A 71,779-nucleotide genomic window follows, 5' to 3' on the forward strand; every position below is an offset into this window, starting at 1 on the left:
CTTTGTGACACCTGTGGTTTTTTAACGTTTGTCCTGTCTTTGAGTTTGATCAAATACATCTTGGGACGTATACAAATGGCTTCGGATATGCTTGCCCCACCAAATTCGTCTTTTTTTAAATTACCGATGACTTTTTTGTTTTTAGGGTCGTGTAACTTGTGATCCATCGGGTAATTACTAAAATCAAACTGGTCTCGCAAGTCCAAGAGGTCTTTATCGATGCTGTCGGTTTTTATTTCAACGAGTTAACCAACGGTGTCGGTGTACAAGAAACGTAATCGGTCGTTATAACGACACTTTAGCGTTTTGTAATAAAATCGGACATTCACATCTTGGACAGTTCCAGTATCGCAAGCCCCGCATCAATTGGTTTGTTGAGTACGACTTTGGTTTTCATCATTTCGATATAACTCATGTCACATTCTTTGAAATGGATAACTTTCTTAAAACTGGGTTTATTCACCATGCGTTTAAACCTTACGACGTCATGATTGTTGTTGTCGCGCATTATTTCTGCCTTACAACGTTTGCGAACGTTTTCCATCGTTTGCCATATAGGCCTACCGCATTATTAGCGAGTTTAAAAAAATTTTGGTCGAAACGATGGTTTGCTTGTTTACAAAGGTCCGTATTCTTTGTAATTTCTTTGTAATGTAACTACCACGTCGAGCGTTTACCCATAGTGACCCATGGGGTCTAAATTGAGAATGTATTCCGTGTCAAAACTTCTTATTTTTCAACCCATTTAAAGTTTGAAAATGGCAAATACTGACTCATGGCCCATCCGTAAAGATTGTTTGCATCCAAATAAAGTATGTAACTCGTTGGTTGGCTAGGGTCGTAATCAGACAAGTGCTTGTTATTGGCTTTGACATAACGTTTACCTCCTACGCTCGAGATACCTCCTCGTTTAGCTTTTTCAAAAAACAAATGCTTGTCGATGTCCGTTAATGGCTCGAGTTCAGCTCGAGTTCAACTCGACTGTGTTTTAACAACGCGTCCGAAAAAAAGTACTGGAGACGTGTAGTACTTTGAGAGATCGAGCCTATAACTATCATATCATGTAGGCCTATTTTAGAAACACGTCCACTAAAAGCAAAGTGTCCGTTTTGATATATAGATTGTGATAATCACCTAATGTTTTACATCCAAATGTTGCCCAGTGACACTCGTTGAGCGCAGGTGTATTCTTCGTTAGCAACGCTTGACCGTTTGAGCGAGCTATAAAACACTTTTTGACGGTGGATGATGCGTTTCGGTAAATTTTCACAAGAGTCCATGTACTCCTACGGGTACACTCCTTTCTGTAAAAGCAGACCGTTTTGATCAAGTTTATCGATGTGATCGAGTTTGTCTTTTGGTCACGCTTTGAAGATATTACTAACGACGATGCCATAAAATGATACCAGTTTGTAAATCGAAGTCGAGCAAGACTAAACGAGATGTATTTTTCACTGTTTTTAGGAATACCAGAAACTAAGTCTGTGCAAAGATTGCCTTCAAACGTGGCCGCTCCTTGCATAATGAGATGCGCGTCATAATTTTCCAAATTATCGAATATCACGGGAATCGGCGTTTCGTCAGGCACCACTTGGAGTTGTAAGTTGCAATAAGAATGCGCCGCGCCTCTGAAGACAACCGTGACGTGACAGTGATCTCTAACTTTGGGATTTTTTGAAAAACGTTTAATATATTTTAGCACCGAGCGTCACCTTCTGCCTTACTTGGGTCATCACACTAACATTTGTATTTGTTGTAACTAATGTGTTGCACGCATATCCAACACTTTCTGGCATAACTGTATTGTCGTTCTTCTTCGGGTGTGAGTTTGAGCGACTCGGGTTTGCAAAAATGTCGTTATTTTTTTGGTTTCTTTCATGGGACTTTGGACAAATACCCGACTCGCGTTTGGCCCCTTGATAAAGCTTTTCGGCGGTTTTACGGTTGTCGCATCGTATTACAGTATAATAAAAAACGCAAGCGACGTGTTTTTGTGGCTTTGATTTGTCGTTCGTTTTAACTAAGATCGATTCAAAATTGGCATTAATCACAAACGGAGTTTTTTTTGTTTGAGTGTATAATTTTCAAAAACTAATGTGGGAAATTCTTTACCATATAAATTTCCTAGCATTTCAACAAAACAAGCGGAACTTCCTTCGCCTTTACACTCTTTAAAATGTTTTAAAGTGTGAATTGTAACGGTCACAAATGTATTTTATCTTGCCGTGTTGTTGATTTTCCCCCAAAAAGTCTTGATTTATCCGTGATCCAACAATAGTGACTTTTAACGACTGGTTTCGGCAAGCAACCTGTTTCAACAACAACAGATTGTGTTTCTTCCGTGATATAAAGCAGGTCCACGTGAAGTTTGTTCCGGTGCAAAGTTTTTCAAAAGCTGTAAATAAAATAAAATTCTCTTCGTTCTTTATTGAGTCTTTGAGCAGCCCCTAATTTTTCTCCTGCCTTGGGATGTTCGTATCCTAATACGTTGAGCGTAATGTTGTTTTGTTTTTCGATGCGCCATATCTGCGACAACGGTGTGAGAAAATCGATACCCGTAAATTCAAGACCGTCGTCATCGGTATAAGTCGTTGTTCTTTCTTCGTGTATCTTAAAGTCTGGTTTATCTTTGAGTCATTGTAACACGTGTCGGGTGTAGCTACCCAAAGCAGCCCTCAGACACCATCGTACGCATTGTTCGTCTTCAGTTTGGATATTAATCACGGCTTGTGGGCGTTTTAACAAATTTGTTCAGTTCTATATAACTGCTTCCACTAATGTCACCATACCTAACAATGTTGATGTAAATGTATTTATTTTATCTACAATATACCCCGAACCTTTATTGACAAAACGCTCAATTTGTTCGATAAAGTTGTCTCTGTGCTCAAGCATAATTTGGTTTAACGAGGCATTTCTCGATACAATGGTGTACTCTGTATTAAATGTATGTTGTTAACTTTTGTCTCTGTCGTCATCGGGTCCGCGTTCTGGATTAAAAAAATCTACAATTTTAATTTGACGACGCTCAGCGATTTCTTTCCACGTTGCTACGATTTTGTCGCGTATTACTTTGTTGTAATAGTTGTAAAATGTTATAACGTCTGAAACTATTTGTCTAGTTTTAAATTCAAAATTGACGCTACTATTTTTAAATCTTGATGTTGTAATTTAGATCGACTCTTGCAAAATCTTGGGCATAATCTAAATAAGATTTAACCACACGTAGGTAATCGGGTCTTGTAGATCGATTGCTTCGCCCCGTGGGTGTAACTGTTAAACCGTGTGTTTCAACGAGTCGTTTGAGATCTTCTTTTTACATCTCGTGATATTGTATAATCTTTTAGGTGATCTCGAATCGCTTTGAAGATGTCTTTTTTGAAATAACGACGCATATTTCGATTTCTGGGTGGTGGTAAGTTTACGTTGAAATCTTCGATGTATTGCTTGAGACTGTCTTGAGACCCCGATCTAATTTTCTACGGTATTAAAATTTTGTTCATCTTTATATATCACTTTATAATCTTATTTATAAAATATCTATTTATCAAGTATCAGTTTTCTACCTCAATGCGAGCTAGAAAAGTAATTTTACGTTATCCTAAGTAAGTTAATGTTTTAGCTCATGGATGCAAAGTGTACTCTTAATATTCTTCTTCATCGTTTTCGTTAATTTCGTTACTTTCATTCAAGATTCTTTTGGCTTCTCCAACATTTCTAGGTGTATCTCTTTCCTCCATCAGTTCAATAATTTTCATTTCATCATCATTAGGTATGTTTCAGCTTCCCGGCAAATCTAAAATAATCATCTCAGCTTTAACTCTTACACTTGCTCCATAAGACATTGATCCATGTTTTACATAATAGATGTCACTGATACTTATCAAAGATTTTGCCTCGCATCGTATACCGTTATACACATATAGGTCTTTCTTTGGGATTGGATTTTCATTTCCATCTAAGATAGTAGTGAGAGTTTTAATATACTTTTGTGTCTTTTGTGTTTAATTTTATATACATACATTTGTGCCCATTTTTACTAAATGAGTATACAGGCTTTAAAACATGATCAATTTTTTCTTGCTTCATTAATATATTTTTGCTTGCATTGATAAGATTAGAGGGAATGACATCTTTTGATTGTTTACCAATAAATGTATACGCTTGTTCGTTAATTTGATGTAAGACGTCTATTTCTTTGTCCAAATGACAACATATTTGATAACCAGTTATATTCAATGGCTTTTGGGTAGAATGCCATAGCATGTCATCCTAGGTATCACAATGAAAAGTTTGCATTTTTTCGTCTTTGTATCGATAATATATAGGTGAAAAGCATTGCGTTACATAAGTATTCCTTTTTGTTATAAGTTCTTCTATAACGAGATTTATTGGATCAAAAGACCCATATATGACATTTGGTCTTTACAATTTTGTTTGTGAAATTCGTGGTCAACAACTACAATATATGTTTTGGTTGTCATCGTTTTTTTATAACTATATTTATTAAAATTATTTATTTAAACCGATACCACTTTAGGCCTAGAGAAATAATATTCCGAAATATATTTTAGATGTTTACAAAACAGAGCTTCATGACAATCGTTGCGTCTTTGTTTTGTTTTTCCATGTGAGCAAACGGGGTGACACTCTGGGCATTTATATTTATAAATTTCATGTTTACAATTAAGACACTTGAAACGTTTTTCTCTACATTTATGGCAATATGACAACATTTGGTTTGGGGCTATTGACATACTTGTCTTTAACAGTGTTTAAATTATATATCATTTATTTAAAGTGATAATATTAACACCACCCGCCGAGTAATCACAAGTTCTTTGAGCGAGCTCAATAATGCATACGTTTTTATCGCGTTACCCAGCACCGACAACTCACAACACGAGTGAGTTGTGAGGTGTGCGATGTGGGGTGTTGTGGGTGTGTTTTAGGGTTGGTTGGAGGTGATTTGAGTGGGTTGTGTAGGTATAGGACGGATTTTTGTGTTTTCACTTTTAATTTTCTGGAAATGTCACTTTTTTAGTCGGGTTGGTATAGGAGAAAATTTTGGTCTAGGATCATCATTTAGAATACTACTCCCCCTTTGTACCTCATGATCATCGCCGCAATTTTTTGTTGGTAATCTGCATCCCTAAAACGTTGTGTACTACAGTATGGGAAGTTAAATATTCATGCGATTGTTGGTGCTTGATATGATCTGACAACATCAAATTTTGTGCTTGCGCAGTTGCTTTAATTAGGTTGTGTACCCGAAGTGTTCATGTGCAGTTGTTGCCCTTGTCGAACTTTTTCTTCTGGACTTCTTCTGGGAATTAATAGCCAAGCTGTTTGTAAGATTTTGAGTTTTATTTGAATCATTTTATGGTATTTTATGAGATCTTGTGCTCACTCCCTGTGATGAAACAGCGCATTTTGTTTTTCTTGAACTTAACTATCCTGTGATGTTCAACATGTTGTTGATTAGTCTTAGCCAAATTCGTACAAAGACTTTGAAAACTGATGTTTTGGATTGACAAAGTAAAATGACAAATATATGCATGGATAATGGAAAAGGGCATCAATATCATTTAAAAAATTATTAAAAACGACAAAAGTAAATCTAATGTTAGATATTTTTTCTTTCTGTTTCCTGGTCACTGCGATAGGTTGTACTTAATTCCAAAGTAAACACCACAAATATTGTTACGATATTACTGGCCTCACTTGTCCGGTTACGCTGAGGCAGTAATCAGGCATTTTTGGAATTTTTGAATTGTTCGTCTGACCGGGCGGAGATGATCATCGAGCACTTTGATGTGCCAGAGTTGTAACTCCTTCTGTGTCCTTCCTCCATGGGGGACTGAGGAAGTCAACCCCCCTCAAAACTAAGTCTTATGCACAGACTTACAAAGTCATAAGGATGAGGTAAGTGTGGTTTAGCATGGGGTCAGGAGGTCAGTTTATGTAAATTCTGTTTGACGCTTAAAACTATATATCCCTTGTCCCGTTAACTTCATATATCTGACTGTGTCCCCCCGTGTAAGTATTGGTGTAACACACAGTGCATGATAATGCTTCGAATCTGTCACAGGGCAAATGTACCCCTTTTATGGTGGTGAGCTGGTAGTTACCTTTCTTGTGGAGCTGTAGTCTGAAAGGGTTAAACGGGGATTCGGAGCATGACGAGGAATCAGTTATGCAGTATTCCTCCTTTGTCATCAATTCCATGTTGAAATTGTTTGTTACAAATCAGCAAATCAATCCCCCAGAAACGAAGAAAGCTTGTTGGCGGCAAGCAGCCTGCGCTAACCTTTGAAAAAGTTTGCCACGGTATTGATCAACTCCATTCAACGTCAAAAGCTATACCGTTCAACAGGACCAATCAGGCGTTTCAGAAATTCTTATAGCCTTAACATCTATGGCCATGTAACTACAGTGTACCAACAGAACTCCTGGATAACACAGGACAGTTGTTATTCTTTGTGTTTGCCTGATCCTGAAGTCCTCAGCAGTCATGGATTGCTGCAATGGACAAGCAGAAAGATGGCTCAGAATTTTGACAAGTATTGGAGCTCTCTACCTCGAAAGTGCCTTGAACGGAGCAGTCTTCCCTCTTCTTTCGGATTGGGATTGGGCGTCCACTCATCGAGCCGCCCGCAATTCAGTTGTCTCCGCGAACACTACTGCTGAGACAGGAACACATGCGAGCATCGCAGCCGCTGGCATTTTTGTCTCTACTGGTTTCCTGGAACTGATGTGTTCTCCCATTGCCGGCCTGGCAGCCGATAGATGTGGATTTGATGCCGTTCTTTTGTTTGGGTTACTTCTTTCCACATTAAAGTGCCTCATGTACGGACTTTTCAACACAACTATTGTAATTGTATCAGTTGGTCGTCTGCTTCAAGGAATAGCCAGTGCCTGTATCCAACCAATTGGCTTTGCTAGGATACAATGCATGTATGATAAGTCATCGAAAGAGTTTAGGAGTATCCTGGCACTGGCAATGGCCAGGATATCATTCACGTATTTTGCTGGACTCCTTACTGGAGAGCTGTACAAATTAATGGAATGCCGCGTGCTTCTCATCTTTATACCCATGACACTTATGCTAATTAGTGGCGTTTTGATAACTTTCCGAACCAAAAATCTTCATTTGTCAAGTAAGCCTTCTGAAGAAAGCAAAACCACACACAGCGTAGTATTTCAGGGCGGCGATACCTTGCGATGGAGGGTCTTTGGCGACCTGCAAATCATCAACATAGCACTGTGTTTTTTTGTTGCCGACATAGGAAGGACGTCCCTTGAACCATCCGTGGCAGTATGGATGAAATCTACCTTTGGGGCTGACCTATCAACTATATCACTCGTATTCGGTTTGTTTGGTCTAGCAATTGTGTCTAGTAGCTTTTTCAGCTCATGCATCCTTCCTGTCTTCAGAGGTCGATCGTGGATTTATGGGATTTTAACGCTGTGTCCCGCAGGATTGACTCTGATATTCCTGAATTCGTGTCGTGAAATGTACTGGGCTGGTTTTGCCTTGTTTGTGCATTTCTTTACCGCGAGTGGAACCCGTTTACTACTAACATTCATGTGCTTTACACTTGCTGCTAACCGCTACGCCGCAGTGTCTGGACTGTTGTTTGCTATAACCAACACGGGGATGGCAGCAGCGAGTCTTGCAGGACCTCTCGTTGCCGTGTGGCTCTTTGACCCGGTTTACCTTGTGTATGCAATTGGTGTGGTACACTTGCTGTGCACTATTCCTATGATATTTCTTCGCGAGCTAGACTCTAGACGTGGGCCTAATATCGTGGATTATTTTCATGGCGACAACCGTAGTGAACAGGAGTACCGAATAGTTGATGTGCATGGCGAGAAAGTTCCATTCTTATGTCGTTCAGTTCCGGTTCAACCCCAAGAACGGAGTGGTACAAATTGAAGTCTTGCGTGGCCGTAGGTGCATGAGAGCTGTCTTCACGATTCGTGTTCAGTGTTGTTTGGAAAAAAATATATATGTTTAATGCATGTATTATATATATAAACACAGTACAACGATTACATATACAACTAGTCTTCCATTACTAAAGCGTTCCTCGCTCGAAGAAACCTTGACGCCCTCCTCCTCATATAGAGACATTTTATAAATTTATTGGCTTGTGTTTGATATGTCTTCAATCTAAACGGGAAACGGGTAGCTTATATTGATTCCCGTTTTAAAAAAATCTCGTAATCAGAGTGGTGAAATCCACGCATAAAGATGGTTGACCAAACTCTTATACTATTCTGTAAAACTGAGCTGCACAAAAACCAGTAGATGTTACTGACACCACCAATTCTAGGAACAAGTAAAAGCGTGTATGGGTAACTAATGGCATACTGGGACGACATTATAATACCAAATTATGACGTCCAATTATGACAATCAATGATGATGTCTGCAATTTGTTTAAAAAGTTATCCTGACTATATTTGTGTACAAAGTTAGTGGTTAGATGAGAATTTATAACTTCGGGCAGGAACGTGTTAATACCCACAGTGTAGTATTAAAATTTACGTTAAGTTCTAGATACCATCAATTAATGTATAAAAGTAACCTAATTCTTTATTTCAAATAACGATTGTGGTTCTGATATTCTCATGATTTTCAAAGTGCTCGAAATCACTTTCTGCTTCATGTTCAGGCTTATTTGTCATACTATAAATAGTTGAATACGCATGGAAAAAGGTTTTAATTTTTTTCCCTGGGCTGAGGCATGTGGTGATTTTTGAGAATCGGTTTTTGCTAAATAGTTGATAAAAAAAAATAAGGCCAACTTCAAGGACCTCCCAGCTATTCCTACCTGTGTTCATGCTTGACAGCCTTGTTTCGTCGTCGTAAATGTGGGGGCTTCTGCCTGGCTGGCCCGGGCCCTGTCTGTGACCCATAAACGACCTAACTCTGTAAACGCTTTCGGGCCTCTTTGAAGCTTTGTGGCCTTCCAGGCACGTGCCGGGGTAATTCTAGACATGCCTTGGCAGCAGAGTATCATTTCCTGCAAAGACCCCCCTCTATTGTGTCTTGTTTTGTGTTGACGGAATCTTTGGAATTCCTCTCAGATTTCCAGGGGTTGCAGTAGGCACAATAGCCTTAGGGTGTACAGCTTGTGCTTCACATTAGGGGGTCCCCCCTTCCCACATATCGTGCTGGATATACCGAATAGGTCATACTTAAGCCTGAGGCTATTCCATGTGGCTTTTTACTGAAAGATAGAACAGCTGTTGGTTCAAAGCTTACTACCTTTCCCTGTGGTTTCTCTGCGGATTTCATGCTTACAGGGTACATAGGACACGCACGAATGATTTTAAAACTATTTAGAACAGCATCTATGTTCAAAGAAATAAAACTAGGGTAGTGATACAAAATCACCACATTATGCATCAATGGTGAAAAAAATGGCAACTGACACGGAGGGAAAACTTTTAAATGATACTACTCTCGAACGAGTAGAGAACACCATATATTTGGGAACACAAATTGATGAAAATCTAACTTGGCAAAGGCATTTTGGCTACATTACAGTTGAAAAATCTTTTTAAAAATATTGGTAGGCCTAGTATGAACAGTCAGTGTCTTCGCAGTAGCATATTACCAAAACGTATAGATGTAACGCTTTTATTTTACCGTATTTGAATGTCTCAACACTGACTTGGGGTAGTCCGACTCCTAAATGCAATAGACTACTTACTCCACAGAAACGAGCAATGAAGGTAATTGCAAGAATTGGGCTTCTTGAACACACACTGGACCCAATTTGAAACTATTAAAACTCACTGACTTGTATTATCTCAACTTAGGCAAATTTATACATTAACATATGAATCATGCATTACGTGCATGTTTTATTCATGTTCTACATTAACCCCAAATATTAATTCCTGTAATACTCGCAGTACAGCTGGTAACAAACTTCATGTTAGTGTTTGTAGAAGTTCCTTGTCCAGGAACAGCGTTATCCAACGTGGCACTAAATATTGGAATAGTCTGGATTATTCTCCTAAATCATTATCCACTTCTTCATAGCTTCACAAGAAAACTTAAACCTTACTCTCTAATTACATGCTAAAACATTATAATAGGGATAATAGCGGCCTTGATTACTGCCTTACAGCTATTTACGTGCTTTGTGTTCATCTGTCTCTCGCCTGTTTATCTGTCCATAGGCTGGAGAACAAATACTGTTACTATTAGTTGCCATTAGTTGAAATATTAACCAACCTGGTATGTACGGTATATTTGGTGGAATGTTTATATACAGTCAGATATCATGTATGTATGGGCAGATTGTTGGTAATTTTGGAATAACCTAATTGTACACGTACTCCAGCCTGGATCCTTAAAGCTCTTTGAACAATAAAACTCAAGTATGGGGGGCCTGACGATTCGATCCTAGTAGAACAGATTTTGCTAGAATCGAAACGTCAGGCCCTCCATATTTTGAGTATTTGTATTTTAGGTCATTGTAGTCAGCAAGCAGTTTGCAGCAGTTTTGTATTATTATTTTTATTATTATTGGTTTATTGCTATTTATATACATACGTGTACAATACAAATTGCCTCGCCTCTCGTGCATTGAAATACAATGAGTACTGAAATTTAAGAAATACATATTTATAACAATAAATAATTAAGCAATAAAAGGAGTTAATTTTTATAACACTCGAAACTAGCAAAATAACAAATTACTTGGTATCATTCAGTCCCCTGACTGCCGTTGGATAAAAGCTTCTTCTAAACCGTTATGTATTACACATAATTACTCTGTAACGTTTCCCTGAACTTAACAACTCAAATAACTTATTCGCGGGGTGAAATTCGTCATATACCGCTGGTCCTATTCTCTACTCTAGATCTGTAAATTTCTGAAACTGGTGTGAGATTACATATGTTTTGAATAAAACAAAACAACAAGAAAAACTTTAAAAATCCAACTTTATTGAGGTGAGGCTTGTTGGATGACCCAGTGTCATTATTATGGACATCAGTGTTTGGAACAGAATGAGGGTTTACGTTGGGAGACAGAGATTTTTTTTTAATTATACACTAGAGCACACAAGGGATATTTACAGATCGTGAAGTATTATGTTTAACAAATAACGGGGCAGAGTGATCGTTTAAGCTAGAACCATTTCTTGAACTGAAGGATTTCTTCCGAGTCCAATCACAAGTAATCTGTCGAGGTAGGTTTTATGAGTATTTTCTCAGGCAGGTATATCATTGTGACTAGAGAGAAGGATAACGTATTGTGGCGAAATCTCCTAATTCTAATTTCTTCCTCGGTTCATAGACCAACAATAAAACATCAACAGGAATTCGTAAAGCCTGTGTCTGCGCATACGCGAAACGCGACAGCAGGATTCCATATAGTTTGTACAGAGTTTAACATTTATAAGGTCATATTATTGTATACGTTAATAGGAAGTAAATTGCAAATAGCCTTCATGAAAGACCAACTTAATTACGACCGAAGTTTTGTCAAAAATGTTGACAAAAACTAATTGTACATACTGCCTCCGAAAATTTCACTGTAAGGTGCAATCAGATGCTCATCTCAGGACACTGAAAATGAACAAATGGCTGGGTTTCAAGGCCAGTTTTCGTCAAAATAGCCTTCGAGCTTTAAATTTGCAAATAGTATCTATTGAGGGCGGTGTTTTTTTGTTAGTTTACACAGAGCTTAAAGATTTTCAGACAGCGATGAATTTGACTATATGAAGCAAACTATAGGACAGAGGGAGCCCCCCCTCCCCGCCTTTGTGTTGGTCATTGTTATATTGGTATCTTAGGAATTCCTTTCAGACATCTGGGGATGTGTTTAGTGACAACAGGCTGGAGTGTGTGTAGGGATTGGACATTTGACATGGCCATGTATTGGACGAACCTTCATTCATTGAATTTGTCACCTGACTGTCTTACGTGTAAAGTTGACAACCTCACTGTATGGTTGACTACGTTGCCGTATAACTGCTTGCAAGTCCCTGTAACAACAGTAGACCTACAACATAATGACGTAACGCAATGTTTACCGTGGTGCATTGTGGATGGAAGCTGATGGGGTCCTGTGTAAATTCAGCAAAAATGATCATATCTATAATAATGTCAAGTGTAAAGTTAAGGCATCCATCTATCCATCTCTATGTATTTTTATGTCCTTTGATGCAAATTTTGTTTTGTTCAGAGAAGTTCAACATGTCTTTAATGATCAGCAAGTAAATGACATGAAGTGTTTGATGTCCAAATATCACTGGTTATTTCACACAATTCGGTGTGCCAGAGAACATACGTTTTGATCAAGTATTTCAGTCAATATGTCAGTTACTTAGAATTTATAAAACTCGCACAATTCCTCACCATCAGATGTCTGGTGGACTGGATGAAAGGTTGAATCGTACTATTCAGACAACGCGGTAACTGGTGACTACGGCAGCTAGGAGATCATGAAGCTGGTGGACCAATGGAATCTAGCATCGAACCCTCCTAGAGAAGCACGAATGGCCTCTGAGGATGATGACGCATTAAAACAAACAACCACAACCCAGTGTGGACTTGGGCCTGGGCGTGGTCTGTGTGAGGTTCTTTTCATTATCTTAGTCACTGGTAGGTGTACCAGCAGGCCTGCACTGCTGCGGAGTTAGGTTTCAGTAAGTTCAGTCTTCTTAATTAGCATCCCCTTCAACTGCCTCTTGTCACATTCTGCGTTATTTTTTAATAGATCTCAAAAACTGTATCTCTGGTTGCTTATTTTCCATTATTTTGCGATCGTGAAGAAAACAGCGTGATGTTACAGTATTAATCGTTTACTTTTGATACAGCCCTAGATATTATTTGCCCAATCCACTTTTAAGCCGACCTGCAAGACAGCGCATTCCAATGCATCCTTTCTTTAATACACAAAGGCCTTTCTTTATGTTCAAACGCCCCCTCACGTGATTCAAATGAGGTTTCAGTAATCGACGAGTACACGTACTACAATGACCACTCAAGTCACGATGATCTACTGGCGTCAGGATGATCAGGACGATCTCTGGCATTGGAGATACTTTCGGTAATAAGATTCAAACTATAGACCTTGTTCGTATACCGGTCGAGGTCGATACTTTTTTCCTCACTCAAAGCCTGCAAAAATGCAAGGGTAGTCAAGGCCCGTTCAACGATATCAAGAGTTATCGACGCACGATACCTTCATATAGAAGATGCGTGAAATGATGGTACGGACGTCACGCATGAAAACCGGACAAAACGGCCCCAAAAGAAAGCAAAACAAAGCGGATAATCAGCCTCAGGCAGTGGGCCAAGTAGCGTATTCGGGTCATTGATCGGCGCAGGGTCAAAAGAATTTTTTTTTACTTACGACAGCCTTGTTTAGCCAGCGAAAGAACCCGCAACCGAGTCCAGGTGAAAGCACTGTTTATTAAATGCTTTATTGCTATTAACACCTTAACGTGAAAATGGGGAAAAAAACAGATCTCGAAAGAAACCTGCTCCCTATGTCCTCTGGACGGGCCACTTTTTGTTAGTCGTACTTCTTTTGTAAGCCGGCCAATAGTATAAAATTCCCCTCCCCAAAAAGAGAGATTTCTCTATCGTTAGCAAATACAAGGCCCGCAACATTCAAATATTCGCTGTACATTGTACATTAGCATTCCAGCTAAATATCTTGCAGCCATTTTGAAATCAACTTTGTGTAAATCAGAAACAATTGTTTCTTTCAGTGCTGCCTACTAATTCAGTTTATTTAAGAAAGTATACTTTTCTAATGATGTGGTCGATGCACGTGGGCTGACATGCCCATGGCATTGACCGCATTGATCTTCAAATGGCTAACCAAAACTGTATGTGTGATTGAGTAGAAACGTTGTAGTGATAATGAGTAGGTTTTCATGCATGCCAGATTCTTAAAAATCTTGCTCGGGAGATCCAAGGACTTGGATGGACAGAATTGCCTTCTCCCGGCCTTGAGATTATCGGAATAAAAACAAAGCCCTTTGCAAGGGTACCACTGTGCCAAAAAGGCACAAAATATGGCCACCCTTTCTATCCCGCAGTGCCAAGTGAGCACTAAGAATTTCAACCCCTTGGAGCCATCCAGCCAGAAAGTTTTTCTAAGACGTAAGGACGCCCTCACATTAACATCCATTCGTGATTGATTGTCTGACGACAGGCAGTGTCGTCAGATACTGTATAGGGGCCTAGACGACTAAAAAAGGAGCATAATTATGTCACGGTATTAATAAAGTATCCATTCAAAGCAGCACTCCACGTGAACATTAAGACAGTCTTAGGTCCAGGTTCACCTGCAATTAGCTTAATAAAACATTAATACCTCTTGAAGTGGAAACATTCAACACATACCATGAAATCAAAATGTTACTCTAATATTTTTTAGTAGTGTTAGCGTTAGTGTGCAGTGCATTACCATTTTTATCACACATTCGAGTAATATCGAATACTGCAGCCGAAGCATAGAAAATGAAGAAATTTTGCAAGAATTGCTGGTGGATAGCGAATCTGACATGTCTTCCACTTGTGCTGGCGATGCCAGTGATGTGGACAACAATGCCTATAATTTTCAACGTATTTACTGGTGAACCCGATAAATATTTCGTTGTTTCGTACAGTTTGTGCCTTAATTGTCTAAAACAATGGTTCGTTCCTGGTGTAGATCATGGGTGCAATCACGTATATCCCCCGTCCCAATTTATGTTAGGAATTTATGCCACTGTGGCAATTCTTTTCGTAGCTTCAACAAATGTTATGGACAAGACAGGCTAGGGTGATAGCTGTTGCAAATTAACACACACCTGGCTTGTGTCAAACAGCAAAAGCTTCCAATAAACAGTGCAACCCCAATGCACAATATTCCAATTTCTGAAGACTTTTGGAACTGTGTGTTTAAATTGGAATTGATGTTATTTGTAGTTGAGCCACTTTGTTCTGACATGGTTGCTCAGTGAAGGCATATTCTGCATGGCTAGTTAGAGGGTTTAAAAATCCACGCCTACCATTTTGCGCTCCACAGACAAATGTAAACTGCGGTGATTTAGAAAGGGTAAGTTCTGTAAAGGAGAATGAAATTTTGTAAGCCGACAAATCGATTTCCTCGAGGCAATTAGTTGTATTGCCACGTAAAAATGCCATACATGTAGGGCTACCACAGTACCCTCATTTTTCCAAAGTATGGACGATAGGCCTACTCGTGACAATGGTAAAGGTCCCTCGATTTTTTTTTCAGACAATATATACTTCTTTTCTTCGTCATTACAGATCTGGCCAAAACCTTGTTCCAGACGAGACCATGGTCCAATTCAAGGGAAGAGTATCATTAAAACAGTGCATGCCAAGAAAGCCAACCAAATGGGCCATCAAGTGATTCTTCTTCAACGAGTCTGAAACGGGGTAACGTGCGCGCACATTTTTCACAGGGCCACAAGCACGGACAGCAACAAGTGACAACTCAGAGACAGATAATGTAGTTGATCAAGGTACATCGACGTGCAAGGTCAACTTGTTGTGGAACTTGTAATGGCTTTGAAAATCAAGGACACTGCATATTCGCTGATAATTAGCACGCCAGCCCAGCTCTAGTCAGTAGGTTGACCCTGCGTGGCTTTCGTTTTTGTAGAACTGTGCACTACAAGACTCAAGAGTTCCTCATTTTCCAAACCCGAATTAATACCCCATTACTTAAGAGGATAAACCCCTGTTTTAAAACCAGTCTGGACATCTATGTGTGGACATACCGCGTGTCACACTCATGACTAGTTACAGTAATTGTAGTGTAACTAATAGGCAAATTCGTTGCATAAGAAAAGTTCCACAGCGTCTCAGGGTCTCCCATTACTAAAGCGCTAACACCTCGTTCCCCGCGCGAAGATACCTTGACACTATCCTGATTAGAGACATTTTAAGTTATAAGTGTGTGTCTAAAATGTTTACAAACTAGAGGGAAAGTGTTTGTTACAGTTACAAATTAGTGGGCTGTATTGATTCCCAGTTTGATGACATCACATTATCACCAGAGTTGTAAGTATACATAGAAGATGGGGGGTAAAAGTCGAACACTTTTACGTGCGGCGAGCGTGTGGCAGACAGAAATTAAAAGACGGAAACGAGGACGCTAGAAATATGGGAAAGGAAGCCAAAGGAAATAATTTAAAGTGAATTTAATTTATAAGTTTAAATCAGCAAAGCAGTGAATGAAAGCACAGGAAATCCAGTTTCTTTGTAAGTTAAACGTTTCACGCAAAATACCGTGAATAACAGACAAAAATATTTCTATGGTCAGAACGAGGCAAATTATATTTGGCGAGTATAATTAGCTTTATACCTTAAAGAGCCCCCAAAGGTCAGGAAGAGCCCCGCCCAGCCAGTGTCCTGGCGAAAGGAACGCAGCTGTCGGGCCACACGTAGGTAGGTCGGCGTAGAAGCCAGGAATTTAGCCTCGTCATGGAGCCACAACTCTCAAGCATCGACGGTCCCACAGCCGTGTCAGCCTCAGAAATGGTCCAGCGATGAGGAGAAGACGACACGGATCGCTCAACCCTGCCCATCCCCCTTTTTAAAAGCACATACAGAGTGTACACGGGCACTGAGGGCAATGGCAAACTGGTCGTCTACAGGTTTTTAACCCACGTATTCTTTCAAATGAATTCCAATGAAACACCTCTGTGGGAGTAACAAATGCACAAAGAATGCGAATAAACTGGCATTACGGCGCACTAACATTTCCGCATAAAAAGAGAATTACACAAATTAAAGTGAATTTGATTCGCTTTACCAGTTCTGGGAGATTTTCAATTCCGGTATGGGTAACTATACTGGGACGACACGTTACACCATATTATGATATAAAGACAGTCAACGATGTTGGAATTCCGTTGTTTAACTGTCCACATGTGTACAGAGTTAATGATCACATTATTAGATTAAAATTTCTATATAGCGCCCTCATCCCAATGGGCTCTAAGGCACTTTACAATATATCAATACAAACGACGCTCACTTTAATACATTAAAAATAAAAATACAAATTCAGACAATGCATAACAAAGAGGCGTTTACATTAAAATACGAACAATTAATAAAAATATTTGGTAAAAAGATGTTTTCAGAGATTTTTTGAACAAAGGTTGTTGGGATCAGCTAGTTCGTTCTAACCATAACCCAGACGCACAGTATAATAGATCTGGGGAAAAAAATTCAGACAAGTGTCCAAGGTTTAAAATGAAAACGATAACTGAATTTGCCCAACAACTTGGTCAAGACAATTTTTCAAGTACGCTAAAATTTCGTGAGTGGATTAGGACAGCAGATGCTCTGCATGTCCATAACCGTGACGTATTTCCTCCACATTTTATCGAAAATAATTTTCTCTTCTCAGCGCTTTGTAACCACCGTAGAGGACAAGCGAAGATGAATCGTTCTACCAACCTATCTTGCCCCCAACTCCCGCCTCAACACAGGGCTCCATAGTTACTGGCGTTAAATTCAACGACCTCAAACAGGTGCCTTGTAATCATGAGAATTTTTGTACTTGCCACTGGATAGCACTCATGTTACGATAAGGACTATTCACTTAATTGTGATTTCTAATCCAGTATAAATTCTCAGAGGTGATTATGTCAAAAATAAAGGAGGGTTTAAAAAGGTGCGATCCACCTTCTGTGTATTGTTTTATTTTGATTCTGCGCTAGATATTATTTGTTCGACAATCAACTTTTAAGCCGATCTGCTGCATAGAACGTTGCAGTTCAACCTCTCTGGCACACGAGGCGTTTACTTTATGCGAGGACGCCCCCCTGCTTTCCTGTGTTAATGAATGGGATTCTATTACTTAGTAAAACTTAATGCTACAATAACCAGTCATGCCAAACCGTATCAAAGGCCTTCATATAAAAGATGCGTGAGATGCCTGTGTGAACGTCACGCATGAAATGAGACGAAACGGCCTTCAAAAGAAAGCAAAACAAAGCGAAGAAATAAGCCTCAGGCGACGAACTCAGTGGCCTTTTCGGGTCATGGGTCTTTTCTAGAAACGACCTTTTTCACTCAATAAAAATAAAATGAAATCAAAAAAGAGATGAATAAAATCCGTCTCTTTTCCCAGGTCTAGAGAGAAAGGAACTTCCTCCCTGACCCCTCCGGACTTGGCACTTTTTTCAGCCGTACTGCTGTTGTTGTTGTTTTTTTTTTTTTCAGGCAGCTGATGGTATACGCATCCCCCCAAAAGAGAGTTCCCAACCTTGAGCACATACAGTACTCGTAACGACCGTTCATTTATCCCGTGAACCAAGCCATGTGAACGCCTGTGCCTCACCTTCAGCAGCATGTACACCTGCATAAAAGTACACGTAGAGTTCTTGTACATTCATATTCATGTACAAGACCGATCCGTAATCCAACCAAAATCGGATAAAAAATGGAACCTACATATTTTGTCATGAATTGTACTCAAGCTAGACAGTCAGCCGACCGATGACACTGGAACCCCCCCCCTTCCCTATCCTGAACACTTACTATAGCCTGTAACGTTATTTTATCCCTTGACCTTAGCCACATGAATGTCTTGTATACCTTTGCGTCTCACGTTCCGAGCATGCTTCCGTAAAAGGTAAAATTTCCCCTCGATGTGCAATAATTAGTTAGCGTGGGTACGCGGCGCATTGTCACTTTTTCACATATTCTATACTTGAACTGAAGCCGATGCAAGGGAAAAGAAGAAATTTTATGACAGTGAAGTTGAATATTGGACATTTACATGGGTTTCTACAGCGAATGTGTCAGTTTGGAGACATTGGACATTTCCTATGGAAATGTACAAAATCATAGACATTCGCTGTAGGAACAGCGGAAGGGGGCGCTGAAAGGGTTAAACGTGGATTAAAATGTTGAGCGATTCGTCCTTTGTTGTCGAATCTGTTTGAATGGCTCGTTTCAAATCAGTGGATTAACCTTTCAACAACGATGGCAATTAAGTTATGCGTGGCAAGCAGATTGCACTTACCTTGGAAAAAGTACGAGCCACGGGTCCCTTAATGGGAAAGCAGAAAAGTGGCTGAGAATTTTGACAAGTATTGGAACCCTTTACGTAGAAAGCACTATGTATGGAATAGTCTTCCCTCTTCTCTCGGATGGGTATTTGGGCGTCCACACATCGAGCGTCGACTCGTGTCCTGCGTCGCGTCAATGCTTCAGGCGACGTAATTTGTGACGCGACGCACGACACGACATACGACGCGAAGCATGACTCTGCGACGCGACAGGCGACGGGAGGAGTGACGTTTAGGCAGAAAAATGCAACATGGAAAGTACGTAAGACAGCACGACGCGATAGGTGACGGCACGATGCGAAGTATGACGTGACACTTCGTGTGTGTACAAACGTAATGGCAAGAAGGCGACAGCGCGATCAGTACGCTTGTGGGCGAGTGATGAAGCATGAATTCTGTACTTTTTCTCTTTCTTTTCCACAGGCTAACAACCTACAGCACTTAAATTGTCAGAAAAATCTTTGTCAGTTGGTACAAATGCTAGAGAAATGTTAAAAACTACATAAACACAATACGTACGTGGAACAACTCCTCTTTGCGTCTAAACGTGTCCGTGGCCGTCACACCGCAAAATTGGTGGGCATGAATGGATGACGTCGGCAGCGAAATCTCGACTTCACGTTTAGGGTGCGCGCGGCGGGTTTCTGCCGAAACTCTCTAATGCAAAGGAGCTGTCGTGCCGTCGTGTCGAGTAGTTGTGTCGCCTATAGAGAGACAGAGATTTGTGAGGTAAATAATACACCCATCAAACAGCAAAACGAGCGGCCGTCTAAAAAATACTTGCCCAAAACCTGAAAATCTTCTTGAAAGAGCAGTAAACGATCAGCTCTTCACATTTCCTAACAAGAACTGATTTTTTTAGGTTTGAGCAATCAGACTTTAGAACCTGTCACTCCACTCAAACAGCAGTCTTAGATATCACTGATCACATCCTTAACAATAATTATGAACAATGGGAAGTTAACGGATGCTAATTTTTAGATCTTAAGAAAGCATTCGACACAGTTTACTATAAGATTCTTTTGTCTAAACTATGAAAATAGAGTCAGAGGATAAGAACTAAAATGATTTGAATCTTACCTTTCATGAAGAATGCAGGCCACGCAGATCGATGGTGCTACATCTGAATGAAATTGGATGTTGGGATTCCGCAGGGTTCCGTTCCCGGCCCCCGTCTCTTCATTGTTTTCATTAAAAGTTTGCCCTCGTGTATCTCAGTGCCACTATGATAATGTTTGACGACACATCTCCCGATAACATTAATTATGACACGAAGAATGGTCTTTAGTGCAATGGTTGATGAGCCACAAACTGACAATTAATGTGAATAAAAAAAAGGATTTTTGGCTGTCGTCCAAGATTACCAACATTTTCCCACGTGCAGGTTGTCTTAGGTGATTAACCCATTGAAAGAGTTTATTTGTTTAAATATCTTGGAGTTACTCTTGATGAATAAATGTCCTGGTCTAATCACGTTGATACTACTACCAAGAAAATATCCATGCACATGGTTGAAGCTACCCATAAAGATATACGCGATCACCGTGGCCAAGGCGGTCCACAAGTGGTGGTATTGATTACATTTAGTCAAGTAGGTGAAAATGTCTATTCCGACAAATTTTTAATGAAAGTGCATAGAAAACCTAATAAAACAATATTACAGTATAGAAAATACTACTTATATTAAAGAAATTACATTGTATTTGGGACAGGTAGACAACATGTAAAAGATTTTAATTAATTAAGGAGATTTTTGTTAAGCGTTTTTGCCTCTCTCTCTGAGAGTTTGTTCCAACCCATAGTCCCAAAGTTCTGAAAAGTACGTTTGGCAGCATTGGACTTGGGAACAGCGGACAGATGTAATGATCCCTTTGTCTCAGCACATGTATCAGCAGCGTGACATGGTTTGTCAAAGGGTAACTTGAGATATGATGGACTAAGATTGTTTATGTATTTGTAAACTTCACATATTCAGTGGTTTACATCGGGCTCACAATGGTGTCCTGGAAAGCGGTCCAAGCAGGTCCTGGATGTGAGTTCTGGGGTGAGCGCTAGGTATTTATCTGGCAAGTCGGTTGTAGAGTTTTAGTGAGTTTTAACGTATTTAACAGTTTCGTCCGAGTTATTTTGTCACGTGATATTTGAAGATATTTATATTTTTTCTCTTTTTGTTTTCGTTTTTGTTTTCCGTATTTTACTCCATGTTTCATCTCACATTTTTATTTTAAAATATACTTATTTTGTATTTTAACTCCTGGGCGGAGGGAATGCTAGTGTTTTGTATGGTGTTTTGTAATACCTAGTCATTTTAATGTATTACCTTTTACATTTTACTTGCTAGATTTAGTTGTGCTCTGTGTTTTACAGTGTTTATACCCCTTGTTTTAATTAATTAATTAACCAATTAATTAATTATGTTCAAAAATCGTATCAGAGCCCTCATAGAAAGCAGTTTTGTAATTGATGAGGCCACAATGTATAAATAAAAACAATTATTAGAAGGCAGTTCTTTAATTGATTTGCAAATTTATGGGCAAAACTGATAGAATGTCCGACAGCCGATGTTTTTTCGTAAGTACAAAATTCCAACGTATACAAGACCGTGCGCCTTCATGAGGTGCAAATCAGCGTCCCATTTCATGAAAGCTTCCGCCGCTCCCCTTTGTGACAGTGACAACGGCCCCTTTGTACTCGATCCAGAAAGGCCGACTTTCCACGTCACTGATGAAGGTTGCCTTGTCGTACACAGAATCACCTCCAGGCAATTCATAGCATTCGGTGATTTCAGTGTAGCAGGTTCTGATGGATGATTTTTAAATTCCCCAACCACCGACTCCTATAGACGGAAAAATGCAAATTATATACAAAACAAATCTAACGATAAACAATTTTATCTACCTAATAGAGCAAAATGGGACAGTTATACGACATCACGTAATAATAGAAACATAACAGATGGTAAAAAAATAAATATTTCCATTTAATCACAAGGGGCCAAGGGTTCAAGTCCATGAATTAAGACCTTGAAATCTGTAAACAGTGTGGGCCTCAAGCTGTGCCAAGAGAGGGCGCAATTATCCCAGCAAGGAAGCCTTTTTAGTAGAAACTACGCATCACTGGTTCTCCAATGTGTGTATGGGGAGGGGGCGTAATCATACATGTCGCCTCTACGTTTTAAGTTTGGTGAAGTGGAGTTCGGCTGCCACCATGATTGTCGTTTATTCCAGACTGTTTTCTCAAGTTAATTAAAAGAAGTATTTGAATGGCTACGAAAATAAGGGAAACCCGACAGGCTAATGGGGGAAACTTGGAATTATTATCACACTTAGACTAATAACACACTGTTCATTAATTAAGCACTCCCCATAACAATTGTAACATTGTACTACTTTCCCCGCCCTGGAACTTGGCCAAAACCCTCCCTGCTAACACAAACAAGAGATTAACCTATCAAAATAGAAGTGCAAGCAAGGTTCAAGGAATGATCGGTTTTTTGCTAACGGGTTTTTAAAAGAATTATTCCAAGAAGATTGCTGCCGTGAACTGTTTTTATATGGAGGGGGTATGATTTGTTATCAGCATCAACAGAGCCACTCCCCATCTTTTCTTATTGTTTGATTTTATACAGCTTCATGGACGAGTGGTCCGTTTGCTGATTTATTCAAGTAGTATTTTGCGACCAGCATGGAGAGAATTTTAGGTAGATGTCAATTTTAATACACTGATAGAGATACCAGCGTTTTTGCACAGTAGAGTTTTCTGGAAAGTATGTGTGAATTTTGCTTAATTTTAACAGTACAATACTTAATGGGAAGTCATTACTCGTCTCATGCAAGGCCACGGTAGTGGGTAGGTAGCACTTGTCAACACATAACGCTCCCGCGGGCCCATAGAGTGTTATCGATTGTGTGGCCGCTCTCGTCAACAGCGGACGTTCAAACAGTCAACACACCCTTGTTCACTTCCTTTGAAACTGTTTCGATTTCGGTTGACACGCGTTCACGCGCGGCGTAGTGACGTCACATGACGTCTTACAATGTATATTCACAAGAGTGCGCCATTTTGAACTAGTGATCGCTCAGCTATACCTACCTGTCATGGCCAACCTCCATAAACTCCGTGAAGCACTTCGTTTTTGGTTATTTTGGTGAAATGTTGGATGATGATGAATTTATGTTACTTTATGATGATAAATATAACGAACAAGTTATGAAAACATATCTCCGAGGTTTTATCCATTTGGAAAATGGATTCTTCTGTGAACGACGTGCTTGAGGTGAACAGCAAAAATGCTCTGGACGCGTCCTGTATTCTGGGGCAGTAGCCGGGCCAGAGAACGAGGCTTATGCGCAGATTGACAAATGACGTAATTGCGTCGAACGCGGTCCACTATGGGCGCACCCACGCAAATAGGCCAGAAATATGTCTGCTGAGTACACAATAATTATGATCATTAACACAATAGTCCGCTGACAAGGATCACTTACTACATACTGTTCATTGTCCGTATCATTATCAGACGGTGCGTAAGGCCCTTTGTTTGGGGGTTATCGCTTCCTACTCCTCATTTACTGCGGAACCTCCCTGTAAGCCAGTTTGTATTTTTCCGTGACATCACAACACTTATGACTCAATTGTCTATTTTTATCGTCCTATTTAATCCTGTTTTCATCCTGTACGATGAAATGATTGCAGAATCATTTCATAGGACGTGTCAAATTGTGCCACGTTGTCTGACCCTGTACAATTTCATATTGATGTTCATCCCACACACAAGATCATCTTGTACCATACTTTCTGACCATATGCTATGCCCATACAAAATGTCATCTTCTGTCATGCATTTTACCCTACACCTGATTCCAATTAATATCAACATGATCATAATTATTATGCTTATGCATATTGATGTGACCTTTTGCGGTTCATGTCGCAAATGTCAAACTGTACCAGCCCCCCAGAAACATTTAGGGTACAGAAATAATTTAGGCCTACGGAGTTGTGCCTCTCCTTTTGCGCTGAGGAATTTTTTTTTTTTATTTAGGAAAAGCTTCAAACTAGTCAGGGGATACAGATTATTAGTTCAGCTTAGCTTCAACGTGAAATCCAAGGCTCCAGCGTAACAAAGCTTTGACTTTTTTTTCTGCCCGAGACGGAGTAGGGCCTGGAAAACACTAATGGTACTCAAAAAATTTACAAAAGAAACACAGTGCACTAACAATGAGGGTCTTTTGTGGGTACACTGTGCTTCTTTTGTCAGATGTTCAGAGTGTGGCCTGGGCCTGAAAAAGACTGAATCGAACCCTGGCCGGGACATTTCTTCAGTTCTTAGTGCGTACCTGCAATTGATTGCTTGCTTAACATCCAATCACGAATTCAAGGCATGAAAATTCCAAAGGCCATTAAAACTCGGCGCTGCACGACAAACGCTCAATCGATATATACGTGTGTTTCTGCGGGGTTCAATTTACAAGTTACCATAGTGATCAGATGTAGTCGCTGAAGGACCTATGCGTACTTAGGAAATGTCTGTTTTCCCGGGAAATGAATATTTTTATTCTAAATATTGTAACTCATTCAGAAGAATAGTCGCCGAAATCGAGGAAAATACTGACAGACACTTCGAAAAACTATGAAAATAACTAAAAACCAAAGAATAGAGTTGTAAAGGCAGACACTGGTGATCCCTAACAAATTGTGAATTTTCCTTGACGCCCACACAATTATGTTTCCAACGGAAAGTTTTGTATGGCTCGGAGTAAATGAACCAAATAAAACATTTGGAATAAAAACAGTCATTAGGGTGCATTTCAGTAGCTTCTCAGATGCTGACTCGGGTTCAACCTTGTCCCCAAAGTCTCACTAGCGAACTACGACCATTGTTAGGTCAGGGTTGTCCTTGGAAGCTATTCGGATGCTCCACTAATCTCTGTACAGACAGGTACGGACGAAAAGTCGCACAGAGTCAGTGGCTAACACTGAAAAGGGCTGACTACCACTAGACATTTTCCTCCTCTATTTTCTGAGGAGAGACAGGGGCACAGACCTCGAATCACTGGAAGCCATTTTTGGAAATAATGGATACATGAACGCGGCGCTTTTGAATTCATGCGCGTAAGAGCATTGTACGTGTGCGGTCGTCATATCACACCGAGCTCCAAGTGAATTCCTACTGAGTCCCATTATCTAGCATGAAAAACAATCCTCTAATGATAATCAGAGCTTGTAGAGCCTTTGCCTCCATCCAGGCCTGTCCATTTCTCGTTCAAATTTACAACTAAATGCAGGAATGAATGGTTTGACAGTCTAACAATAGTCAGAAATGAAATTAAAGTAATAAAATACCAAACATTCCGCACAGAACAAGCAAACCGAAGTGACCAAAATGGAAACTACCGGCAAAAACTCGAAAACAGCACAATTACTTCATTTAAATAGATAAGCAAAAATTATGGGCAAAACTGGTAAAATGTCCAACTGCCATGGTAAACGCGGAAGGTAGAAATTCCGACGTGCACAGGAACGGGTGATTTCATGTGGTACGCATTAGCGTCCCACTCCATGAAAGCTTCCGTCTGTCCCCCCTTGCCGACAGTCACCACGCCCCCTTTGTACTCGATCCAGAAGGGCCGACTTTCCACAGCGCTGATGATGCCTATCTCATCGTGTACAGCATCGTCTCAGAGCAACATTGCGCATATCTGTGAAGGCAGGCTCTAATTGATGATTTGGAATTTGACCATCCGCCGATTCCTACAAACAAAGTATACTGTAACAGAAGTTGAGTCTATTACTTTCTTTTTAATGACAAGCAGTTGCTCCTTTAAAGCAGGTTTTTTATATAGAGGGATTCCAATACGATGCTTTTAGTGTCGATCTGTGCACTTCCGCGTTTCAAAACGAGGCTGTATGTGTAAGCTTCAATTCCCCTTAATACGATCAGACGATTGAAAGTAAGGAGTCGACACAAAGTACATAAAGGTATGCTAAATTCAGACTTTTTCGGCTTCAACTTTTGGTGAAAGAGTCTTTCAGGATGACGCGACACGTAAAATCAAAAGAAAAAATAATGGCAAATTACCTCGAACTAACATACCTGCGATGGCCGTGTATCTTGTGCAGTGGGCGTGGTTTAAACTGAAGTAGCATCACATACGAACGAGATACTGCATGTACTGTGTCGACTCCGGGGGCGCGCGCGGCCAAGTTCAACACAGAGAGCCTCGATTACGATGCGGATATGAGCAGACGGCGCTGATGTGAAATCCCTCTATACAGTTACGGCCATGGAACGGCACGGCCCCTTTTGTTCAGTGTGTTCATAAATGCTAGTCTGGGTTGTTCGCTGCAGTCTTAAGAATTCCTTTCTGGTTTTTGTTTTATAAGCAGTTATGCTACTTTCTTTTTGAATACCTTTCACTGCAAGCTGTAAAGGTGACTGCAGCATTGTTGTGTGTGAGTGAATTTGCGGCCAGGGTGTGGTAGTGGAAGGTGATGTGTAATTTGGTCTCACATTTTCAGCACATTGGTGCCTACCCATGTTTCTATGCATCTTTTGTTATTTGAAAGGTCTTAGTTTGTGTTGCTTTACACCACCAGGGTCATTTCTTTCTTTCTTTATTTTTTGGAAGCGGTTCAATGGTCTGCGCAGTAACTACATGTACATCTATGTTCTTTTATTTCTTTTATATACAACGTGTAATTTCCTCCAATTTATAACCTAATGAGACCTTCCTTGGTGCTCTAATCATTTTTTTCTGTAGGTGAAGAAGCGCCTTTTTAACTAGTTACTGTTGATAAAAGGTACGTGGATTTCGTTTTTGTATTTCCATTGTTGCTCCGTTTTCCACCATTAAACTAAACTTACATGTAGCTCGTTTTCCCTTACTGGCGGTTGGCCTCCGATAGGTTGTCGTTACAACATTTTCTCGCTAAGTGCAAGGTCAATGTGTGAACGGAGGGTGAGTGAAATCCAAAATCTAACCCTAAAGTACAGGATTTACCCAGTATAGCGTAACCGGGCAGGAGGTTTTAAAATCAAAATTTGGACAGCAAGTTTAGATCATAAAAGCAAAAAGCACTCCCAAAACCACAAGCGACACAGAAATACAAAACCCCCTGAATTTCGAACTTGTTGGACAATAATATTACAGATAAGAGAAATGCAATCTTTTAATGCACGATATGAAAGAATCTTTTCCTGATGCCGGATAAGGGAACAACTGTGTTGGTTATAAATGTCAAGTGGAAGGGACTACTTTGACGGACTTCTCTTCATTTCATTTCATTAAGGTTTGTTAGAAATAAAAGATCAACCAGCAAATTATAAGACTATATATATAGATATATATAGATATATATATTTATACATGCAACAATATAGAAAAATTCTAAAACAATACTAACAATTCATGTATCAAAAGGTTAAACAATTGATAATAAGGGGGAAAAGAAAAACAATTGCCCTAGACAAGCTTCTGAAATAAAACAAGCTTACAATCAAAAAAGTGCATAAATATTACCTATCTCGGCAAAGATGGACCCTTTTGTTTGGCTTTCTGCCAAAGCTACCAAGGCGTCCGCGTTTGCCTTGACCGTGAATTCCAAACGAAACGGCGGGATGATTGGCCGCAGGACGAAATCAAACCTAGGTGGGCTGGCTGGCTCAGTGCTGAACGAGCAGGCTACAGCATAAACAAGAAACGAATTAATGACTCAAAGCAGACTATTGAAAACAATACATTTAAATTGATATATTCCACACGATATTGCTGTTTTTATGTGATTATGCGATGTTATTTCATGAATTCATAATTATCATTATTTATTCATGGTTTACGCTTTATTTCATTATCCATATTCTCGCAGCCATAGAGCTGAATTAAAATGGCATTGACAAAAAATCAAAACGAGAAAATTCCATGAAATTGATACATACACAAAATAATTAAAAAGTAATCAAACCTACAACTATCATATAGCACATGGCATGATGCCATAGCAAACATGCATAAGACTGTAAAACGAATAACATGACCATGTATAGAAAGGAGAATATCTGAACTTGGAAGGGGGAAAGTAGGTAGGACGGGCATGGATGGTGAGTGAATTAGACTATTTATAGATATAAAATACAAAACATGCGATGCAAAAAGTCTGTTTCAGGTACCTGAGGCCATCATTTTTCTGGGCGTCACTAGGCGGCGTAATTTCTCCTAGGTTTTGCGCTGTTATATACGGGCTCGTATTAGTGTAGTGCAACCTTAAGAAAGCTAACTGCGCCTTTGAACAAGAGTCACTGCGCTGCCGAACAGCTCTCTATACGCTGCCAAACAACTCTCATCGCGCAGTGAAACTACTCTTTACCGCGCAGTAAAACAACTCTCTCATCGCACAGTGAATCAACTCTCTCGTCGTGCAGGGAAACAACTCTCTTATTGAAGTTTAAATACGAATATTTTGGGGGGTTGCTGGATTAAACAATTTTTTTTAATAACTGGAATAAAAATGTCTTTGGGTCATTATCAACTCCCAAAGCCCAGACGATCTTATACATATGTACCAGACCGGTCAGATACATATTTCATTCTTATTAATGTAGACCTTTCAAACATGTCCTAGTCAACTTCATATTCAAATTCTGTCATTTTGTATTTCGGTGACTATTTTACATTTTGTTGTTTGTGGTTTTGTCCGTGTTTGAGGAAGAAAGCTCACTGTTGGAGCCTTTTCAATTTTGGGCATTCGCCTAAATAGTTTATTTTCTTATTTTATTTATTTTCGTATTCTTGAATTTTAGTTTTTTTATTGGTTTGTTGAAGGACAACATGCAACTAAAACAGTTTGAAGTTGGTCTAATCACACACTTTCGGGTACAATTCTAGTCCCTTCTTTTGTGGTACATATTTCTTGGTCTGTTTTGTCAACAGGTTCTTATTCAAACAACGTGTATGGTTGCTGTGCAGTCCAACATGTCTGCCAATGAAGTCTTGCTCAGAGACGTAGTCAAAAAGTTGCAATATTATCACTGTGAGATCGGAACTTGTAAAAAGTCGTTACATATTGTAAAGTTTATAGGGTTTGTTTACTCTCTTGTTAACTTTCCTTCACAACTTCTGATAGTGACGTCAATGAAATTTGTGTGTAATTTAATGACCGCTTTGGATAGCAAGAGCTAGAGAATGTGTTAGGATATACACTGCATTTTAAGCTGTTTTGAGCAGATTCTGCTCGACAATGCTTTAAACGTTGGGGCTACAGGTGAACCCCTCTCACTTTGGTCGAGTTTGGGCGGCCTGTTCTTGACACGGGTTTCTTGTTCTCGCGCTCGAACGGCGGGAACACGACTCAAGAACACTGTTCTCGGAACGGGATCACACACCACCTCCTCGTCAGCGTTTTGCAAGAACACACGGAAAAACTCGTGAGATTTTGATTTTTGAACAGCTGCAAACATGGCAACAAGTAAAGTGATGGCATACAAAGCCAGAGACTATAGGAAATTTTGAAAAAGTATCATTAATTATTCTTCATAACACAGAAATGAATGTTTCTGTTTAAACACAAAAGAATTCAGCCCATTTTTCTGAACATTAACTCTCGAATAACGTAACATGTTGCATGTTAATAGTCACTAACTGCCAGCGATAACCCGTTGTACGTTCCCAGCGTTCGAGCGGCTGAATCAAGAATAACAAATCAAGCTGGTCGTGAACATACGAGAACAAGCCACCCGAACTTAGCCTTTGTTACAACTGTGAATCCGCCCTGAACTGAAGTGCACCCCTAATCGGCGAAAAAACCGGATGGTCACAACCAAGTTCTTGCACGCATTCTGCGCGTACGCAAAGACAATACGTTCCAGAATCCGGTTCGTAAGTGTGACGTCACTTCAGTTTAAACCACGCCCACTGCAGATACACTGCACATAGAGTTACATGCATTGAGCAACTTCAGCGATCATCCAATGGGAGCCTGCAAATCGTGGCGCGTCCGCCTTTGTGACGAAGTCACTTACCGGATAAATTTGTCGCGCGTACTCAGCGTGCTCCGCGTCAAACGCGCATAAACTTGCACGGCCTTCACGGTGAGTTGGTACCAAAAGGACAATCAATTCAGTTTAACGGATAAAGTAGTAGTGTGTAATTACGGGTTATTATTAATTGCACAACGACACACTTCAAACAGGATAAATAGCGCGAGCATTCTTGAAATTTGCAAGGTTTCATGTAAAGAAGTTTCCGACAACCCCTTATGAAACTGCCTCTTCTTCCCTCCCCTTTCATTTTTCTGACACAGTTGTTTCCATATTCCTATGGCAGATTAGACAGCAAAGTTTTCTCATGCTAAGTTTAGGGAGAAGATTGTGTTATGCAATTTGAGCCAAGACCCCCCCGGATAAAGATCTCCATAAACTTGGCGAAAGATGTCACAAATTCTGCTTGGCAGTATATTTGACATAGACCCTGCGAGCCATGAATGGAACTAAGACCTACTGAAAAGCTGGAACTATGCTAATACCAACAAATTTAGGAAGATTTGGGTTTAACTACTTACAACTGCAATCTGATGTTTGCTCGACTCTATTCTTCCCACGGCATTCCTTTTCTGAAGGTAGTCAAAGTCTTGTCTCGTAGAGCGACAAAATCTTCTCTGGCTTCGGCCACTGCTAGGGCACTACATGCTGCCCCTTCGACGCTGCTTAAAAATAGACTTATCATCAGACAACGTAGAAAAACGACGCTCAAAACATAACTTGGTGTTAGCATTGTATACTGTGAATGTTAAGTATCAGCTAAGCAATTTGGAGGAGAGCGACAACTTCTGCCAGCACCGATACGGTCATTGAAATGTTGCAATATGCTCCAAGCACAGAGGGGAGTAAATATTATTTGATGTATGGATCGCCATTATACTTTGCCTTCAGTTACCCTGACAATAACGGCGCGTTTCTCGCTATGAATTGTGTATTTGCCTTGAGCAGAAGCAACTTATTGGTGAAACAGAGTCGTAGGGACACATAGCAGGCTGATTGCAAAAATGGTGTCCATTCATGTCGCGTGCTTTTCAGTAAGGCGAGTGCAGGAAACCTGGCAAGCAAAAATCGTCAAGCAAAATGAAGTCAAACCCTAGGTAAATTTCGATTAGTGACAGTATCTACACTATTTTGTCAAAGACTTTGTCCTGTAAAATCAATTTGTCATATCCATTTACATGACGATGTTTATTTGTCAATTGACAACTACCGGTAATAGATTAGTCCATCATTGAAATTAGTCCTTAACTGATTTTAATCCCTTCAGTAACTTTACCGACTGGCAGTACATCGATTTTAATTTGTTATTCCAATCTACCACTTAACAATTACAACTGAACTGAACAATTACATGCATTATTCATATTTTTGAAGGCATTTTCATCCTGATGGACTAAATACAGTAAAAACAGTTTTCTGTGAGCGTGCCGTTCTGTTCCACCATAGCAATGAATAATTTAACGGATAAAATTGTTATTAAGCTCTTGATAACATATGTCCATCAAATTGTGCCTTTGCATAATTATCTTCTAAAGTTCAAAAAGTTGAAACATTTTTAGAACTGTATAGTTCAGGCATTCCCGTTACTATTTTTAGCAATTAAAAGCGCCAGAAACAGTAGTACAGCCTTTCATGAGGAGGAAAAAATTAAGTGTAAAAACCCTATCCAGGAACAAGGACACACCATGAATTGGCATGCGGTTCCCAAAATGAATTTTTCTGCTTTAGAACGCACGGAGCAAACAAAGTTCATTGGCCGAAGCTTTGGTTACTCGTGATCCTGAGAATGCATGGAAATGCAATAAATCCACAGGTATAAGAAATTGTGATGTTACTGAGCTGAAGTCATCATCATAGGACGTTATTAAATTGAGGAGGGGGCAGACGTCAGAACGGGCATCCAGCTCCCATGCTTAAAGGTTTATTGCTATTGAACGGATCCTCATTAATTAAGTATTGCTGCCAGCCATATCTTGAAGTCGTCCTCTAATGTTAATACCAATTTAAAGCAAATGGAAATTACACAGAAATAATGAGCGAAAGACGAACATTTTGCCGGTAGACCGTGAATTCATCTAATTCAAAAGGGAAATACATGTACATGACAGCTCACCTATCGATCGGACACCTCTGAGGACGACAGTAACATGCATTGCAAACTCAATAGGGCCTTGTGGCACGTGCAGCTAGGCTCTGAGCCAGCAATTAATTCGGTAGGCAACCACCCTTTGCATCATATTCTCTGAGTTAACCATGGAGACTGCACATCAAAGAAATATCTCTTGCAAACGTAATTTCAGAAGAGGGTAAATGCTGAAGATGTGCACGACACCAAACTTTGTGTGTGCAGGTATGTTGCCAGAACTGTCAAATGATTGATACTCAATATGGCACACACTCGATTGTTATAGGTCAGCTTTGCACAGCTGCACCTGCCTGCCAGGTTAAATTTCTCGCTTGTCTAGTAAATCGGGACCCCCAAATACCCCTCACCTCGTTAGTGGGCGATAACTTTTTTCTTTTAATGTAACAAAAATGCCAGCGAGGATTGTGCTTTCCAGATATCGCTTCTTGTGTAGAGCAGCGTTAACCTGTACAGGTACGACAACCAAACTAGGAAAGCACTTAATGGAGCAACTGGAAAAAGGTGAGGAAGGCATGACCCTCCGTAACAACAACTACTCCCTCAGATTCAATGAGGAGAGACGCCAGTGGCGGGATCACCTGGTTGGTCTTCAAGTTCACGTGCGGATGCTTTGTTCCCGAATGACTTTGCTTTTTTGAAATAACATATACCATCAGTGTGTATCACGGCAGACTGCAGTGAGTCTGTTGATTTGAATCATATTGCAGCCGCTTTGCCGGTCAGCTGGCAAAGGGTACCTGTGAAGATCCACGGTGGAGCCGCTGCTGGTCGAACGAAAGAATAGACCAGTTGCATGGTTGTGGAACTAAGGCGTTTTTGCTGCGTTATTGTAGAAGGAAAGCCGCGTTTGTGAAAGTTGCCCAGAATGGCTAGACCCTCGAAACCCGAGAAAAGGTGTAAATAGTCCTTTGTCGGGCGTGTTGGAAGCAAGGCCGGATCCAAAACCTAAATTGGTGGGGAGGGGGGGCAAGCAGCGTCCCCTGTGCATATTTGCTTGAACTCATCGCACAAGTCACAATTAAGCGGCTTCTCTGAAACGATTTCCTGTAAGCAAAATAATAACTTCACTCTGACTGATTAAAAAAAGGAAATCGTCATCTTGGGGAGGGGGGGCGTGGTCCCCGTTGCCCCCCCCCCCCCCGTTTCGCCCTAGGTTAAAACACATAGTCTACGTGCTTTACGAGACTGTTGCTACGAAGATGCTAGATAAGTCTGCTATACAATGAATTCTTTTATGGGTAAATGTAGAATTTACTTTTAAAATTAATGAGAACTATGGGATTAACACGGGGTGCCCCTTATTCATACGTCGCATTGAGCAACATGGATCATTTCATTCAGCAGTTGAAATGAATCGTTCTCTTACTAACCTCATTTTTCTCTGATCTTAAAGAAATTTCAGAAGGTGCATGTGAATATGTCAGCTGATGGCCCTCGCTGTAATTTCTCTCTATAGTTTCTTCTTTTTTTGCAGGGGGAGGGAGGAACCATTAAGACCTATTACTTTACGAATGAAAAAACGTATTTGCTCTATAATGAAATTATATTTCCTTTCACCTTAGCGCTGACTTACCAATAAACTTTGTACAATGGTTGTACGATAATAATGAGGCTTATTTTATCTAAGGAACGGTAACGAGACACATGTATTAATACATAGCCTTTATGATTTTGCAAATTTATGGGCAAAACTGGTAAAATATCCAGTTGCCACGGTTGTTGCGATAGGTAGAAATTCCGACGTGCACAGAAACGGGTGATTTCATGTGGTACGCGTCAGCGTCCCACTCCATGAAAGCTTCCGTCTGTCCCCCCTTGCCGACAGTCACCACGCCCCCTTTGTACTCGATCCAGAAGGGCCGACTTTCCACATCGCTGATGATGCCTGTCTCATCGTGTACAGCATCGTCTCCGAGCAACATTGGGCATATCTGTGAAAAGCAGTCTCTAATTGATGATTTGGAATTTGACCAGCCGCCGATTCCTACAAACAGAGAAGTATATTTACTCACAAAGTACAATGTCGGTGTGCGAACGGGACGTGATTGAAGTCCACAATTTAACCCAGAAGAATAAAGTTTACCTAGTGTCTGGAGATTTTAAGAGCAAAATTGAGACGTAGAGTTAAGTCATGAAAGCAAATCTGGTTAGTCGAAAGAAATGAAGGATTTAAGCATGTGCTACAGGAAAATTACCAAAACTACTGTTAGTGTGTCTTCTAACAACACATATCCCCCTGAATTCGAACTTCCAAATAATCAAGAAATTGTAAATTAGAGAAACGTCATCCTCCAATGTACAAAGGAAAGGAGAAGGACATCTTAATAGGCATAGGCACAGTGGTGGACGTTGGAACAACTGTATTCGTTCAGGTAAAGACAGGATCAGAATTTGAGACTTAATTCTATTCTTCATCTGCCTAAAGCATGCAACCATCCCTAACATTCAGCCTCACACCTCAGAAAGGCCAAAAATTACATTAACTTTGGTACCCCAAAACAAAATCCCCCCAAGAAAAAAAATGACCCACTTTGTTCTTACAGAGGACGGCAAATTCTGAACTTTTTGGGGAGTACTTTGTATGCATAATACCAATTAGTTTGCTAAGAAAAGTGGATACCAAAACCAACTATGAGCGAAAAAGTAATAAGTCAACACAAGCGTAAAAAACATGGAAAGCCCTTTCGAAATCTGAGGACAATACATGAAATAAACCTAATTATTTTGCCTCAGGCACAATTAAATCACAAATTAAAACAGAGAAGTGTGTTGGTATTACCTATCTCGGCAAAGACAGAGGCCTCCGTTTCGCTTTCTGCCAGAGCTACTATGGCGTCCGCTTTGGCCTTGACCTTGAAATTCAAACGAAACGGCGGGATGATTGGCCGCAGGACGAAATCGAACCTGTGCGGCCTAGCGGGTTCAGTGGTAAACGAGCAGGCTTCAAAATAAAAGGAGACATTACAAAGACTCAGCGAGCAGACGGTTGTTGACTCTGAGATTGCAAAGTTACATTTAGGGTGACATCTGCAGCTTCACTGCAGTTTCTAACTTTGCAGTCCCTTTAATTTATTGAATGAGCGCTCTCTCTTTGTGTAATAATGGAAGTCACTCCATGCGGACGCTCCAAATCCGAGACATGCATCATCAGAAACTCCGTGAAAACTATCCACCTCGAGCAGAAGCACATCCTCATTGTTTGAAAAACACTGTATTGGTTTGGACCGTTCATTTTGTTGGTAGCGATGCGACCCTAACGCATGCATTTCCTAGTTCGTGAACCAGCGGGGATCAGTTCCAACCAAAGGAGGGCAAGTTTGGGCGCGAACTATAGTTCGACCGGTAGTCAGATGCTTTTTAACGATGGGCGTGCGCAATTCTGTTACACTCAAACGACCCTTGTTGGTCAATTTTTTTTAAATCTCATCGTTTAATACTCACGTTTCACTGTTTGCTGCGATTCTCGCAGCGTACATGGTCATTGAAATCTCGTACAGTTATTTTAATGCGAATGGTTCCCTCTGCAATGATAAATGAAATCGGCTATTGATAACCAGCGGTGCGACTGTGCCATTGGGCCTTGTCCCAAATGGCCGACTAGATAGTCCAAGGAAGTGACTAGATACTAACCCGTGAAACCTGGTCTGCTATTTTTTTCAAGACTCTTAGAGGGTTTTCGCTTGGACTCTCTTTCTGCATCAATTGAAAAAAGAAATCCCAAACACAATGATAAAAATGGTAAATTGAATAGCACACATGGGTCGGATTCGAACCAGGGACTATGAATCTGTAGTTCAAGTCACTACCAACTAAGCTATCGAAGCGACTTAATGGAATACCGTTTTTGAAATGTCTTAAATAGTGTACTGCATTGTCCCCTCTTCATGAATCATGGTACCCCAGCTACTGAAAAAAGTAGCACACCAGGTTTCACAGGCTAGTATTAAGTCGCTTCCATAGTCCAAACCATTCGTCGTTTGGGCGTTAGTCGAACTATAGTTAACTGTAGTCGTCGCTCGAACCTACCCGAAGCTTCTGTTGTTTAGAAAATAGCGCCCTCTCTTGATCCAGCTTGAGGTCCATAAATAAAGGACAAAGTGAAAACCTAATAAAGCAGATTATACTTTGACCCAGCTGTATGGACATCGTTAAGCATTCTATGGGTCTGTTGTAATGTACACACAAAAAAATCAACATTTTAAAAGAGCCACATGTGGCCCAGACTTGCGTAATTACATGTTTGAGGACCGTATAGCTGTTTCCTTTCTATTAGATAATCAGTCAGTTATTCAAAGCTATTTAAAAATCTGAAATCTATGATTTTAGAAAATTGTGTAACTACAAACTTGCACTAAAGCAATTTGAAATCCATCATGTTTCTAGAATGCACATGCACTACCTGCGTTATAAATAGCCAATTTAATCTTATAACACATATGAAACGACTTGATTTTCGTATTCAGTCAATTGCCCTCGAATTGCTTTGAACTTGATAATTTCTCAGAACTCAATGTGTGTTAATGCGTGGGTAAAAAAAGGATGGTTGCTGGATAGCGCATTGACTACAGACTGTGGACTGGACTCAAATTAGTAACACAGACTATTGAAAACAATGCTATTATACCGAGATACTGCACATGAAATTGCTGTTTTGAATCTTGCTTTTATGCAGTGTCTGTCTATTCACAAATATCAAAGACAGTTTTACCCATTCCTGTCCATCAAGGTCGGTCTAAAACGGTTGATAAATCAACAGCGAGTAACAAAAGTAGGCACAAACAATGACAAATGTGTACATGTATTTCTACTTCAGTGCTAGATTACACTCGATGATTTGTATGACGGCGGAGTGTTGAAATAAATTATATCATTTTTAGGAAAGAAGCTACATATTCCCCTCTCCCACGCACATGCCGATGGGTTTTGAAGATCAAAGAAATTCAGTACAACGGACAAAATACGCTTTAGCCATTTTTAAATGTGATTTAAGATCATAAGAGAAATAATAAACGGAATCTTCTGGCGTATTTTTGACCCGTTGACCAGATCTATTTTGATGCGACGTAATAGAAGCCCAGGAATTTTTTGAGTGAGGGAATTACGTTAAAAACATTATGATTGAATTGTGATTTAGAACTGTTACAAGGAGCAACAAATGTAACCTTCTTAACCAAAGCAAGGTACAATATTACCAGGACCGATTGTTGACTTTCTCTGTTAGGTCTCATCGAGCATTGGAATTTATGGCTTCTAACTTGCTGAATTCTGTTAATAAAACCTCCAACTCCAGGTCTGTTATTTGGCACAGAAGCAACAGCGATAATTATTTAGACTGGAGCGCGAAGTGTGTTCTCTGTCTTGAGGTGTTTGGGGAGAAGACAAATCATGCTATGGAGGCAATAGCTTGTGAAATTGAATAGAAAATTGTCCAGTGAAACAAGAAAAGCCACCCCCTTTCTGAGCAACACCATACGGCGCTCTTTCACTTATTTTGTGTCGTTTTCTAGCGGCAATGGCCAGTGAATAAGAATAGGAAGATAACAAACATAATGGATAAATGGCGACGGAATAGAATAAATCGTCACCGTTTTCACGAATAGACAAAAGTCTCGCCGGAGAGTAAAACTTAGTTTGGAGAAAATCGCATCTGAGTTGGTCTTCTTTACAAACGCTTATTTTCCCAGTAAATTGCATTCCTTTGCCTCATCCAATACTACATCCCGGGATCTTATATGACAAAAAACTGCAAAACGATGTTTACAGAAATCAATTTAATGTGTTTACTTTTTAAACAAACACGTTTTGTGTTCGTGAAAACGCTAAAATTTGAGTGATGTTTGTTTCTTCGTCAATTAAAACGGCATGGACAGTACACGTGTTTGCTATAGCGCGTGCCATGTGCAATTATTGTTGCATTTCCATAAGTGCCAGAGTCAACATTGTCTTTCGTGAAAACGGTAAAAACAAAAGTGTTGTGCCCATGGTTTTGCCCTTTACTGCTAACATATTACCTAAGGAAGACAACGTTGTTTCTTTGTGAACAGAAAGTACGGTTAATTTGAAATTTGCTCTACGGGGATCATCGTGATTTCGCTGATTTCAATGGATTTGGCAAAAAATTATTACACCAAGTAGTAGGCATTATACAGGTTGAAAAGAAAAATCAGAAATTTTAAAAGATATCGTGATTTAGGGGCAACTTTGCCTCTTCGTGAAAACGGTGAGGAAATATGTACTGATCGCCTTTGGTTCGGCTAATATCATTTCCGAAAGCCCAGCCGGTCTTACACGTTTCAGACCAGTCAGACTCATGTTTAATCCCCATTGAACACCGTCCATGCCAATTGCAACATGCATAAATAAACATTATTTTCAAGTTGATATTGCCTGTAAACTATGCTATGCTTTCTTTGCAACCCAACATGGCTGCCATAGACCTCTTCACTAATAAATTCATAATTATGCACGCTTGCGCACAAATAGCCTTAGCGGCAAGACGTGTGAGCGGGCTGTTAGTATACTGTACGTACGTAGCTTACTATTGAACTTGGTAATAGCTTGGAGTATTACCAAAAGAAATGGTATCCAGTTGTTGTGTTCGGGGTTGTACAAGACAAAGTGCAGATTACAAAGAGAAAGAGATCGGGTTCTTCCCCAAGTGCAGAAAACAGCGAATCGAATGGGTACAGTACTGGTACATGTACATTAAACATCAGTACATGTTTTTATAAATGGACAGGCTGGCTCCAAAAACACTAACATTGTAGTTTATACTACTTACAATGGAAAGGGTCCACACTAAGAAACGGCGGTCTCGTGCGCACAGGAAAAATCACGATTATAAAGTCTTTTTACAGAGCATTAAAAATTCCGCTTAGATTAGAAACTAATAGCAAAACTATTCAATGGGATTTTCTGAAGAAAAAAAATTAACATAACCAGAAAACCTGAGAGAAAATGATCATCAAAGTGGCCCGCTCACACTTCTTGCCGCCAAGGACATTTGTGCGCATGCGTGCATAATTATGAGGTCTATAAAAATCTTACTCAGTGACGAAGTGATTAGCCGAAAGTTGCAATATTTTTTTGGTGAGATCGGGAATTTTAAAAAGTACTTTCATATTATAAAATTGTAAGGGGATTTAATCCACCGCCTTTTTTTCCATGGATATACGGTTGTTTTTGTCAGAGACGATTTTGGCAGTTGAAACTTTTTGATACTTTCTCTAAGGCTCTGTCGGGTAAGATCAAGGATGCTGATGTGTCAGTGGCCTAGCTTATTGTATTTTCTTCAGTTAACTGAGGTTTACATTCATGTTTACGTGTTTACGTTCTTGTATGTGTGTGTAATTGGCCACTCAGGACAGCAAATAGTCAGTGAGTGTATTTGGGTATACATTGCATTTTGAGCTCTTTTGGACAAAATTGTGGTTCGAAACATTTGTAAACATTTCGGGGTATCGTTGCCCAAGGTGAACCCATCTCACTTTGACTCTTCACAAAAGTTACTGTGACTAGGCTAATGCTTAATTACGGTAACTACCTATCGTGCAAGGCGCTCACTTCAAAGAGGGTAGGCCTGAATAGAGCGAATTTTCTGACAGAAGTAACCTAGGTTTCTTTGAAAAGTTTCCGACATCGCCCCATTCCGACACCGCCTCTCCCCCTCCCAGTTGTTTCCACACTTTGAGGTGGATCGGTGAGCAAATTTTCTCGCTCTAAGTTTTCGTAACCAGATTTTGTGTCGCACCATATGAGTCCCCCCACGATAAATATTTTTGAAACAACATTATCAAATGCACAGACAATCGTCATTGTTTGGAGGGGATACTTTGTAATCATGAACAATGACGACAAGCGATGTTAAAGCGACTATATAAATAACATGGAATGTTTAAGCCTAAATTGAATAAATGCCTTCCGAAAGCTGGAACTGTATTGATATTGACACATTTCTTGAATAACATATTATTTTGGGAAGAATTATATAAAGCTACTTACAGCTGCTACTGAAGGCGGTCTCGGCTCTTTTTCTCCCTCGGCATTTTTTTCTGAATGCAGTGAAAGTCTTGTCACGGAGAGCGGCAAAATCCTCTCCGGCTTCGGCCACTGCTCGGGCGCTACATGCTGCCCCTTCGACGCTCCTCAAAGACAGAATTATCATCAGATAACACAGAAAAATGAGGCCCAAACCATAACTTGGCGTAAGCATACTGACAATGTTTGATTTCATGTACGTAATTCAGAGGAGAGCGGCAACTTCTGCCAGTACCGATACGGTCATTGAAATGTTGCAATACGCTCCAAGCACAGTGGAGAGTGAATTCAGTAAGTACGTACGTTATATGCGCATGATTGGATCACGTCATAATTACCAGGGCATAAGTTCCTCGTCTTTTGATATGTGAATAGGACCTGCTCCTCCTAAGTCGCAGTCGTAATGTTGCCTTCCACTGGGAAGTACACCAGGGCTGGCCGTTAGCACAAAAGCAACAATATAAATCAGTGTTATCAAAGAAAACGTACACAGCTATCATAACAAAATAATAATAGAGCCAGCTAATGGCATCAAATAAACTCCTACCAAGGGTGATATTTCGGCCAACATATGAACCATATAGAGGCTACTTGAGAGATGTCTACTGTATCGTAACCTTCTGGTTGCCCTCCAGAATCATGGGCTGATGATTATGATGGCGGTATAGCGGTTTGGGCATGTTGCCTTCATAGGTAATCTCGTTGATAAATGACTTTCCTTGGTTTCGGAGACATTTAAAAGTATTCAAAATTTTATTTGGACTCTGTATAGAGTAATTGGCTTTTTCGCAAGTTGCAAAAAAGGAATTCTTTTTGTTCTGTTTTTAGCTGGTTCGGCAGTTCAGCCGAACTAGGTATTGTAATCGTTCTGTTTTTTTTTTTTTTTTCTTTCCTTTTTTAGCTGGTTCGGCAGTTCAGCTGAACCAGGTATTGTAATCGTTCTGTTTTTTTTTCTTTCCTTTTTTAGCTGGTTCGGCAGTTTAGCCGAACCAGTATTGTAATCGGTCTTGTTTTTTTTTTTTCCTTTTTTTTTTTTTCTTCTTCTTCAGCCAACTTCTTCTACCCCTACACTTCGGCACCTAGGAAAATCAGAACAATTTCAAACTTGGAAGATAGTTGTGTGATTATCCAAGGACGGTCCTAAAAGAAATTCACAGTGATAACTGAAGTAGTATATTTATTATTGATTTTTTAAGAATTATTTTCCCCCATAGACTTTGTACACAGATTGCACACAGTTTTCGGACTGTCCTATATCAGGCTATGAGGGCGCTATTGCAGAATTACGGTCACACCTGCCTGGGCTTTCAATTGTCAAGAAACTGTCCCATATTGAACCATGGATGGCGTTGTTACACAACATAGGGTTTGTACACACATTGTCCCGCATAATGCATGAGCAGTCCTCAACTTCGACCGAGAATTACAACCAGAACGAAGAAGAAATCAGACTAAATTTTCCCTTCCGTTCGATCGCAAATATACCCAAGTATGCAAATATTAAATAATATTTCATAAGTTTTTCCCAGTTTAGACAAAAATCACGTGACATGAAATTAAAGGAGCAGTTTTCCTGCACACGTGTTTCTAGCCCATTGACTTTGTACACGTTTTTGAGCGACAATTTTGGTAACTTTGCAGTCTTTGATCGTTCCCAAAGTGATAGCCAAGGAAGACCCTGATGCAAGATTTATTGCAAAGGGATGACGTCATGATGACATCATCACCTTATTTATATTCATTTTTGAATATTTAATTTTTCCCCATAGGTTTTGTACACGTTTTTCTACTTAACACAAGTGAACAAGTAGTCTTTAACTTTGGCGCAAGATTACTATAAAAACAAGGAGAAATTGGGTACTTTACGCTCTGTTATTTTATTTGAAATATGCCTAAGAGTCCGAATATGAAGTAATATTTCATAAAAATTGTTCAATTTAAGCGCAAATCACGTGACATGAACTTAAAGGAGTAGTGTTTCTGCAAACAAGTTTATAACCCATTGACTTTGTACACGTTTTTCAGCGACAATTTCGGTAACTTTGCAGTGTTTGATCGTTCCCAAAGTAAAAGCCAACAAAGACCCTGATGCATGATTTATTTCAAAGGGATGACGTCATGATGACGTCATTGCCTTATTTTATACTCATTTTTCAATATTTTATATTTGCCCATAGGTTTTGTACACGTTTTTCTACTTAATAAAAGTGAACAAGTAGTCTTTAACTTTGGCGCAAGATTACTATCAGAACGAAGGAGAAATCGGGTACTTTACGCTCTGTTATTTTATTTGTAATATGCCTAAGAGTCTGCATATGAAGTAATGTTTCATAAAATTGTTCAGTTTAAGCGCAAATCACGTGACACAAACTTAAAAGAGCGGTGTTTCTCCAAATGGGGTTTTTTGCCCCTTAACTTTGTACACGTTTCCAAGGCACAATTTTGAACCCTTTCGGATGTTTGATCGTTTTCAAAGTGACAGCCAACAAAGATCTTGATACAGAAATTATCGTAAATAAATGACGTCATGATGACGTCGTCATGTGATTTACTCTTGTTTTTTCAATATTTATTTCAGCCCCTTGACTTTGTACACGTTTTCAAGCCAGCATTTGGGTTAGTTTGAGAGCTTTGATCAACAATACTTATCATGTTGGTAAAACAGTCCCGAAGCAGCTCTGTGTTTGTACTTGTTTACAAACACTTCTCTCTAGTTTTTTCTTCTTCTGATGATGACACAAATCCCCTACACGTTTCTTCCACCACCCACTTTAGTCCCTTGGCAACTTTGGATCTTCATCAAACGTACATCATTGAAGGACCCTTGTCTAAAGATGTGCATAGAATAATGATGTCATGATGACGTAATCAAGTGATTTATTATTGATTTTTTTCTATTTATTCAGCCCAATGACTTTGTACACGTTTTCGAGTCACTGTTTTCGTGCCTCGTCAAACTTACAGCAAGGACTAACTGTAAAACAAAGATAATTCGAAAATATTTACGTCATGATGACGCCATCACCTGATTTTTTATTTAAATTTTGAATATTTAAATATTCCGTTAAATATATAAAAATCCATATAAAATCAACCGCGGCCTCCCGCAACATTCTGTTTGCAGCAAGTGCCAGGATAAAATGTGGTCTTGAATTCGTCTCGTGTAGGTCAAATGACATGACCCTTCCTTCCGATTGAAACCGGAAGTAGGCTTATTTTAAAAGGGGTAAAAGCCGTTAAGCTTTTTCAACGGAATTAGACTGTCGGTGTTGGTGCTGGGTTGAAACCGTGGTTAACCTTGGACAGGAAGTGCTTTAGGCAAATATTGGGCTTCTTTAGTGATGACGTCATTAACAATTTCTTTTTTTTGTAACAGACACTATCGATGTTATCGAAATGTCTAAAGTTATTAACTTTGCCCGGATTCTACTTTTTTCTTTGATTATAAAAAGGGGCGTGACACTTGATGATTATTAAGTACTAAATGACGTCACTTCATGACGTATTAAGTCCTGAACCCCAAACAGGTCGGGTGATGAAGTCAATGTCAACACCAACCCCTTGCCTTGCAGATCCACCGCGGCGTCGTTTGTCGATGAATGCCAGAGTAGTTTCGAAATTTATATCACACACTATAACTTCTAGTCACAGTTAGCAAAAGTGAAATTCATTTTTGCGCCAAAATGTTTAGGATAATGCAACAGATATCATCTATAGTGGTCCTATAATCTTTTTCTTAGATTTTGCACACAGAAAATGTGAAATGTACAATCAATTACTGTTAACTGGAAATTATCAAAGAATTTCGGTTTTTTAGAGTGGGAATGATATCATATTTATGATTATGCAAATAAGGCGGTGTTTGCAGACCGATGTGAACGGAGAATACACTCTTTAAGGCCTTGTATCTCCTGAAATCTTACAAATCTTGAATAGAGTGCTTCCCTAGAATTGTTTCTCTTCTGCTTTGGGAAAACAATTAAGAAGCTCCAAAAACCTGACACATTCCCAAGAAGTACGTTGTTTCACCATGTTCTGACTGTAATGCCATCAGTGGCGTATCCGATGGAGACAGTCTTATTATGTGAATAGCCATCCGTATATTTCAGGTGAGGAACCACTCCCGCGAACACAAATTCGTCATGTTACTGTTATAAACAAAATCTAGATCTCTGCATGCATTATCCAGAAAATGTAAAGAAACAAGGTGAACGCATTTACTGCATTTCAAGATAGGCGGTTGCATTCGCTCCAAAATACGATGCTTTAGAAAACAAAGAAAGTATCTTCCGGGAAGCAATTCATTAGATTCCGGGAAGCAATTCACTAGTTGGAGTTGGAGACACTACTGTTTTATTGGCAGTTTACCAGCATTCCAATGAACCAGAAAATGACAAGCTGCGTATCAAAATGCACATAGAGGAATCCTTTCACTGGGGGAAGTAATGGTTCGCCCAGCGATTCAATCTCTCCTGGTAATGACACTCCATGCATGAATAGGACTCAGTCAGTAATTAAGTTGGGAAGTGGCCAACCTGTCACTATGGAAACAACGCAATGAAAACAGATGTTCAAGTAATTGAAGTAAAAAGGTCGTGTTTTGGCCTTGGTGGCGCTAGCAAGTCAAAACCCACCATGATTAATTTCTCCCATAGACCTAGGACTATATATTTTTATATATAGATATGTTTTCTACTCCCCAATAAATTATAAAGGTTTTAAAAGACAGTAGAAAAGAACAACAACCGACCCCGAAATTAGCTTCCAATCTCGTCCAAAAGTTACAATAAAAGGAAAAACAGCATGGGACAGAACTGCTTCTCCCTAAATTTTGGTCTTGCGCCCGCTGCTGTCGGTTGATATGTATTTTATTAATATGGTTCCAAAACTTATGGGTGCAGTGTCCCAATTCAAGGAAAATTCTCCGCCAGGCCGAGGCGTACAAAAAGTACCCCCAGAGATTGTTTCGAAAAGAGGGGTCTGTTTGGGCCAAGAAATGGTGGGATTGTGTCAGTATGGCTCAGGATCATCTCTGTAGATTCAGGGGCACCCATCTGGGGGCAAAGCAGACAAAAATGGGATTGAAAATTAGTCAGAAGAGCCCCAGGAAGGTGAGGGATGTCATTTGAAAAATGGCCGCTGGGAGGGCTTGGCAACATTCACTTTTTGGGGGGTGAGTTTGTTTGGGGCGGATAATTAAAAAATTCATTGGTTAACCTACTAAAAATTGAAAATCAAATGAAATCTGGAGGACCAAACAACACATTGATTTTTGTTTGAGAGGCCTCAGGGACTTCAGTTGCCTGCCATGGGGCTCCAAACTTGGTTGATTTTACACTATTTTCAATGGAGCTTGAATTAGTTCAGTGCACCTTTATCACCCGTAAATAGCGCCCTCCATATTAGGCCGATAACGAGCAGACTCGGTGCCTATGATTCATTCTCGTCGACCTCGACCCTAATTGAGCGAACCATTCCTGATACCGAGTTAACCATTTTTCAAGCTTTTTGATCAATTCTCGTCGCACAATCAGATTGGATGACAATTTGTGGATTCCGTGCATCAGTTGGAAGTGAACCAGTCAAACGTTTTAAGTTTAATAAGTTTTGTTTTTCCAGTTCTTTCTCCTAAGCAAGTCCCGGACATATTTGCAAGTAGCCTTTAAAACAAATAATAAGCCAATTGCAAGTTTTAAAAGAGACTTGAAATATCGTTTTTATTCGTCAGGCTGAAATATTGGATATGATTTGTCAGTGGAGGATGGATGAACTTCAAACCCTGATTCTGACCTCGTTACTATTTCATGGTTGAAGTGTCAGCAAAAAACGTATTTCATGGAAATGATTGTCCATTTTTTTGTCATTGAAACGTGATTTTGATTTATAATACCTTATTTCAAATCTTATGACTACATACACTACCGTTACTATGTGGACGCCAGAGTAAATGTATACAGATCAGAGATGGACGTATGACTACATACACTACCGTCACTATGTGGACGCAAGTGAAACGCATTAGGGCCCACGGGAAATTCAGGGGTCCCCCGAAAAGAAGGCCTACGCATCGCTGTCCAAACTGCGGTGTTAAAATTCAGCAAAGGATGTTGAATTCAACGCCCCACAGTGGGAGCGTACAATGTGCCTCTCGTTGTTAACTTTCGATTTTCGAAGCCTATGAAAATGGAAGGTGCGCCAACCAACGCTTTGAAATTGATTATTATATTTGTGACAGAATAGGGCCTTCGGAAAAGTGGTGCCCTGGACCAACAAAATGCTTAATTGAGCCCTGGCTGGAGCAGTTATTAAATTACATTGTTCATAAAATGCGTTCTTGGTTAATCGTCTAATCCATAATGCATTGTCATTGCCGAGAAGGTCAAACAAAAACCAGATCTTAAGGCCACAAAGGAGCAGCGCTGCAGGAGTCAATCGATATGTATTTCTGTGGAGGTCAATCAGTAAATCATATGACAAGTCACCATAGTGATCTCATGCAGTCGGTAAAGGAATTACCTGCGCATACACTGTGCAAATCCTGGGTGAATAATAATCTCACTGCAATGTTTTTTGCATCGCATAGCGTAAAACGAGAAAAAAAGAACGACACACCTTAAAGATATCATTACAATAATGCAAAACCAAAGCAGACAATTGCGAAGCGACAGAATTACGATCTCTAATTTTTTCCATTTATTTACCATTTGTTGAATACCGTCTCCTTTTTGTTTCTTTCAGCGTCGAGAGCAACAGCAGCTCGGGTCAGAGTTGGAGATGGCAAAAGGACAGAGATTTTAAAAGCAAACTTAGAAACTTTGTTACGATCCAAAAAACTCCAATTAAGAATGGCTATTATTCTAAAGCTTGTATTTTTTCCGATGCAACAAAGAAATCACACAAAATCACACTGATACGACTAACAACTAACAAGTATGATTTAATGAGAATGTTACACCTAGCTTGTCAAAAATAAGGATAACAAAGAAAAGTGTTGATTGGAACTAGTTTACAATGAAGAATCAAGAAAAGATCTTATGTAAACAAGAAGATTTTACGTGCAAGGGCTTGGTAGGCACTACGGTGAGGAATGCTGGACTCCAGAGATGCCGGAAAACAGTTTGGTTCTTGACGGTGCAAAAAAGAGCTGCGACGGGGGCGAAGATCACCTCCAATAGGAATGACCGGGCTCGAGACGTAACTGCGAGGGCGTGATGACCGTCGCAAATACGGGAACTTGATGATCCCACAATCTGGAACTGGATTCAGGTCACAAACTGTGTCTTCTGGAACAAAGTTCAGCTCTGCACTAATTCACTTGATCTGGACGAATTTTTTTTACAGGTGTCGTTCCACAGACGACTCGTCACCACAGGTTGAATTGGTGCTGAAGCTAACGAGTCAATGATCTCTCACAGATCTCGTTGAGTGGTAGAGCTGACTCCTACAGCCTCTCTAGGTGTGCGCGCGTCTCTCTATGTCTTTGTCTGCCATAGCCCGCATTTCTCAGTCTTCAACTCTTCTAGAAATTTCTCATTTTCTACAAACTTCTTATTATTCCGTAAGTTTTTAAAAGTAAACTTTTAACGATACATATTCTTACATCAGACCTCCAGAACTTGCACCAGAAAACTTAGGAATAGCTCTAGAAAATTTTGGGGTCATAAGCTAGTCACACGCAGAGTCGCGTGTGGTATCATTACATAATCTGCTACGCGTACAGAGACTGCGCGTGCATTCATAACAAGCTAGATACTAAGAGAATTTGTTTTATTCCACAGCAGCATTATAACGGGACAGATTGCTTAATTTCAAATTCAGAAGAAGGCTCTCTCTCTCTCTCTCTCTCTTTCTTTCTTTTTTTTTTTAACATTTGGGCAATTTTTTCACCCAGCGTTAGGAACCAGGTGAATCGCCTAACTGTTGGGCAAACATATTGATTTTTCTCCAAAAATATGGGCAAACTTGTCTCATTTCACCTAACGGTTGTAGAAAATGTTATTTTACAACCACTTTTTTTTCCAAGCGTTTTGATCTTTCTGACCAACAGTTAAGCGATTAACCTGCTACCTAACGTTGGGCACAAACTTACCCAGCTTTTTGTATGTTCAAACATTCTAAAGGACGTGGAATATCTTTAATGGTAAGATGACTTTAAACGGTTTGCTAGGAGAGCTGTTTCAGAGTGAATTGGCGGAACTGACGAATGCGCTTCATCGTTGTATCATGCAGACTGAGTAAAATTTCAAGCATATCTTTTAGATTTTACTTGTATTTAGTCAACAAGGTGAAGACATTGGGTGCCAGGAAATAACGTTTTGGTTTCCTGTAACAAACCAAAAAGAATGGTACCAGAGTACTGCGGGATAATTCTTATCCTGCAGAAGACCAATCATGGATATCACTCTTACTATGACCAATTATGGATGTCACTATTACTGTGACCAATCACGGATGTCACTCTTACTGTGACCAATCACGGATGTCACTCTTACTGTGACCAATCATGGATGTCACTCTTAGTATGAAGAATATACATTGCAAACTTCTATACCATGAAAGTGTCATGAAAACGTATTCTACAGAGCAATTAAAACTAGTTTTAATCAAGAATAGAATGCATTTCACTAAAATTAATGTCAGTTAATATGAATATAGGGCCTAAGTCTAACCAGAAAACCATGTAAACATCAAAGAATTTCACTTGAGAAACCGACCGAAGTGGCCGAATCAAAACTCTTTACGGTTGGCCTATAGCTCTACAATATAATACAGTCCACATTACTGAAGTTGGCAAATTTATTTGCAGAACGTGTAAAATACCCAATTGCCATAAGACTGGTAAGTAGAGATCCCAACGTGTACAGGAACGGGGAATTTATCGTGGTAGCTTGCGGCGTCCCACTCCATGAAAGCTTCCGTCTGTCCCCCCTTGCCGACAGTCACCACGCCCCCTTTGTACTCGATCCAGAAGGGCCGACTTTCAACGTCGCTGACGATGCCGGCCTCATCGTGCACAGTATTGCCTCCTAGTAAATCGAAGCATCCATGCAAGATCGTATAGCAGGGTCTAATGGTTGATTTTACATTTCCCCAACTGCCAATTCCTACAGAGAAATGTATATCATTATAGTTATACAGAATCAGGTCTAATGTGACGAGTAAGCGTCTAAAACCAAAATCTAACAGTGGAGTATTACCCAATATGGCGTTACAGGTTAAAGTAGATTTGCAGGAATCTTTTTAAGATTTTAAAAGCAAGATCTGGACAGTGACTGGACTTCTAAAGAAGTAGGTCGACAGTATAGATTGAGAAAAACGAGGACGCGATGCACATTTTAAAGAAAGCGGGTCGGCTTAGTTGTCGCAATAACCGATGCTATTGTGTTAGTTTTTGAAATATACAAAGGAAGAGCGAATTATCTGAGGCACTTTTGTTAGAAGCCTAAGACTAAAATGAAGATTAGAATACGGACGAGTCACAATACAGCCCGCCACTAAGAGTTTGTCTAAGACAGGCCACTTTTCAAGTTTACTGTCGACACGCGCTGCCGGGATAAGCGCAATTTGTACTTAATTTGAGGATATTTGACTGAGGCGTTCCCTGCACCACTCAAAACCATCATTGACTACCTGACACCCTTTCGCAATAAGCAATTTCGAATTTCAACCAAGATAAACAAAACTTAGGAAAAAGGAAAGCTTTCGGCGCACAGCGCAGTTAACGAATGAGACTTTGTCGACCGTTTATCCCATAATGCACTGCGAAAAGGCCTCTCCGTGACGACCTTTTGGTGGCGCACTGCACTGCATATTTGCCCGTATTGGAAGATTAATATTTATGCAATAGACACTGACTTTCCCTTTCCTTCTAGCATGTAAGGATCGCTCAAAAGTTTCCTGCTTATCCAGTCAAGCATTGTGACCCCTGACAACGATAAATGGTTTCATTCCCCGACAGCTTTGCCAGTGTTTCCTGTTAGAATTTTGCATATTGCAACGTAGCCACTAGCAGTTCCCTCAGGTGAAATCAGGTGTAAATGCAGCAAAAGCAGAGGTGCGCCCTGCTTTCGATGCTGAGAATATTGTGGAACTGTCTCCAGCCATGGTTATTCTTGAAACCTTGCTGATGTGTTTTTGTTTTTGCTAATGTCCGAATGTGTTCCAGCTGTTGGACATTAGAGTCTTCCGATTTTCAAGCTAGTCAAATTCAAGGAGTGACGTAGAATGGTACGAATATTACAAAAAGACGAAAAATGTCACACGTTTCTGATGGTTGACGGGGCATCGCGCTTTTGGTGGGGGGGGGTAATTGAAAAGCGATCACCCAGCTTTGGGCTCAACATGATGTTGGGAGAGAAGAAATTATATCAAACGCCAAACTCTCTGTCCCGCCATCCTGCTTTTACTTCATGGTGTTATTTCTTAGGGTTTTGGTGTTATTTGAAAAGTGGATGAAAAAACATGAATTTGTTTTTCGGAATTTAACGCCAATTCAACATAGCAGTGAGACGACAATGACAATAAGTAGGACGATTGAGTGGTTTTTTTTCCCTGTGCTGTGAAAGTGAAATCTAGTGGTGTTATTTTGAAACTGGAGTAAACATTTAAGGCGAGTGACCCCTCTTTGACGAAATTAAATGAAAAAAGTGCTAAACAACTGGGAAAACCTATATTATCATAGCCTATGCCTTTCCGATTATCTCCCTTCATTATGTAATCCCCGTCCTAATCATTATTTTCGTCGATAGAGCCTGAAAATTAGCAGAGAGCTTCCGCAATCCTCACACGGTCCGCCTGTGGATATTTTACAGGGGGTGGTCCCACTCTCCATTCTAGATCTAATGAGCGGTGAGAGCAAATGTGTAAATAATGGATAACTCGGTGCTTGAGCACATCTTATATTGATTCCAATAAATGCATATTATCAACACTTTGTTCTTCTAGTCTTACGCCCTACAGTTTGGTGGTCAAAATTCACAAGGCTTGTGAGCGAAGTTGGGGAAGCATGAGATGGGACAAGAAAAAACACACACCACTAAATTCAAATCGTGAGAATCCTAAGGTTATACTAAGTTGTGACTGAATTTTTTTAAAAACCAACGTTGTTACCTATCTCGGCGAAGATGGAGTCTTCGGTCATGTCTTCTGCCAGTGCTACTATCGCATCCTTCGGGGCCCTGAGAGTGAAATCCAAACGAAAAGGCGGGATGATAGGCCTCAGGACAAAATCAAACTGATGCGGCGTGGCTGGCTCAGTGGTAAACGGGCAAGCTTCAGGATAAACGAGAAACCAAACGGTGAATCAAAACGGATTAGTCAGAACAACGCTTACATATATGGAGTCGAGTATGTCATGTTATTGCTGTGTGCTGACCACAGACATAATCATAAACGCATAGACCACCAGGTCCTATTCAAAACCGCAGGTTTTTGGGGGGTTTTCGCGGCACCCGACTAAAATAAAGACCATGGGCAAATTCACTCCTCGGTATATAGGGAATTAACGCACACTTGAAGAATTCCAGCCATAAAATTCTATGAAGCCATTTTTCGATTGTAAAAACCCCCTCTATTTACTTAATCTGGCCCACAGGGGTTCAAAACAAGGCGGTCGCAACAGTTGAAAAGAAGAGACAGTAGTACCGAAGAGCCAAATGGTGGACGTATTTGGAAGCACATGTAAACAAATACAGGCAATATGCGTTGCGCGTAATGCATTGAACGCGCTGTCATCCACTGTCCGGTTCGTAAGTGTGACGTCACTTCAGTTTAAACCACGCCCACTGCACACGTGCACTGCACATGTATTGCTCGCCGTTTGCATGGAATCGTGGAACCGGAAGGTAACGCGCACCTTCAGCGATTGTCCAATGAGAGCCTGCAAACCGTGGCGCGTTTGCCTTTGTGACGAAGTCACTTACGAACCGGGTTCCGCCCTTACAGAAGAGCATCGAGATACTGTTGCCAGCACTTGTCCGAAGTTTCATTGACTCTGGTGACCTCCCCCCTAACGCAACCAAACTGGTACGGCAGTCTTCTACTTGCTACCCAAAATTCACAAATCTGGAAAGCCAGGCCGCCCCATCTTGTCTGCTTGTAGTTGTCCCACTGAACTGATATCCAACTTCCTTGATGAGGAGTTCTCAGCGCGTGGGAAGAAAATGCCAGATTTCTTTCATCAGCGCGGTTACCCTCCGGTTATCACAGACGCTGCCTTCAACGCCGTATCTTCAATCCCGCGCGAAACGGCTCTGAAACCCACCGGGGCCAATCAACGTGATCGCGTCCCCCTCGTACTCACATACCACCCTCGAAACATCCCGGTACGTAATATTCTTCTCAAACATTTCCGTATACTCGGAAATGAGGCGGCCACAGCTTCCATTTTCGCTGAACCCCCGATTTGCGCGTTTAGGTGCGATCGTTCGGTTGGGGACATGGTTGTACGTTCCCGGTTGGATTCCGTCTCGCCGTCAAAAGGAGGCAGCAATTCCCCTTGCCAGCGCCCCAGATGTAACACCTGCCCCTACATAGTTAACAGCCTGTCGGTCGTCGGCCCCCGTGGTAGCTACAGCATACTCGGGGATCATACACGCATTACTAGTAATGTGCTTTATTGCATTACATGTCGTCGCCTAGGTAAACTGTACATGTACATCGGAGAGACCAAGCGTAGCTTTGGTGATCGCTTCGCGGAACACTTGCACAGTGTGCGCCAACAAACACCTGCATGGTCTCACTGTCGTGCAGCACTTTTGCGCACCGCCACATTGTCTCGGTGACGTAAGCGTCTGCATTCTGCGGAAAGCGTCATCTGATGTACAGCGTAAGGAACTGGAGCAGCGCGTCATTTTCGAACTTGGAACGCTGCATCCAGGGGGAATGAACGTGGATTTTTCCGCGTTCATTCAGAACTGAGTCTACTTGACCTTAAGCAGGTACTCAGTTACCGAAAGCTCGGCAATCACATATTCCAGAGCACTGATTTAATATTATATTCTTGTCGATATTCTGATCACGGTGCTACGCAGCCCTTCTATATTTCTCCGCCCAATGTTTGCCCATCCGGTTCGTAAGTGACTTCGTCACAAAGGCGGACGCGCCACGATTCGCAGGCTCTCATTGGACGATCGCAGAAGTTGCGCGTTAACTTCCGGTTCCATGGTTCCACATAAACGGCGATCAATCACGTAACCCTATGTACAGTGCACGTGTGTAGTGGGTGTGGTTTAAACTGAAGTGACGTCACACTTACGAACCGGATACTTTTCAAAATCGGGGTTATACGCGCATGACTGGCGGTCTATGCGTTTATATGCCTGTTTTGCTGACACTGCTCTGATGCTATCCGCCCCGAGTTGAAGTGCACCCCAAGCGGCAAAAGAAAGACAGATGGTAGTAAGTTTTCGAAGTGGGTTCTTGCACGCATCCCGCTTGCGTGTACGCAAAGACCATACATGTAGATTAACCCTAACCCCCTAGGGTGTATGTAAAATCGTATTGAAATGGAGGATTTGGGAATGTTAGGGTTAAGGAATAAATTTGTTACGCGTACTATAGCGTCAACCGCGGAAACAAACAAAGAATTCTTTGTGTACACGGCCTCCGTCAAACAAAATTTATATGAGGAAAATTATCTTAGGTGCGTTAACACGTGATCCAGTGTCAAGTGGTTAAAAGGGGGAACTTTGGAAAACTGAAACCGATATCAGAAACTCTTCAGAAAAAAATGACAATGGCAGAATGTTGCCAAGGAAAAAATTATCAGATTTCTCGAACAGAATAATTACTGATAAAGGTTTTGGTAGAACTACTTACGGGTGCTATCCTTCACCCGGCATTCCTGTCTGAAGGCAGCGAATGTCTTGTCTCGGAGTGCGGTAAAATCCTCCCCGGCTTCGGCCACTGCCAGGGCGCAACATGCTGCCCCTTCGACGCTGCTTGAAGACAAAACTATCATCGGGGTACTCAGCAAAAGAAGGCGTAAATTGCACATCGTTGTTGACATTTTATTTACCATGACGGTCTAATTTCATGAAGTAATTCAAAGGAGAGCAACGACTTCAGCCAGGACCGATGGGACCAGGTTGCAATGATGCACTCAGCATAGTGGAAAGGAGGCTAAATGATTTGAATCACGCCATAGTCTCCTCGCAGTTACCATGACAACAGCAACCTCCTCATTGTAATCTGTGTAAACCGCCTGTTCTTTCTACGTCACAGTGGTAACTTTGCTTACCAGTCACGGTAAAAACTATGGAAGGGCTGCGTGATCAGAATATCGACCAAAATATAAGATTAAATCAGTGCTCCGAAATATATGATTGCCGAGCTTTCGGTAACTGAGTACCTTCTTCAGGGCAAGCAGATTCAGTTCTGCATGAACGCGGAAAAATCCAAGTTCATTCCCCCTGGATGCAGCGTTCCAAGTTCGAAAATGACGCGCTGCTCCAGTTCCTTACGCTGTACATCGGATGACGCTTTCCGCAGGATGCAGACGCTTACGTCACCGAGAGAATGTGGCGGTGCGCAAAAGTGCTGCGCAACAGTGAGACCAGGTGTTTGTTGGCGCGTCGCCATATTACCGGCGATACATCGATGATATAGTTGGTGCTATCACCGGTACGCGTGATGACGTTGAGAATTCCGTAGCATTTGCGGATGCTTTTCACCCAACAACTGCGCTACACATCTGATGTGTCACAACTCTCTGTTACCTTCCTCGACGTGCTCGTCTAGATCTGTGCGCGGAAACTTGGCACAATCGTGCATTACGAACCCACAGATTCCCACAGCTACCTGCAGTACCAATCGTCTCACCCCAGTGTAAGAACTCCTTCCCCTACTCTCAGGCTGAGTTCGGGCGGCTTGTTCTCGTATGTTCACGAACCACTTGATTTGTTGTTCGTGGGTCGGCCGCTCGAACGCCGGGAACAAACAACCGGTTATCGAAAGGAAATGGAAGACAAGGCCTTTTTTTTAACCAAAACTAAAATGTAAAATATACAAATATATCTTTAACTACTAGCATCGACGTATATATGCATTCCAGTCCCCTGTGGCCTAACAGGGGAGGAGGCTGGGGCATCATGAGCTATTTTGGGGTAAATTAGGGTCCCCACACACCCATAAGGGCGCAAGCAGAACCAAATTTTCGGTTCGGGGAACTTGTTGGGGCAACAAAATTGAATTTTTTCATGTAATCTTTTATTTTCATTCTGAGCGGAGGGACTACATTTTAGACTTTTTTACACACTTTGGAAGGGAGAGGGATGAAAAAGACAAAAATAACCTTTGTGTAATTAATATTAAAACAAGAAAATTTGGCTCTTCTTTAGGGAACAATTTGGCTCATTTGAAAGGCGTGGTCCCCGTTCCGCCCCCCCATCCGCCCCTTGCCCTAAGACATATCCTCAGCGCACCACTGAATAATTCAACACGTAAGGCTTCGAAAAGGGGGTCAGAAAAGTGTGGTCTGAAAAAAAGTTGGAAAACTTCTTCCGTTACCATACGTGAGTACAGTTATTAAACTGCACACAATGCAAGATAGAAATCAAACTGCTTAGGCCAAGGTTACCAGTACTCAGTCCTTGGTACTATCAAGCCTCTCGACAGTGACAACGAAAACCCACTTAATGTAATTTCCGTCAGAAAAAAGTACCCTCTTAATTACTTATGTACTTTCCGGATTTATCGCCCCCACGCCTGGTGCATAACGTTGTTACCATGGGTACAGTATTGCAGCGCTATGTTTGTTCCCATGCACCCCGCCTTGTGCAATCTTAACCCCGCGCAGACACGTCCGTGCTCGTAATTAATTAGCGCCTGAAAGTAAAAGGTCATGCTGCAAGCTTCCCGGAACTTGAGCTCAGCACGGTCATCCTAAAGAGATTGTGCATGTACATGGGGACGCTCTATCACGTTCGATTGTTTTCGGAAGAATTATTTCAAGTGAAGCCATCCCAAGAAACACTAATGTTGGAATTTTACTTTTGTGTTCCACAAGTAATTGGAAAAGTCACCTGGAGATGGGTAACAGACGAATTTCATTAAACGACCTTTCCCTTCCGGCAACATCGTCCCGGACTCAGTCGGGTTGACATGACATAGCTCTTGTCAACAAAGGTTAAATTAAACTTATACAATCTTTCCAAAATGCATATTACTTCCTTTAAGTTTATTTTTCTCTTACATGGTGAAATGCTTAAATATTTTGATATGTTTTTATTCCAGACTTTACCGAAAGATTACCATAATTCGTAACTTTGCATGATAACAATGAATTGCATGCACTGGTCTCCATGTAGTTTTAATTTTTAGAAGTAAGAAGTCACTTTTTAGTGGGATATTTCTCCTGCAGGTCAGGTAATTTTTAAATTTTCTATAACTAAATATAGTTAGGTAGCAAATATTTTTACATGCATCTGTACGTCTAGAGTTGCAAACCCACAATAAGCTGCCACAGACGGCATTGATAAACACCCCAACTTCAGAAAAGAGAGAAAATAATTACACTTTTCTTAGATAATAGGTATTGAAGACAGAAATAAGCATTAAAGGTCATTTCCTCACCTTTCAGTTTTGTTTTCAATTTTAGTAGGAAACTAATAACATTGGAGACCATACACCCTGACAACAGTTTGGAAGCCAATCGCCATTTTGAGAATTTATCATCGACACTAAAGGTCCCGTTTTGTCAAACGTTTTCAGAAATACAAGAAAACCAATGCAACCGGTAGATTTCACACATATATTTTAATTTTTTTGTAAACGTATACTTTGTTTTAATGACGCTCCGATCCATACACCACAACATGATTTCTGAATAACAGTTTAAAAGCATGCAAATTGTCGTCTACTTCAGTGATGTCATTTTGCACAAATGATAAAACAAGCAATTTTCTCGATGACATGCATCCAAATTCTGTGCAGGGTTAAGAAACTTATATCGCTCGAGATTAAGAGCACAAACACTTCCCGTCTATAGTTTCATCATGGTATGTACTTTTTAATCCAACTATTCTACATCAACAAACATTACACCAAACAAGGATCAATGAGTTGAAAGACCAACCCCGAATCTATCTCTGAGCTGAGTTTCCACCAAATTTGCGATGTATTTTATCACTTCTTTGCCGGTGAGGGAGCACTTCAACTCGGAGCAGAAAATATTTACAATGTGAGTCTCTCACAGACATTTAAAACGTCTGCAAAAATCTTTGGGTCATTGACAACGCAGTGCAGGCCGCGTCAAGAAACAGGCTATTCGGAGAAAAACTCACATTTAAACGGTATTGACCGAATATCCCGAAATTAGCGCGAACTGGCCTTACCTCTTAACTATATTGTCCTGCACGCATTTCTTTTCAAGATTGAAATGACGGAAACCTCGTTGTTTTTCAATCATCGTAGTTGTGTTCTGAAAGAACCGCGGGGTCCTTCCCCGTCAATTTTTCTCCATAGTCGCATGTTTTTTCCCCTGTATTGTAAAGTGTTTTTCTTTAAATAGCAACATCTTTCTTTCATTTTGACACAAATTTTGTAATAAAAAAATATCGACCACCCCTAAAATTCCTGCGAACCCCCAGGCTCACTCCCAGGTCTTAAGGTACCCCACGCCAGATTTAGGTTTACCCTTTGGTTTTGTTTTGTTTTATTTAATCTTTTAATATATGGGAGAAGCAAGCATCCTTGATAAAAATGTTTCTACAATCAATGCCAATTGGCCCGCTGTAAAAGGCATCCATGATGTGACAAAATGAATCGGTAATTGTTGTAACAGCGCCCTCTTTTGATTCAAGCGACAATTCAAGAAATCTCACGCTCATTGATCGTGCAATTCAACGCCGCATACGCCACCGGCGCGCATAGTACCCTTACCACAATACGCTCTCCACACACCGGAAATGATGCTCGGAAACTTTATCGATCGATGGAATTCCAACATTTCTCGTCCTAGTTTAAAGTTGTAAATCCTCATTTTTGTTCAGCACTGTAGACCCAGAATTGGATTATACGCTGCCGTTGTTCACTGGGATCAGCTCAGAGTTTGTGGGTAAGTTTTGTTCATGTTGTTGAGAGAGTTTTGATGGTGGTAGGCCCAACATTAGGCCGGGTTAAGTACGAGATAGTTACATGCCACAATCATGACAATGTACCGTGCGGTACGTGTACCTCCATGGTGCACACGCCACTGTACAGGCCTATAGTATTATGCGTTTGTGGAATGGTGGTCAAAGTGTACATGTAGGTAGACTAGAGGCATGTGCATTGCCAGAAATACCGGTAGCTGGGTACATGTAGCTACAGCTTTCCAGTCATGTCAGTGTGACAACTTAAGCCAAGGCCCCCAACCCAAAATATTCAACATGTCCAACAGGTCAACGAGGGAGTGCAGAAGTGCAAACCAAACTCTGCATTGATTCCACTTCACACCCATGAGGACTGCAACATAATTAAAGACTAAGACAAGTAGAGTTTCAAATGTATTGTCCCTTGCAGTGGTTTATCAGCCTTCTGAATGTTACTGTACAACATGTCCAAAACTAGGTCAAATTTGCCTGAAGAGAAGACATTATTTTTCAGTCTCAGACCAGTCTCATAGTCCGTACCATACCCAATGTTCATCAAACTTCATGTAGGGCCTTCCACATGATGTCAAGTGATGTCCATTCATGGAACTGCATCATTTCCTGAAAATGGTGTAGAAAGTCAAATTTAGCTGGGTTATGGGACACTGAGCATTTACTCTCAACACTTTTTAAGAGCAGTCTCGTCATTGTGTTTGTGCACAGGGTGTCACGTATTGAACTCTTTCCAAGAAGGCTACAAATATGCCTTTACTCTAAACACAATCCTAGAGTAAAGTTGACTCCATGTTCGATGTACATGTAGGAATCCACTTTTCAATTGACACTTTTGAATCTAACTTGTTAACCCAGGATATCAAGGACCTCTTCAGACCAATCCTGTTTGTCAGGCAAGCATTTTTGAAAACGATTGAAACTGCATACATGTAGCAAGATACCCATCAAAGAAACTGCGAGTCAACTTGTACTTCAGTCAAGTAACAAATTCTAGGATCTATGTGCGTGTTTTTTGTTCTGTGTTGGTGATTTTTTTTAGGTCAAAATGATCTGGCTTTGCAACAATTATCATACAAAGTTTTCTTCACTAGAGTTGCCAGTGTTGCACATGCACTCGGCAGCTGGTCAACATGGTTGTCTAATGCCTACAGACACACATTATGTAGGCTACCCACGAACGATAGCGACTGCGCCATGTGTTGGCCATTGTTCTGTTGTGAATACTGTGTATTTTCTTCAACATTGAGTTTACGTGTGTTGTCATCAGTTTTTGATAATGTTTGGTAAATGCATGGCAAATTCAGGAGCCAAGGGGGATGCTTGGTATTCCCAAATCTTCGATATACCAGTAGCGGCATTCGTAAACTTATAGCAGCGTTCCAATGTAATGTCCTTCCACCAAAAACCTATAATTGTTCAGTTGTGTAACAAGACTTCCTGAGGCTGAAAAGTACTTGTACTGTGCAGTAATTTTTAACTAATTGATGCAGGTACATACAATGTACACGTATGTACCGGAACTTGTAAGAAGTGTGTATTCAGTATGTGCATGTCGTGTTGCCTGTCATACATGTACGTGTAGTAGTAACCGGTACCCATATATAATGTACATGAATGCATATTGTTCCTGGTACACGTACAGTATGTGTATAGGTTGGCATCTAGCTCTGATGCATTTTTGGGTAAATGTCCCGATTCCTGTGCATCTGAAAATGGACCGGGTTCACATTTAATCGACGCCTGGTTATAATTGGGGTCAGATTTCCACCATGGTTCGTTGTGCGGGGTTTGGTTGCGCTGCTGGAATAACAAGAAGTGGAGATGAAAGACTTACAGTACACCCCAAAGAGTTTCAGTCTAAATAAAGTGTGTTGAAACTCTACACTTACATACGTTGAATTCTCCAGCTGTTGTTGTACATAACTGAGGAGAATTGGTTGACTAGCAAAGGCGGGTCCTGGATTTTCAGAAAGAGGGAAGGGGGGCACGAACTTGGAAGGTTAAATGCAACATGTGAATGTGCAGTGCAAAGCCCTTAGTCACATTGTTAATGCAATGGAGCCAATTTAAATTCATTGTCGGGCCGGCAGTTGGAAAGAAAGGAGGGCGCATACCTGGTGCACCCTCTATGTATAAATCCACCACTGCTAGGGGTTGTTTTGGCTCCCTTTAGTGTGTTGGATGCAGAGAACAAGGGTTTGGTTTGTCCTGGTTGTAAGCATTTTCACCCAAGGAAAGCATATATTGGTTAAATGAGGACTTACAGCATGCGAACAGGGTGCCATCCACTGATCTATGTACAGGTACGTCCAGGTTTGGGGTTCCTGGGAGGGAAATTTTAAAACCTGCAAAAAGACATTTTTCTGGAATGGCATTGTCCAATTTTGTTATTTTCATCCCTAAAGGAATACTCACTGCCTCCCTCTAGAGAGGTGTCAGTATCATTTCTAAATTGCATTCTACCAGTCTAACAAAAAAAAAATTTAAAAAGGAGTCTCTCCACCCGACTGTGTCACTTGTGTTGGCACTGCTTTGGTGAAAACACTGACCATCCCAATCCCTGCCCACTGAACAACTCCACCGCAAAAGGGCATCAATCACAACCAAGACTAGGGTTCAGTTAAAATCCATCTGCACTGTTGGTGAGTTGCGCTACACTATCGGTCCACTCCATAGGAAATCTCAAAGTTGTAGTTTCCCGTTTAAAAGTGGCCAACCACTGAATATTATCAAGCAAGGCAAAATGATGAACTGACACTTCAAAACAAGATACAAATGAAGGAAAATCTAAACTTGAAATAATACTAATTTTAATACTTGCAAAAAATTAAGCACTTACATACATGTACAATTACATACAATACATGTACATGTAGTTTACCCAGTATACACGTACGGTACATGTACAGTACAATGTATGTATATACATGTACATTACATGTACGTGTACACATACAGTGTATGGACCTGTACATGTACATTGTATGTACACCCATACATGTAAACCCAATTCTACCTTCACACTTACGGTTTTGATCAATATCACAACCATGCAGGTCACTAAACCTGCCATACCCAGTGGTATTTGAAATCAGGTGGGCATTTCGTCAAGTCACTGTGGCTGGAATGTGGGGTCACTGTGACCCTGAACAACAGGTCACTGAGTCTGACCTCTGCCTGAGGTCAGTCCATACATGTACATGTATACATGTTTTTAAAATTAACTTCTGTATATGTAACCACTTCGGAGCTACATGTAGTTGTCACAGATCTATGCTCTGATCAATGCACTCATGGCTGTCTGTCTCCATGAGCTACCGTACATGTAGTTATTTTCCTCTGGTTTTGATGGCTAGTGGGGACCCGTACAATTTCCACAGAAAAATAGGGCCAGAAACTTACTGCAGTACATGTACATAGGACCCACTGATAAACCTGCCGCATGCGCTACATCCATACATGTACATGTCCACTGTACATGTACGGTAGGAAGAGCTACTTTTGAATGAAACCAAAGCATGTTTTTAACATTTTCTTTTTATACTTTTTTCTGTTAAATTGGTTCATGTACGTGCACGTACTGTACCGGTATGTACATACATGTACATGTACCCGTAGCTACATGTACCTGCTGCAGCAGGTTTGAAAATTACCCAGTATTTAGGCCTAATCAAAACCCACTTGATGGCATTATCTTATTTACACTGGTGCATACATGTACAATGTACATGTACCGCATGTACGCACTGTAATGTACAGAATGCCAGTTTTACTTTAAAAGCAAGTTTTGCAGTTCTTCTGATATCTTAAGCAGTGGCCAATTCATAGGCCTAGTGTACCGTACATTGGTAAACATGTGCAGTACATGAGTGCAGTGTAATGTGCAGTGTAATTTACTACTAATCGGTCCCTTTCAATGTATCTGCATGATGTTATGTACTGGTATGTACATGTATGCTCTTGAATTTCTAATTACTGTGTTCTATGATTTCACAGTCTTTCTCATGTTCCTGGTGGACTATCAATCATCCTAGCTCACAATTGATCAGACTTTTTCCTTTGTCAAGTACCATACTGAGCTCATCAAACCTGCTGCATGATATCGAATTACACAGAATAGGAAACTCACTCTACAAATACTCCAACCTCTGGTACACTCTCAGATCTCCTGTGTAAACCAATGCTTGCCTGTTGGTCTATTAATCAGATCAGCTGTCCCAGTGCAGTCATTGATATTCTTGCCAAAGTCATAATTGGTTGCATGTCTAAGAACTGACAGCACTTAGGCCATGAGAAAAAGTTTTTTTGCATTTCATTGAGTGCATGTGCCAATACAAGGGGTACATGTATCTTTGGCACATGGTACATGTACCAGTACGTGTAAAATGTACATGTACATACAGACTACTAGTACATAAAGATTTTATATCATTTCTTAATTTGTGCTGGTAAAAGTTAGATACTTTATGTACAGTTAAACCCAACAAACACTAAACAAAAGTTGGCAAGACAGAGAGTTAAGCAGCACCCTTGCAGGACCGCAAACAAGTTCTGAATGACTGTCCAGTTGCTCTCCTTGTACCGTTTATATGACAGGTTGAAAGAGTGTTTTTATTGTACCTGTAGTAATGTTGTCAAAAGAACCCAGTACCTTTTTATTGCTGTAACTAAGAGCAGATGGGGGTGGGCAATGGTGACTTTGGGTTCCCCAGTAAGGGGTAAATAAAGAGGGGAAGGAAAGTGAATGCTTTCTCCTGAAATTGAAAAAGTAAAAACTTCTCCCCTTCCCCAAAATTCTCGCCCCCATCTTCCCACTAGCAAATATACTGGTCCTGGGTCTGCCCTTGGTGGCAGTGTTCAGTGGTACATTCGCAGGACTTAACTAGACTTTTCCAGTGATGAACTGGATTAGTTGTACATATGTAAATGTCTGGTCAGAGTCATCAATCTGGATAGTTACAGTACACACATGTACATGACAGGGGAGGATCTGTAGACTTCCTTCCTGGGCAAATGGAATAAGGGTTACATGTACATGTAGCATGGGTCAGTCAGAGGGCCCTGCCATGGACTTGTCTTCGTGCTCAGACTCCCATGGCCAGACAGCTATGGTGCTGGGCTGGAATGCTGGTTGCCTGATGACTGAGCCCTTTGGCTCCTGTTCACTGGGTTAGTTGTGGCAGACCCCTGCCTTACACTGACTGAGTTACATGTACATGTATTATTAGCTACACGTACAGCCTCCAAACCTGTGAAGTTCCGCGTTACTGTTTCATTCATCAAGGCAGACATGCAATAACAAGTTATGAAAGTACTGTACTCCCACATAACAGACAGGCGTTTGTTGACAGAGGGATGTTTGGTCTGTCTGTACAGACACTGTCAGCTATTAACAGATCTGTTTGTTTGTTTGCTCACATTGTTTGTGGTGTATCATTTCTTTTGGTGATGAAAAATTAATGGGTTTATTTGAGTATCAGCCTGGCCACATACAAAAATCACTTCCTCCAATTATTTTATATGTGAAACTGCCGTACTGTACATGTACTGATTACCACAACATGTGGGGACAGGACATATTTGAGTAAATTAAATAACTCAAATAGATTGAGATCTGACTCTAGTTTCATTCATTTTATATTCAGAGTGGTTTTCACTCAACATGAAGAATACTGCATTTAGTCCGTTACTGCACCTACATGTACATGTAGTCCCTAATGGCTCTCTTCAGATTTAGGGTATTTTCATCATTTTAATCGACCCTACATGTACATAGCCGGTATCCCTGTTTAGGGTTAAATAAATAACAGACGTTTTCTACCAGTACCGGTATTTCTTACAATTTGAACAATATGTGCTGGTACCCGTGCTCACCTCATGCACTGTACACGTCTGCTTTTTTTAAACACACCAAGGCAACAAAGAACCGACTTTGTTCTGATGGTGTTGCGAGTAAGCTTCTTGTTTCACTGAGACTTTTAGGTTCACAAAGTTTATACAATCCATCCAATTTTACTTGATTCTAAGGTGTTTGGATTTGAGACTTGCTAAACTCTGCAGGTACATTCCTGATGCATTTACATTAAAAGTCCTTCAAGCTGATTTCTATATCTTCTATCCCAACTTGCTAGTCTCCCTAGTTCCTATCCCAAAATTATTAAAATGTCCAACCTTGCCAGGTTGGCGTACAGCTGTGTGGTCTCGGGCTTCAAGAGCAGACATCACTTGGCTTTGTTTCGGACTCTCCCAAAACTGCTATACATGTACATTTTTGTTGTATAGGCTTATCATACATGTACATGTACCATGGACGAATTCCTGCATGTTCATCCGTGCTTGTGTACATATTTGACCATGGGGAAATCAGGTATCGCCACCACCTCCACGATTTGACCATGGATCACCACAAACTCCTGCCAGTTCAGCTTGTGTAGGATAGTTTCTGTTGTTCTTGCACGCACCAATCTCTTGTAGGTAAAGATCACAGTAAATAGCAGCAGCTGGCAAAGCCGTGTGTGGCCTTCCTGTTATGTCATGCCTCAGCAACTCAATGAAGCCAGTGACAGTTACCCTGGCACATGTACATAATGTCCGCGTCATTAACCTCCATTTTAGTGACCCAAGGGGTACTGTGTCCTTCCCTATGCATGTTGTGAACAGGACTTGTGCATCCCGGGGAAAAAAAAACATGGAAAGTTGAATAACACTTGTTGACAAGTAGAAAGTGTCACTGTTGTACATTATTTGTAACTGCTTGCCTCACAATTACGGGTAGTTTCAGCAATTGGCTAAAATTCTTGGTTATGCAAAATGCCCCTGTTTTGGCCTGACATTGCTAGCAAAATTTGTATACATGTACACGTACAGTTTCTCACACGGCTGATGACAAATTCTGGGTGAATAAATGGCAACGTTCGGAAAACAATTGTTACTCTCGAAGCTACCGTTACCGTAACCTGCAGTTGGAAATTAAGAAAAGGGAAGGCAAGTAAGTAAAATCTTGCCTGAAACCCTATACTGCAGCAGTACATGTGCATAGTTACAGGTCTCTTACTTTCCGAGTTACCCACTTCTTTGAGCGCAACCTGCTTCCACAGACTGAAAATAATCACCATTGTACGGAGCAAGGACTCACTGCCATGGGAATCCAGCCCAGCTCAAGCCCTGGTGTTCATGCCAAAAAGAGAACACATGACATTAGCAAAAGGCCCAGAAGCAATTGCTGCACATATACTGTAGTGTAGGCTTATTGTACCTACCACGTGTACATGTATTTGTAGAGGAACAGTCTTATGAGCCCCAGTTATATTGAAAAGTGTGCTGTGCATCAATAATGTACAGTACAAGTAAGTTACTCGGGTTGAACCCCTACGTGTTGAAATGTTTGCCTCCACCATTTCCTGTTGCATGCACATGCCCTACCCTCTGTCCCCTCCCACCCCCCCAAAAAAAATTGTAAGAATTGCTCGAGGCTGACAGCTGAAAACTTGATAAAAGAGCTGGAGTCTGTGACAATAGCTTCTTTGAACTCAGAATGTAGAGTCTCAATATTCCAGGTACGACATTCAGTGGTTTCTTTTGTTGTGGGAGTGCGTGCGTGTTTCAACCTCCAGTTGTCTATTGAATCCAAACGGTGCAACAAGTGAATTGATAAAATGTTCCTAATGTACTTCTATGCTGATACTAGTCTGTCTTTGTTACATTTATGCATTTGTGCCTCTGCAAGTTTCTAAAAAAAAATACCCGGAGGATTAATGTGTTACCGTATTGTACAAGGTTTGTGCCTTAACCCTAACAGTCCCACATCCTCTGATTTCAATATGATTTGACATATACCCTAGGGGGTAAGGGTTAATGCACATACATGTATACACACACCATAAAATATTTTATGTACCCTACCGGTATTTCTGGAGTTAAACTTAATTTTTGCCATGTACATGTACAATTGAGAAAGTACTATAATGATATATGGGCCTATGAAGTATACATGTAGTGTCACATACAGTAGACTTACATGACAAAGGGAAGACAGATATGTTGATGTAACAGAGTTCAACAGAATTCAACAGAGTTAGACAGTGAAACTGGTACACAAATGAGGAATGATACGTAAAGGAAAAACAGTGAAACAAACTTGTCATTTAACAAGCAAGCAATAATAATATATAATAATTTATTCATTTATAAAGCGCAATTTTCAAATGGATATGTTCAAATGCGCTGTACAATGAAGACATTAAGCGTGGAACAATGAATACATTTAAACATGGTTGAGCCGATGGCATACAAGGGCGCCTCAGGCAGCTGCCAAACGACCCACATTCACCAACATCAGTAAAGGGGAGACAGTAAGAAGCAGTTACAGTTTCAGAGGTGGGAGGAAAACCCCAGAGGAATAGTCTGGGTAAAACCCACAGAGTCAGGTAGGGACTGAAAACCCAATCCACATGTGGAACGGGCTGGGAATCGAACCCAGGACCACAGAGGTGGAAGGCGAGGAAAGAACTACCGTGCCAACCCGACTCCCCAATGAAAGCAATGATTTAAAGTTTGGTACACCATCTGTGCCATATCGACAAACACCGCAATGATCACAACTTGAAGCTCACTTTCTAGGGTGCATTAGAAACTTCATTTAGATGTAAAATAGCGGGAATAGTAGGATATATGGGAAGGTACATGTACATACCGGTAAGTAGAACCCAGGTCACTGAATTAAAAAGGGGGCTTGAGTGTGCATGTACTTTGAAAGGTTTTAGCTGGAAAAAACTCATGCCATGCAGGGAGATTCTCTTCAATTTAAAGTTGGAATTGCACATGAATACACATGCCCGTCATGTACATACATGTACAATGTGCCATATACGGTACATGTGAGTAGTGAGAAAAACAGCCATGAGTCTTCCCCATTTAAGAACGAGGTTTACTAGTGCTACCATAGGAATTATTTGTTCCATTGTTACAATTGGTCATCAACGCCAGGCGTTAGCACTCATCCATAGATGTGCGCCCAGCTTCAGCGCGGATTTTACAGAAATGTGCTGTTATTTTCATTTTCACAAAGTAGCACTCGGTGCCGTGCGGCACGTTCTCTGTGAATTGTCATGTTCAGGGATTGACCTTTTCCTTAATTTAAACAGTTAAAACGAGTTTTAAGATCATGTTCTAGTTAAGTCACATATTTACGGGTGAATCAAATCATTCAAGACTTTTCAAAGCATTTTTATCCATGCTATATTGACAAATACACATGAGTGCTACATGTACTTCACGAAACCGATATTGCTGTAAACACTTTTTTCACGACGAAGCAACTCAACTACACGTACCGGTGCATAAAAGTAAGTTTGTGGTATTGGTGACCAATTATCCACATCCACCATTCAAACAATATACTGGTTGCATGTTACTGCTGTGCTTGATATTTACTGTACATGTACGTACACACATGTAACGCAAATGTAGGCTACTGGTACTTACATGTACATGTATGCATGGGATGCACAGAGTTTCATCAGGGGTTAGAACAATTCCTTGAGTTTCATTTCAGTCTGCCTGACATTGGTCGTAAACCATCTTGACAGCTGGAATTGAATTCGCCTGCGAGAATTGCCAGCTCACCCATGCTGGGGCATGTTGGGGCAGACTGCACTAGTTGAGTCTATTCCTGCCTCCCCCAAAGCTGAAATTAAACTTGAAAGGAATTCCTTTTCTTTTCCTCTTGTGTTTTGATTTCAGTCTGTGAATTGTTCAGGCCATATTTGGGAAACATTGAAGGACTTCCGAGCTGACCAACTTTAAGTACACATCTGTACTACCATACATGTACATGTATCGGTAAAAATTTTTTGTGAAAAACAATGAAAGCTGTGAAAACTTTTCCCACTTGTGATAAAACATTGTGAACTTTTTCCCACTAATGAAAAAAAGGTAGGAAACATTTTCCACCTAGTGAAATAAGTTGTGAATTTTTTTTTTTCACAAAGGAGAAGAAAGTGTGAAAATTTTTCCACCGAGGGGAAAATTTTAAAAAGCGTTCCCCTTTTAAGATTAACGTCAATTGCAATGTTCTGTATGGTACAGTGTACTCAGAGTCTCAGGCTCTTACTTAGTACCTTTTCAGTACTCGTACTGATGCACTTGTTCCGTGGTATAGTACTTGTGTACATGGTACATGTCCATACGGTACAGTGAACTCAGGTTTTTTTGCTCTACTTGTATGCCAGTTTGTATGGATGACAGGACTTCAACACTGACCTGCACCACCATTTTGTGTCAGACGGGATGGCCCTCTTTTGTTTTATTCTGAGAAAAAAATGGCCATGCAGTCAGTGAACTGCACAGATGCTGGTTCATGTCTGGCAGTAGGAATAAACAGATCATGACCTCACAATACCCCATGCTTGTAGGGCCAGAAACTAAAATTACACATGTATGTTAATAGTGTGCTGTTAAAAGTATGCTGATGTGAGTGCATCACAAGCCACTCATGTCCACCTTCAACAAAATTATTAACCCCTGAAGTTATCCAAGAAGCAAAATTCACCTAAGTTGTGACAACTACTGTATGCTGGATTAATGTACATGCGCCTACATTCCACAGCAGTTTTCACAACTTTATCTCTGTGAGGTCACCAACCAACACGATTTCCCCCTGCTGGTGCCAATGAGTGAAAGTAGGGTACAGTATGTAAAGGAAGCATTCATGCTAAGCAGTTTGCAGCTTGTGGTTTTTGAGCACCCTCAGAATCATTTTGGATTGCTTTTAGGAATGGAGTGTTCACGTAGGCAGGCTGTCTTAGCCAGAGTTTGTTGGTTGGGGAAGGGGGAGAGGCAAACAGCAGCCGCAGCAAACTGATGCAAATCATCAGCGGTCAAAGGTGTCACTTTGGGAGTATTTGGCAGCACATTTTCTTCCCACTCCTCCTTTTCTTTGTTTCTCTTGCCTTTTCCTTCATTTTGTTTGCTTTTTATTTTCATTTTCAGGGGGTCGGATATCTTCCTTTTCCCTTTCTTCCCTCACCCCCTGACACCCCAAAGTGTACACAGTACATGTACATGTATACAGGCATGTATACATACATGTACATGTATACAGGCATGTATACATACATGTACATGTATACAGGCATGTATACATACATGTATATGTATGCACTAGTGTTACTGGTGCCTCATCAAAGGGAACATCCTTAAAAAAACAATTCCCAATCTTTCATTTTTGGAAGTGGAAGCTGAATCAAATCAAAGCCAGTTCAGACTGGGGACTGCCTCGTGCTGAGTACTGCATGTCGCGCTACCCATAAACTGGAGAATGTCCTGAACTTTGAGAATTTCTCACTTTACAGACACGTACATACATGTACATGTACATTGTGCATGCAAACATTGGCACATACATGTACACGTATTTAGACGTTGGTGGCAGCACTACACATGTACATTATACATGTGTATGCACGGTGTACATGTACATGTACATGCACTGACTGTATGCTTTCTAGTGCAGGAGCCTAGGGGGTTAGGGATAATTAATGATCCCTTGCACATACATGTACACATGTAATGTACACGTGCTGGTACTTATCCAAAACTTGTGATTTGTATATGCCATCGTTCTACTGGAATATTATTCCCTGCTTCTGATTCTCAAAGATTATTCAGTCTTCATCCTTGTTCTGGTTGACTTGAACCCTTCAGAGTCCTGCTGTGTACACGAATCATGTTTGGAACAGAATTTGTCAAAACGCAGTCTTAAGTATGCCTCTCATGCCGTACTCCTTGGGAGAAAAAATGTGTACATGTACAAGTAGTGGATATTTTAATGTCTTGCATAATGTTAAACCAGTCTTCAAGGTTTTTTTTTGGGGGGGTTGGGATTTGTTTACCAAAACAGATTGCAATTGCGTAATATCCCAGATTTTACTGGTAATTTTCTGCATGAATCATATCACGCGGTGTGAATGCAATTGATAATTTTTACAACAGATTCCACTGCTGCTATTACAGCTGAACAGGTTCTCATTTACTAATTCATTAGCATATTAATTCGCATTAACCAAGTTATGCATAAATTGTACTGGTAATGAGTCATGATGCAAAAGTTACAGGAAATAATGTCAACAAAACTGACACCTTGGAGACAAAGGAAGTGAGGTTAATACTGTGGGGGTATGTGTACCAAATATTCTGCATGAACCCGTTTTTCGTGATTTGATGTCACTGCCTGCTACTGCCAGCCCAACACAGTTTTTTCCTAGAGCTTTCATTCATGAGAGGGAGACCTTTAGCCCTTTGATATCAGAAAAGAGCCGCCTGATTCTGGTACAGCACTTGCTCACACATGCATGTAAAACTCAAGTGGTGCAGCAGTAAAAGTTTTCTGAGTAAATCTTTTGACAGCGTCTTGACGTGAAAATGCATTGTTTCCTGCTGATGCTCCCGTCAGTGGCAAATAAATTTGCGAGGTAGGGCTTTCTGCATACATGTACAAGTACAAGTACATGCTTGTTTACCCACAGAGAAAAAGTTTGACACTGTTATCTTGGGTTATAGGCCTACTGTACGCGTGTCTTTGGCCACACTCCCATAGCATGTCAGAAGATCTCTTTTCGGCAAATTTACATGTGTGCACGAAACAAAATACATGTACATGAAGGTACCGTACTTTTCTCTGGTAGTGTAGGCACTGCTACATGTACCATGGCATTGTATCTGGTAATCTGGTATTGCTAAGCTAATGTTTTCTTTGCTTAACAACTTCCACCTAGTATTTCTAGTACTTGTACATTGTAGCTTAATGCGATCAGCCCTTATAAATGAGTTTTTTGGCTAGCTTTAAGCACTACATTTGAAAATCTTGCACCTGTGATCAATACGGAATGACATACATGTAACTCTCTCCTGTTATGTCTGTGGGCGTAGATAAGGTGTCAACCTGAGTAATACTTGCAGAAGCTTAGAATACTAATAGTACATGGTCTGTTTAATGCTGTTTTATCAGTGACAAAGTACAGCAGACTCTTCTAAATGTGGCATCAGATAGCATTGCATGGTTTACTGTGGGTAAAAAGCTGCGGGAGATCGATGACACATCATCTTGGACCACAGACCAGCACCAACAACAAAGGAAACCATAAACTGCTGGACAGATTGTTTGGATTGACTGGCAAATGTTGATCAGAATCTATTTTTATCATTTGGTGGCCTGTGGGAGGAAAGCTTCATGTAGGATTTTGTTGTGTTACGGTACTTGTTTCAAAAGAGGAACTGACATGTATTTCTGTTCACACTAGTTAACACCGGAGGGCGTGTCAACCCATACAGTTCTTTTATGGCAGTGTCACGGAGAGAATTCTGAGTTTCCAACATATTTGGGCAGTGTAC

The 71,779-nt window shown here is 40.6% G+C and overlaps 3 protein-coding genes and 1 long non-coding RNA gene across 9 annotated transcripts; 1 reads left to right on the plus strand and 3 right to left on the minus strand.

The window, feature by feature from the left end:
* Nucleotides 1-6,453: 6,453 nt before the first annotated feature.
* On the plus strand, nucleotides 6,454-16,239 carry LOC110984350 (uncharacterized). The gene is made up of 3 exons (XR_015426901.1): nucleotides 6,454-11,217; nucleotides 12,395-12,634; nucleotides 15,302-16,239. It is a non-coding gene; the product is annotated as an uncharacterized LOC110984350 (long non-coding RNA).
* A 9,296-nt stretch (nucleotides 16,240-25,535) lies between these two features.
* Nucleotides 25,536-28,268, minus strand: LOC147797592 (uncharacterized). The gene is made up of 3 exons (XM_087142458.1): nucleotides 28,256-28,268; nucleotides 27,609-27,770; nucleotides 25,536-25,741 (listed from the first exon to the last, which is right to left on the minus strand). The coding sequence occupies exons 1-3, from the start codon at nucleotides 28,266-28,268 to the stop codon at nucleotides 25,536-25,538; spliced, it is 381 nt and encodes a 126-aa protein (XP_086998584.1).
* A 3,029-nt stretch (nucleotides 28,269-31,297) lies between these two features.
* LOC110984329 (uncharacterized) lies at nucleotides 31,298-40,581 on the minus strand. The gene is made up of 3 exons (XM_087142696.1): nucleotides 40,269-40,581; nucleotides 35,047-35,208; nucleotides 31,298-34,251 (listed from the first exon to the last, which is right to left on the minus strand). The coding sequence occupies exons 1-3, from the start codon at nucleotides 40,498-40,500 to the stop codon at nucleotides 33,947-33,949; spliced, it is 699 nt and encodes a 232-aa protein (XP_086998822.1). The 5' UTR covers nucleotides 40,501-40,581; the 3' UTR covers nucleotides 31,298-33,946.
* Nucleotides 40,582-47,215: 6,634 nt separating this feature from the next.
* Nucleotides 47,216-54,714, minus strand: LOC110984330 (uncharacterized). Of its 6 annotated transcripts, none has more exons than XM_022244386.2 (3): nucleotides 54,123-54,706; nucleotides 51,414-51,575; nucleotides 47,216-49,330 (listed from the first exon to the last, which is right to left on the minus strand). In XM_022244386.2, exons 1-3 carry the CDS (start codon nucleotides 54,322-54,324, stop codon nucleotides 49,101-49,103), a joined length of 594 nt encoding a protein of 197 aa, XP_022100078.2. In that variant the 5' UTR covers nucleotides 54,325-54,706; the 3' UTR covers nucleotides 47,216-49,100. The 6 variants fall into 6 exon arrangements, 2 of the variants coding, with proteins under 2 accessions (XP_022100078.2, XP_022100077.2); XM_022244385.2 differs by having other exon boundaries at nucleotides 47,216-49,408; nucleotides 54,123-54,703; XR_015426898.1 differs by having other exon boundaries at nucleotides 49,202-49,408; nucleotides 51,414-51,481; nucleotides 54,123-54,714.
* Between the last annotated feature and the right edge of the window lie 17,065 nt (nucleotides 54,715-71,779).

The sequence above is a fragment of the Acanthaster planci genome, linkage group LG10 (assembly GCF_054643075.1).
Source record: "Acanthaster planci isolate LZ-2023a linkage group LG10, COTS_SCS, whole genome shotgun sequence".
In the NCBI taxonomy this organism is placed as follows: domain Eukaryota; kingdom Metazoa; phylum Echinodermata; class Asteroidea; order Valvatida; family Acanthasteridae; genus Acanthaster; species Acanthaster planci.

Coding starts and splice junctions, on each gene's coding strand:
- LOC110984330 (XM_022244385.2), bottom strand. CDS start 54,324: ATGGTAAATAAAATGTCAACAACGATGTGCAATTTACGCCTTCTTTTG. Junction 51,576..54,122: donor CCGGGTGAAGGATAGCACCC/GTAAGTAGTTCT, acceptor TTTATCCTGAAG/CTTGCCCGTTTACCACTGAG. Junction 49,409..51,413: donor CTCCATCTTCGCCGAGATAG/GTAACAACGTTG, acceptor ATTTCTCTGTAG/GAATTGGCAGTTGGGGAAAT.
- LOC110984329 (XM_087142696.1), bottom strand. CDS start 40,500: ATGAAATCAAACATTGTCAGTATGCTTACGCCAAGTTATGGTTTGGGC. Junction 35,209..40,268: donor GACCGCCTTCAGTAGCAGCT/GTAAGTAGCTTT, acceptor TTTATTTTGAAG/CCTGCTCGTTTACCACTGAA. Junction 34,252..35,046: donor CTCTGTCTTTGCCGAGATAG/GTAATACCAACA, acceptor CTCTGTTTGTAG/GAATCGGCGGCTGGTCAAAT.
- LOC147797592 (XM_087142458.1), bottom strand. Junction 25,742..27,608: donor GTCCATCTTTGCCGAGATAG/GTAATATTTATG, acceptor ACGATGAGATAG/GCATCATCAGCGCTGTGGAA.